The sequence below is a fragment of the Medicago truncatula genome, chromosome 2 (genome assembly GCF_003473485.1).
Source record: "Medicago truncatula cultivar Jemalong A17 chromosome 2, MtrunA17r5.0-ANR, whole genome shotgun sequence".
In the NCBI taxonomy this organism is placed as follows: Eukaryota; Viridiplantae; Streptophyta; class Magnoliopsida; order Fabales; family Fabaceae; genus Medicago; species Medicago truncatula.
The window spans coordinates 29,559,544-29,628,961 of record NC_053043.1 but is presented as its reverse complement, the minus strand read 5'-3'; the positions used below and the strand labels follow the sequence as shown (position 1 = coordinate 29,628,961).

The following is a 69,418-nucleotide window of genomic DNA, read 5'->3' as shown; positions in this document are numbered from 1 at the left end:
TATTAGGAAGAGCTATAAAAGAGATAGACCTAGTTTTAGAAAAAATATTGCACGTACGTTGTTTTTGGAAAAGAAGGAAAACCAAGAGAAAGCTAGAGAGAGGGCTGCGATTTCTTCAATACAAGGTAAGGGTGAGACTATTAATTCAGTATTGTTAATTGATATAGTTCTGATGAATAATTGACAAAGTTAGGATGGATTTAGAAAAGTTTTGGAATTAGGTTAAAAACCTAAAATTGATGATCAAACGGTAAAACTGAGTTAGATTGATGTAGAAACCGTCCTATAACCTTAAAATATGTTTAGGATGAATTCTGGATGTGAAATTAAGCTTAGAACCACGTTAGATGATGAATTCGTGTAGAAACTACATTCTGCCCGTAGCGACATTCATCGCTCGCCTCCCGAGCAATGATCCTCGCCACGGCGAGTGATAAACTTCATTGCTCGCCACGCGAGTCAAAGCCCCTCGCCTTGCGGGGTACATGTCGTAGCTCGCCACAACGTGCAACCTTACTCGCCATAGCGAGCATGACCAGAGAGCATGTCATTTTCTGAGTTTTTGACTTTTGAGTTGAACCTTAGATGCCTTTGAGTACCTTTAGGTGTCTACTATTGATTAGTGAATGATTTAGAACGAGATTGAACCTAGAACAACCTTAGTTGGGATTCTGGCTTGTACTCGCCATGGCGAGCAGATGCTCTCGCCTCGCGAGCACTTCCAGAACTGAGTGCTTTTGAGGATTGAGAGACTTGAGCTGTTTGGATTGGTTAGAAAAGGAACTTTAGGTGCTAATGAGACCTATTAGAGATAATGACTGTGAACTGTGAAGATTTATGAACCGATTAAGGGATAATGAAATGAAATATGGATTTGATTGCCTTTACTTGATTATTGTTAATTGATCAAGAATTGTTGAGAATGATTGTTATTAAGCTTGATGTGATTTGATTATGCTGCAAATGTTATTTAACTAAGTTGCATGTCTATGCATAAGCTGATGATGTACTCCAAATTATTGGATGTATATGTGATAAGTTGATTAAGATGTTTTGTTGTTAGAGTCCATGCATTAGCATTCATTGAGCTTTGTCCTCACCACGATTAGGAGCTTTGTCCTCCGCACGTTTAGGAGCTTTGTCCTCCGCACGATGAAAGTATATTAATACTTATGATGACGATTGGTACCACATGCATATAAGTGTCTAAGTTGCATTGTCGCATTTGTTGAGTTTCAAAGATGTTCATGTTGTTGATGAAGAATAAGCTGTGATTATGTGATACATGTTTATCAAAGATGCAATGTTGATTAAGACTGATTATGATGTTAATTATGATTTGTATTATATTGATTAATAATATTGTGTTAAGAAATCTCACCCCTTCTGCTTGAAAATGTTGCTCTTCGTATGAGTAACTTGCAGGTGATCGTGCTTAAGTGTGCAGTTTGCTGTTGTGAGTGGCCTTGCCTCACTGTGTCGTCTAGGTCGCTCTGATACGTAACGGGATGGGGTTTTGATATGCATGCTTCATTCTATTACGTGAAACATTTATGTTATTTTTATAATGTTGATTAACTTTTGAAATACTTTGATGGGGCCTACGTGCCAAAAGATTTATGGATTATGAAATAATTTTCCGCTGTAACGTTTAAATTATTTGGTTAAATTGTTATTTAACTGTTATTGGATTATGTTAAATGTGATATCCCGTTGTTTAAGTTGTTTACTCTGATAATAGTTTAAGAAATTTTCATATTGGGAAAACGGGGTGTTATAATTTCTAGCATACCAAATAGCATTCAGAATGTTGATAATGGCTGCGGTAATAGTAAGCTTGCATTGAGGGTTCCAATTTCTAGAACAAATTTTCCGAATGTCTTCAAAATTCTGGATTTGCAAATTAATGTTCAATATAGAAGCAAACCATCTCCAGTTGTTTTTTGCATAAGGGCATTGTAAAAACAGATGATAAGATGTTTCAAAACAAGACAGGCAAAGAGAGCACATGGAGGGAAGAGAACATCCTCTTAGGGACAAATTCTCATCCGTGGGAAGCTTGTCATGCATTAGCCTCCATGAAAGGAGGGATTTTGATGGAGGAATGTCACTTGACCAAATTGATTTTGTCCAGTTCAGCTTTGGAAGATGTTTTCTTTTAAATTCAAAGGCATCCTTGAGGGATAGAGTACCTGTTGGATTATGTTTCCACACCAAACCGTCATCTTGATCATGCATAGGAAGAGTAACTTGATGCACAAGATTGCTCAAAGAGGGAAAGACTTGGGTTAGTGATTGAGGAATGCTCCATTGATTATTAGATATATAACTATTCACTGAAGAAGGAAAGGGAGCAATCAAATCATAAGTTGCATTTAGGATTTGAAATAAAGAATCACCACACCAGTGATCAAACCAAAAGTTGATTTTCTTCCCATCACCCACTAGCCAAGATGAATTTTCTCTAATAACCTGGAATTCCATTTTGATACCACTCCAAATAGAAAAATAGATATGATGATTAATACAAGAAGTACCTCTGAGGACTCTATTCTTAAGGATTTTTGCCCAATGTTCTTCAGACAGCAAGAGATCCCAACAAAGCTTTAGATTAGTGGCTTCATTAAGACAAACAAGAGATCTTAGATTTAAACCTCCTTCTTCATAGGGAGCACAAATCTTTTTCCAAGCAACTGTAACAATTTTCCTCTTTGTGATATCTCCACTCCATATGAATTTTTTTATCCATTTTTCTATTTCTCTGAGCAAGCTAACTGGCCAGGAGTCGACTGACATTGTATGAAGTAACATTGATTGCACCACTGATTTAACAAGCTGAATCCTACTTGCAATGGAAAGGAGATAAGCCTTCCAAGATGCAAGTTTAATTTTTACTTTATCTGCAATTGACTGAAAATGGATTCTTTTAGGTTTACCTTTGAAGATAGGTGCTCCAAGATAAGTAAAAAGTAAGGATCCTACTGAAAACCCTAGCAGGTTAACAATATTATTCAGTCTATGATGAGAAATTCCTCCAGCATGTATTGATGACTTCCTAAGATTCATTATTTGTCCTGAACAGTTTGCATAATTAGTGAAAAGATCCTTTAAAGCTTCAAGACCATAAATGTTTCCCTTGCAGTACACCATCAAATCATCAGCATAGAAACAATGAGAGAGTAGCTTGACATTTCTTGATGCAGTGATGAGGTCAAGTTTATTGCCTACCACCAAATTTGAGATACCTCTGCTAAGAACTTCTTCAGCTATGCAAAAGAGAAGAGGTGATAGAGGGTCACCTTGTCTAACCCCTCTGCCTTAATCTCTTCTGCAGATGGAATCATGGTTAACAAATGATTGGTTTGATCATCAATAAGAGAAGGAATAACTTCTTCTACAAGCAAAGAATCCTGCAAAACAAAGTTAGTAGAAAAAAGATTTTTATAATAATCAACAACATGATTAGAAATTCTTTGTGGATCAGTGATAATTTCTTCTATGTTTCTAATTGAGGATATCACTTTTGTTTTATTCTTGATTTTTGTGATTCTATGGAAATATCTAGTGTTCCTGTCACCATTCACATGCCAGTTCAGTCTAGCTTTCTCTTTCCAGAAGGATTCCTGCTTGTTAAGAGCTTGATCAAGATCTATTTGAGCTTGTTTCTCCTCATTCATAAGAGTATCAGAATGGCCAAGGAGGTTAATTTTGGTTTGAATGTCAGATAATTTGGTTTCAGCAGCAGCTACATATTCATGAATGTTTCCAAAGACATCTTTATTCCATAACTTTAACTTTCCTTTCAAAATTTTGAGCTTAGCACTGAGCACATACATTGGACAACCAACAACATTGATCTTCCAAGTATCAGAAAAAAGTTGTTTACAATCATTGTGGAGAGTCCACATCTTGAGGAATTTGAAGGAGGAGGCAAATCTGATGGAGTCTGTTTTGAAGTCTAAAAGTATGGGGTAGTGATCAGATGAGGTTTTGGTTAAGGTGGAACAAGAGATATTGGAGCAGAGATCAAGCATATTAGAGTTCACTATTGTTCTGTTTAATCTTCTCTTGATGTGTCTTCTCCCCGATCTTCTATTGTCCCAGGTGAAAGTGGCTCCTCTAGTTGGTAAATGAGTAAGGTCAAAGGTATCAGTCCAAAGGATGAAATCATTGATTGGAGATCTGGCAGGATTAAGGGAACCACAATGTTCATGGGCACCCATTATAGAATGAAAGTCACCTATGAAAGTCCAGGGAGCATTGTAAGTAGTTTGAAGGTTATTGAGTTTGGACCAGAGATCTCTTCTAGTTAAATTACTAGTAGAAGCATAGACAGCTGTGAAGCAAAGGAGATTGCTATTTACAAGAAGGTTGAAAGTGACTTGTTGAGCATCCTTATCAATAACATGAGGGTTAAGGTCAGTTGCACAAAAACACCAAAGATTAGGCTTAAGATTTCCTCTTTCATTGAAGGAAAAAAGCTTAAATCCTAATCTTTGGAACCAAGTTTGAGGGAAATTTACATAAGGTATCCATGGTTCAGAGATAAATATTAAATCAGGTTTGTGTAATAAAATGAGCCTTTTTAAAGCTAACCTTGATGGGGAATTAGCTAAACCCCTTATGTTCCAATAAAGTACCTTCATCTAAAAGGTTTTGGGTTGACAGCCGTAGCTCTTGTACTATAACTGCTTCTGACAGTGGTTTTTTCCTTCTTTGAATTCTTTCTCTTTGAGCCAGTCACTAATTGGAAGCCATCACTACATGTAGGTACTTCATTAGGTTGAGGATGGTCAATCTTTAGTTGCATGAGGAGTCTCATCTTTGCTTCCTCATTTTGTTGCATATTTGCCCATGATTGATTAAGGAATTTTCTGTTTGGTTTCTCTACATCAGCAGCTGCTATTTTTGTGGTGTTCTTATCATTAACCTCATTAGCATCATCACTTTCTTCATTCTCCATGCTGTTATTGTCATCACTTCTGTTTATTTGTTGTGTAGCATCAACAAACTCTGAGTCTTGAGTACTAGTGTCATCTTCATTATTACATGATTGGCCAGCTAAATCATTGTTAACCTCTCTTTCTAACATCATGTCTGACTCCCTTCGAGCTTGCTTGTGAGGGTCTACATCGGCCTCCTTACTCAATAGGGCATCAAATGGATTGTGCTGCACCAAGTCCATCTTATCTTTTGTTCCACTAGGACCAGCTTTATCACTTGCTAAGTTTTTGGTAATTTTCACAATCTCCACAATATCCTCCTCCCTCATAACAGATTCAACAATGATAGGGTCAGTAGAAACTTTACCCTGTTTTGGATCAGTTGTTTTTCTTTGCCAATCTTCTTTCTTAGACACGTCAGTGTTTCTTTTAGGAAATTCTTCAGTTTCCTTAGCATTAACTGCTATCAGATTCTAACAGTTATCAACATGGTGACCTATCTTCATACAATGATTACAAAAATCTAGAATGTTTTCATAATCAAGCTCAACAAAGAAGGCATAATCCTTCCTTTCCACAAGAACCTTATACCTTAACATTTGTGTGACATCCATATCGACAAGGACCCTAGCAAACTGACCAAAGGTTCTCTCTGTCATAGGTTTAGCAGAAGCAGTGTCGGTACAAATTGGAGTGCCTACACTACTGGCAATGGCAAACATAATTCTTGGTCTCCAATATTCCTGTGGTAATCCATAGATTCTAACCCAGACTTGTGCAGAAGTGCTGTTGATTAAATTAGGGTTAAAGTCTTTTGACCAAGTGAAAAGTTTCATAATACCAGGGTTAAGGTTCCAAGAAGGAAGTAATCTTACACGTTTAACATCTTCAAGGCAAGTAAAAGTAAGCTCATAAAAACCTTTACCTAAAGAGGAGATTCCCCATCTGCTGAGATCCTTCCATAAGCTAGCAAGTTTGGCACGCAAGGCTACAGCAGTGAAAGGGGTTGACCCTTTTGGCCAAATTATCCTTGCCTGCAGATTATTTTTGCATGTCTCTAATCCCACAAGATACTCCTCCTCTGGAATGGAAATAGAGTAATTATCTCCTTTTAGGACCGCTTGAGGGAGCTTGGGGGATGGTATATCGCAAAGATTTGAACAGCTTGGGCGAACGTTTTAGGTTGCTTGTGAATCATGTTGGCTGGTTTTGTTTTGGAGTTATCAGTAATTTCAGCGTTTGTGAGGGATTTCAAAGGTATGATGGTAGGGGAGGTGGTGGTTTCATTGGCGGTGCTGTTTTGAGGTTTAGGGTTAGGGTTATCAAAGATGGTTTTTGCATGATCTGAAGTAATCGGAGCATCAATAAGACATTTCCAAGGGTTGATTGTTGATTTCATGGTGATCGGCAAGAGAAAATAGATGACGGTGGCTGCAAGAAAGGTTACCTTAGGTTGAAGAAAGCTAAGCTGAAGGTGGTAAGTGAACAGTGTTCAATCGCACTAGACATCTTTTCCAACAATTATATTTAACAGCATAAAAACATCTTATTATTCATCATAAATAATAATATATCATAAATCACTTCGTTAACAATTCATATAAGTAATCACAACTTCACAACTTATCATCTTCGACTCAACAAATGCAACTCTGCAACTTAGACCTCTTATATGCATGTGGTAGCAATACAGGGCATCAAGCCCCCATCGCTATTTGAGTATTAATATACTTCCAAGGCATCAAGCCCCCTTCGCTAATTGAGCTAAAGCTCCAACGTGTTGAGTACAAAGCTCCAGGGCATCAAGCCCCCAACAATGAAATGCTAATGCATGGACTCGACCTCTTAGACATCTTAATTCGACAACCTCTTATATAATCCAATAATTTGGAACATCATCATCTTCATCAACTTAGACCGACTCATGCAGCTTAGTTAAATAACAACAGCAACATAGGCAATATACAAAAACAGCATGACATAATAATATCAATTGCAAGTCAACATCATCTTAAATATTCAATTATACTTCAAGTAATGCACATAACATTATATCACAACATAATCTACATCAACACATCTTAAACAGCTTCACAGATTATAATTAACATCATCATTAAGTCTTAATACTACCCCAAGGTTCAACTCTCAACAACTCGTGCAACAAGGTCGCAAAACCTAACAAGACACTCAGTTTCTGGGTCACTCGCGAGGCGAGAGCCTCTGCTCGCCGTGGCGAGTTCAGGTCAGAATCCCACAAGTTTCATTCTACAATCTTTCCAGGTTCAATCTCATCCTACATTCTTTCCTAATCATTATTAGACATGTTCAGGCACTCAAAAGCATCTAAGGATCAACTCAAAAGTCAAAATCATAAAATCTTGCATGCTCTCTGGTCAAGCTCGCTAGGCGAGTTCATCTGCTCGCTATGGCGAGCTGCGACATGCAACTTGCAAGGCGGGGAAAGGTTGCTCGCGAGGCGAGCGATGAAGTTCATCACTCGTCGTGGTGAGGATCATAGCTCGGGAGGCGAGCGATGAATGTCACTACGGGCAGAAGTGCAGTTTTTCATAAAAATCACTAACTCTCATGGTTTTAAGCCTAACTTCGATTCCAAAATTCATCATAATCATTATCTAAGGTCTAGGAACAATTTGTACATCAATCTAACAATTTTTCACCGTTTAATCATCAATTCTACCAATTTGACCTAATTTTCGATTCCTCTTAAATTCATCCTACCTCAAGTTAAACCTAACCATTGAATCACAGACTTAATAGAATTGCAAAGTTAGTCGCACCCTTACCTTATAAGATGAAAATCGTAGCTTCCTAGGTCTTTTGCTCTTCTCTTGGCTTTTCTCCCTTTTCTCCAAAATCGATCGTACGTACGTTATGTTTTTCTAAACTAGGTTTCCCTATTTATATCTCCTCCAACTATCTTATCTTATTTCTCTTTCTCCCCCAAAACTCTCTAAAATCTCAAAACCACCCCGAAACTCAATATTTATTTTATTTTCAAATCTTATTTTATTAAACAATAAAATAAGTCACAACTCCTCATAAAATCATATAAAACCATCTCAATCATATAAACCTCTTAAATCACACATATATCATATAAATATAATATAAACTCATCTAAATTACTTCTAGACTCAATTAAATAATTAAATAATTCGAAACGGGCGTTACACCGATCACTACCCTCTGTGGTATACGTCGCTTTCGCTTTGAGAATGGGTGGCTTGTTGAACCCGAATTTGGACCTTTTGTATCTCAAAGATGGCAAGGTTATGGTGCTCGTCCACTTGTGAATAAACTCAAACAATGTGTTGTGGACCTCTCTAAATGGAGCATGAATGCTAATCAAAACACTAGACATGAGATCCGTAAGATTCAACGTAAGCTTGAAGTTGTCTGTTCGCATGTGGATGCTTCTAATGTGAGTTATTTCAACATGTTAAGGCACAAGTTGGATAAATTATTAATCAAAGATGATATTTTTTGGAAACAGCGTGCTAAGACATTTTGGTACCGTGAGGGGGATCTTAATATGAATTTTTTCCATGCGGCAGCCAGCACTAGAAGTAAGCTAAATAGAATTGTGCATCTTGAAGATGAGAATGGTTTTGAATGTTGGTCTGAAGATGGTCTAAAGCATATTGCGCGTGATTATTTAGTGCATCTCTTTCAAAAACCACTGAATTCTCGTGCAAGTGTCATTAATTTGGTTCCAAGTACAATCACCGGGGATGATAACGATATGTTAAATACGGCTTTCACCCTAGAGGAGTTCAAACAAGAAGCTTTCTCCATGCAAGCAGATAAATGTCCAGGGCTGGATGGTTTTAATCAAGGTTTCTGTCAACATTTTTGGGACACTTGTGGTCATGAAGTTTATCAGGCAGGTTGTCATTAGCTAGCAAGTGGTGCTTTCCCACCACATGTCAATTCTACTAATATTACACTTATTCCAAAAGGTGATTCACAGACTTCCATGAAAGATTGGCGACCTATTGCTCTCTGTAATGTTGTGTATAAAATTGTAGCCAAGGTTCTTGCTAATAGGCTCAAACAGGTGCTTGATAAATGTGTTTCTATTAATCAGTAAGCTTTTGTCCCAGGTCGATCCATTTTAGACAATTCCATGGTGGCTATTGAAATTGTTCACTATATGAAGGCAAAGTTTAAAGGAAAGAGTGGGGATGTTGCACTGAAGTTAGATATTAGTAAAGCTTATGATAGACTAGATTGGGATTATCTGCGAGATATCATGATTCAAATGGGTTTCTCGTCTCAATGGGTTAGCTGGATTATGTTTTGTGTTGAGACGGTTAATTACTCGGTCTTGGTTAATGGAGCATTGGTGGGTCCTATTTTACTAGGGTGCGGCCTTCGTCAGGGGGACCCCCTTTCACCTTATTTGTTCATCATTTGTGATGAAGGTCTTTCCTCTCTTATTCGTGAAGTTGAACGTCGTAATGACATTAGAGGTGCTATGATATGCACAGATGCACCAATTATTTCTTATCTTCTCTTTGCAGACGATTGCTTTCTTTTCTTTAGAGCTTGTGAACGTGAGACTGTTTGTATGAAGAATATTTTGGCTACTTATGAAGAAGCCTCGGGGCAGGCCATTAATCTCGAGAAGTCAGAATTATTTTGTAGTCGCAATACTCCAGATGATTTGAAGAATCTCATTGCTACTACTCTCGGTGTTCGTCAAGTGTTGGGAACAGGTAAATATCTTGGGCTTCCATCTATGATTAGACGTAGTAAACATGCAACTTTTAAATTTATTAAGGATCGTATATGGAATAAAATCAACTTCTGGAGTAGTAGATGTCTCTCGCAGTGTAGAAGGGAGGTTCTCATTAAGTATGTGTTGCAATCTATCCCTTCCTATGTGATGAGTGTTTTCCTTCTTCCGAGATCCCTCATCAATGAGATAGAGAAAATGTTAAACTCCTTCTGGTGGGGTCATAATTCAGCGAATTGTCGAGGATTGCACTGGCTATCTTGGGAACGCCTTTCAGTTCCTAAGGTGTTTGGAGGTATCGGTTTTAAGGGCCTTAAGGCTTTCAATATGGCTATGGTTGGAAAGCAGGCTTGGAAGTTGGTTTCTTCTCCAGAATCTCTAATCCCTCGTTTACTCAAAGCTAAATATTTTCCTTGAAGTGACTATTTTGGAGCTAGCATAGGCCATAATCCTAGTTATGTTTGGCGTTGCATATGGAGTGCCAAAGATGTGATTCGTCGTGGTTTTCAGTGGAGTATAGGCACAAGAGAACATATTCCAGTTTGGGATCAGCCATGGCCCAATAATGATGCACGAATTTAACTGTCTACTCATCATCATTTGGAGTGGCCATCTATCACTGTTTCTGACTTGTTGGTTACACCGCAAAAACAATGGAATATGGAGCTAATTAATGCTTTTTTTGATAATGATACTGCTAGAAATATTTTTAATACTCTGTTATTCCCTTCGGTAACTCATAAAAGCGCTTACAAGGATATTCTGAATCATGATGTGGCAGTTGTACAACACCGTGTGTAACGCCCTAGTTATTATTTTATTTATTTTGATTTATTTAGAGTCTTTTATATGGTTTTAAATAATATTTGTTGATTATGTGGTGTGTATTATTTTATTATATAGTTTATATTAATATTAATTAGAATAATGTGAGAATTAATATTATTTTGGAGGTTGTGGAGTTAATTAGAAATTAATAGAATTAAGGGGGAGTAAATGAAATAAAGGTGAGTTATATTTTGGGGAGTTAGGAAAAGAGAAGTCAGAAGTAGTTTTACGTGAAAACAAGTTTTGGGAGAAAAGGGAGAAGAACCAAGTGAACCTGAACTGCTGTGCATTTGTCTATCTGAATTAAGGTAAGGGTGAGGTTTGCTTCAGTAGTATAGTTATTGAATTCTGATTTTGATTTTAACAAGTTATTGTTAGAAATTGGGAATTTGGGTTTATGATGGGATAATGGGTTTTTGGGTGAATTGAGTGTAGAGATTGCTGTTTCGATGTTAGAAATAGGTTCTGGTTGCATACAGTACTTAGTTCTACATCTGTAAACCAATTTGGGGAGTGAATTTGAGGAAAATGGGATTTTTGGGAAAAACCTGCATTATGCCCGTGCTGACATTCATCGCTCGCCCCCGCGAGTAGCTAGTCTCGCCTCGCGAGTGAACAACTTCATGGCTCACCTCGCGAGCAGAACCACTCGCCATGGTGAGCAAGTGCCTGTGAGATCATGATTTTTGAATTGTTGTTATAAGCTGTATTTTGGTTAGTTTTGAGTGCCTAAATGATTTTAGAGAGGACTGGGACAATTTTTAGATTAAAAGAATGAATAGGGAGCTTAAAAATGAAGATTTAGTGAGAAAAATGTCAAAACTCCCGAGAGCACCTTTTTCTTGTTCGACTTGAGTTCGCCACGGCGAGTAACCCCGTTTCTTGTGTTCGCCATAGCGAGTAGAAGTACTCGCGAGGCGAGTTGCCTAGTGTTTGGGTTGTTTGTTCTGTTTTGAATAATGTTGATTGAGCTTGATGTATGAGCATGATTATGATTAATTGTGCATTTTTCTGAATTGTTGGATTGATTATGATGATCTGTGATGTATGCTTTTATTTAATTAAATCATATATGTTGTTGAATTATGGCGTTGTAAGTCATATATACGTATATGCATTGTTAAGTTGTATGTAGATATACACAAGTGGAGTCAGTTGCATAAGCATATAAAGCGGGAGGGCTCTTGCCCTGGAACGCCTTGTCGTTCAAAGCGGGAGGACTCAATTCCTGGAACACTTTAATTGTTCAAAGCGGTGAGGGCTTATGCCCTGATGAATGCTTTAACCATTCAATATCCGGTGAGGGCTTCTGCCCTGTAAATTGGTACCACATGCATTGTCGTATTGTCGAGGAGTCGTAGCGGTGTTGTCGAGTTGTTGCATGAGTCTTTGTTGTTGGTTGTAAATACCATTGTTGTTGATGTGTTGATTATGAAATATACATTTATATTGAATAATTATTATTATGTTAGGGTGTTAGATTCAATTGATGAATTTATTATCTATATTTATTCTTGTGAATCTCACCCCTTCTGCTTGAAAGTGTTGCCCTTCCTATGGGTAACTTGTAGGTGATCCTGAGTAGTAGGTGGTGGCTCAATGTCTAGGGCTCTGATACGTACGGGATGGGATTATTTTATTTATTTTTCATTCCTATGTATCAATTTTTGGAACTTGCTGATGTAGCCCTTTATTGTTAATTGAACAATGTTGATGATTTTATGTTGTGGCCTTTGTGCCAGGATTTAATGTTGATGTTGAAGTTTAATGTTGAGAAATATTTCCGCTGCAAATCATTGTTGTTTATGAAGGATGTTTATTAAATAGTTTTATGTTCTATTTAAGAAAATTTGAAAAGTAGTGTGACATGCCCGTTTGGGATATACTCTGATGTTTATTTGTTATTTAATTGTTTTGGGATAACGGGGTGTTACGCCGTGTGCGGGGTAACTGAAATTGTATTTGGAGTTTAAAATTGCCCCCGAAGATCAAGAATTTTCTATGGAGAGCTTGTCGTAATTGTTTTCCCACAAGAATCCGATTATAATCAAAAGGAGTTCAGTGTACTGATAGGTGTGCAGTGTGTGATGATTTTGGTGAGGATAGTAGCCATTTGTTCTTTATGTGTGATAAAAGCAAGAATTGTTGGAAGTGGAGTGGATTATGGAGTCTTTTGATGGTTGTTTTTTATATTGATGCAAGCTTTCTAACCAATGTGTTTGCTATCTTACAATACCTGGACCAGCAGCAAAAACAAGTTTTCAGTGTGACCCTTTGGAGTATATGGAAGCATCGAAACAATAAAGTATGGAACAATGTTACTAAAACAGCTCAAGCTATTTGTGCTCGTGCATAATCTCTTCTTACTAGTTGAAGGAATGCTCAATTTATTTGTCATCCTATTCCTCAGCATCCCGCGACCCCGAACGACTTGAAGTGGATTAAACCAAGTCCCGGCAGATTTAAATGTAATGTTGATGCGTCCTTTTCTCAAGCTCGGAATCGGGTTGGCATTGGTGTGTGCATTCGAGATGATAAAGGTCATTATGTTTTAGCCAAGACTGAATGGATGTCTCCGCTCGTTGATATGGATTCGGGTGAGCCTTTAGGTTTATTATCTGCCATGTACTGGGTTCGCGATTTGTAGCTAGGTACGTTGGACTTTGATATTGATTCCAAAATTGTGGTAGATAGTCTTTATGGCAGTAAAAAATCGTGTCTCTAATTTTAGCGTAGTAATAAATGACTGTAGACGCCTATTAGCTTCTGATTTAATAACCTCTGATGTTAGGTTTATTGGAAGACAAGCCAACGAAGTCTCTCATAGCTTTGCTCGAGTGGCTTTATGTCATGCTAGTTTCCATATTCATATTAGGGTTCCATCTTGTATCTCTACTATTATTATGAATGAAATGCAATAAGTTTCTTCTTGTCAAAACAAAATCAAAAAAGAGTTGTTCATCAAAAGAAGATAAACTTTCCTACGATTTAATTATTTTCAATCTAAAGAATTGTAAAAACATAAAGAAGAGTTGTAAAAATTAAAATATGTAAAAGTTTCATAAAACTACATAACTTTCATTAAAAAAGTTATTGTTTTTACAATTTGACAAACTAATATTTGAATAGGCCGGTGTTGTCTTACCAACATGATTTGAGAATTTTGAAGGTGAGAAAAACACAAGAAGGGTTGGTTGAACTGTGTTTTCTTTTTCGTCTTCTCTGAATTTACTGATCAGAATCTGATAGAGTTCAGAGTCTGATGCAATGTTTAGAGTCTAAATGCAGCGGATAAGTAAAAGAGAAAGAAGAAAGACACAAATCAATTATACAGGTTTCTTCCACAATTCGGAAGTAGTCATGTCCCTCTTGCATTTCCAAGGAGAGTTCACTAAAATCAATATTTGATTACAATTTCTCAAGCACAAAAGAAAAAGACTTCAAACTAGTCAAGCACAAAAGCAAGAGGTTTCCTATGCTCAAGCACAAATGCAAGATACTTCCTATGCTCAACCACAAAAGCAAGAGACTTCTAATCAAACAGAATTACAAAGAAAATGTTTGAGGTTGAACATTTGACATACAATCAGTGGTGTTCACAAATACAAATCAGATAAGACTCCTAAGACTCTAGAATTTCTAAGATATGAAAATTGTTAAGATATTCTAAGTGAACTTTGATGTGAAAAAATTTCAGCATAGTTTTAGCACTTGTAAAATTGTTGTGAGTCTCTTACAATCTTCAAGTCTTCACTCCTTTATATAGAGGTGTGAAAGAGACGTTTTTGATTGCCAACACATCAAAAAGGTCGTTGTTGAAGCTTGATAATCACTAATGATCTCTTGCTTGATTTAGTTATTGTCCTAGGAAGGAACAATTTCAAATCCATTCCATGTATAGAGAATTTCCAGCGTAGTCACAGTTGTTGTCTTGTACTATTGTAGACAAAAGGAGTGGAATAATGGAGGTAGTGGTTGTACACTTATACTATGTCCTTTTTCTACGCTCTTCATTGGATAACCATCCAATGCCTTCTAATTCCTCTAAAATAGTCGTTGCTCCAGGCTTCCATTCCTTCTACAATCATATGCATTAGAATAACATCATTTAACTAACTTCATCTTCTAGTCTTCAGCTTCTGATGACGTCAGCTTTTGGTAGAAAGCTTATGTTGATCTTCAGACGCTCTTTTCTTCAGACTTTATTTTCTTCAGACGTTATCTTGCAACACAAGCTTCCTTTTTGTAAATTACGTTGCTCTTATTTGTTATTCCAGAGCCTATACTATTGTAGACACAAGGAGTGGAATAGTGGAGGTAGTGGTTGTACACTTATACTATGTCCTTTTCCTACGCTCTTCATTGGATAACCATCCAATGCCTTCTAATTCCTCTAAAATAGTCGTTGCTCCAAGCTTCCATTCCTTCTACAATCATATGCATTAGAATAACATCATTTAACTAACTTCATCTTCTAGTCTTCAGCTTCTGATGACGTCAGCTTTTGGTAGAAAGCTTATGTTGATCTTCAGACGCTCTTTTCTTCAGACTTTATTTTCTTCAGACGCTATCTTGCAACACAAGCTTCCTTTTTGTAAATTACGTTGCTCTTATTTGTTATTCCAGAGCGCCTATACTTGATTCAAAGACATTTAAATTTTTATCTATGGTCCTGTACACTTGAAGAAATATTAACATATTCAATTGACATTTTTAATACCTTGTTATCATCAAAACTCAAAGTGGTATTATTAAACACATTATGTTCCAACAATCTCCCCCTTTTTGATGATGAGAAACACTAGTATTAAAATGTTCAATTGTTGTTAATCTAATTAACAAGTTGACTTTTAGAGTCTGAGGTTTGTAAGCTCCCCCTGAGTCTGATAGTTCTTAAGGTGAGTTTTGTAAGTTCCCCCTGAGTTCTATCCATGTTAATTAAATTCTTATTGAAATCTTAAAAAAAAATCACTCAGAATAATCTCGAAATAAATTAAAGACTAAGAGAGATGAGAAAAACATGAGATAATTCTAAAAGCATATCAGAGTATGGTTAAAAGCAACACATAATAACCAAACATTAAATTGTCAGAAGCAACATAACAATGTATCAGAGCAATAATGTAGAGAAACAAATATCAAAAGCTAAACACAAGAGACATAAGAAATGATTTGAAAACAAGTTAAAGTGTTTGCAATATATGGTTGGGCCTGTTTATTCATTATCTTCATCATTTTTCTCATAATATAACTGTGTCTACTCTTTCTCTAAAAGCAGTCCACTTATCTTCATATTTCTCTGTGCGAATGGGATCCTTTCTAGCCTTCACCAGCATGTTCAGATCCGCAAATATGCTCTCACATACCTCTTTCAATATAATATAATCTAGTACAAGGGTAGGAGGGGTGAGACATTTGTGGTTAGAGGTGCAGGTGAAAAAGCTTGGTCTATAATAGGCTGACTAGTTGATGAAGAAGGTATTTCAATTGTTTGTTGAGATGAAATATTGAGGTTATTGTCAGTATAAACATCAGGTATTTCATCATCAGAGTCCATTGAACTGAATATGGTCCAACATGTCTGATGAGATGTTCCTGATTCAACACATGTATTGCTGACAGAGGCTGAGACAGATGTTAGTTGATTTTCAGGTTGAATGGGTTCAAGAATGAAGGTTTGTTTGTTGGCTAAGTTATTTAGTTTAGTAGCTAATGAAGCTTTGGAATGAGCTGCACTAAGAGGTTGAATTTCTTAAGCTTGATCAGATTGATCAGTTGATGATGACTCAAGAGAAGTTTGTAATGGAGAGTCTGGCTTGAAATTAGGATGAATGATCAAGTTAGTGCAGGTATTTGCAGCCATTTGTGAGTTAGGTTGATGTTGTTGTGGGCTTTCTAAGACAATAGAATTAGGTTCTGTCTCAAAGGCTTTTTCTGAGTTGGGTTCAAAACCAGGTAACTCACCCTTATAGTGATTAGATAGTTCATCAAGAACAGATGAATCACTGGTTTGGGTTAGCAGATTTCTTTGCCCCTGTTCAGCTTGGTAATCAACAGATTCCCCAAGTCCAAAATCCTAGACCATTACAAATTGTCGAACATGTGGGGTGATTTTGGTGAATAGAAATGACAATGTTGATGAAGTTGTTAGGAATGTCCAACAACAAAACTTGGAAGCACATAGTAACATAGTCAATCTGGTTCAAACCATCATGGCTCAAAATAGACTTAACATAGGTTTACATAGGCCAAACTTTGTTTATGCCCTTTCAGAATATGTTTTACAAACTGAACTTTCTAGGAATTGGAAAATTCCCAAGTTCATTAAGTTTGCTGGTGATATCAGTGAATCCACTGTTTATATCTGCAAGGCTAAAATATGGTATTGGTCCCTGCAAATATGCACAGTTTTGATTTTAGTCCCTGCAATTTTTTTTATTGTTTTTCGTCCCTTTAAAAAATTTTGTTTTTGGAAATGGTCCCTGGCCCCAATTCTGTAATGATTTCACTTTTGTGCATATGTGTCACATGATGACTATGCTTACTTGTCCACCTGGCATCCACGTGGCAAGACACTTATTTAAAAATCATTTTTAATAAAAACAATATTATTTTTGATAATTTGAAAAACAATAATTATTTTTTAATTAAAAATAAATAATTAAACAGATACAAAAGGGGGAAAACATTAGGGTTCTTCATTTCCCCCCTTTCTTCCGTCGATCTTCCCCAATTTGCTTCCTTCAATCTTTAATATTCAATCTTCTATCCAACCATTTCAGAAGCATAAATCGATTAAAATTTGTCGTTCTTCTTCAATCATCCTTCCATCTTTGTTCACTGTCATCTTCACACATCCTTCCATCTTCTTCGCATTTCAAAACGGCCAACCAACAATGAGCAGTAGCAAAGGTTATTCGGGTAGTAGTGGAGGTTCACAGTCATATTCGATTTCAAGGAATGGAGAGAGTCGTAGGCCAGTTCGAACTCAACCAAACGGGTTGGAACATTTTCCGGTTATGTTACCTACTTGTGGATGCTGTTTGCCAATGAAGATTTACATTGCTAACACTTTACAGAATCAAGGAAGAAGTTTTTGGAAGTGTCGCAACTGGAACAACAAAGTAAGTTTAGCATTTTTATCTGATAATGTATTATGTTTTTATTTTGTTTTGTATCCTGTTTGAGCATATGTGTGTTGTGGATTGTGTATTTGTTGAACAGAATATAGAAACATGTGATTTGCTCGTCTGAGACGATGATATCATACCTGGTGTGACACCGATGATTGAAGTTACTCCTTCAATGGACACATCAATAGAGGTTAGATCAACGACGGATGGAAACCAAAAACAAGTTTGCACAAAATGTGAAACCATTGATGAAATCCTGAAGGCATTCGAGTTGTATGAAATTCCAAAGTGGAAGGTGTAATACGAGGATGAGAAGAAGAAAGTTAATTGTATTACACTCATCATGGTTATTAGTTTGATTGTCTTTGGTTGGTTTGTTAAGAATTGATGTTAGTTGAATGTTAGTTGATTATGTTTGGTCTAGTTGGTTGTTCTGTGTATGGGTTTAGTGGGTTGTCTGTGTTAATTGGTTTTTAATTAATGTTTATGAGTAAGAGTTGTATGACCTTGTGGTTTAATGAAAAATAATACTGTTTTTATTAAAAATGATTTTTAAATAAGTGTCTTGCCACGTGGATGCCAAGCAAGTAAGCACAGTCATCATGTGACACATGCACAAAAGTCACAAATCATCACAAAATTGGGGATAGGGACTATTTCCAAAAATAAACTTTTTTACAGGGACGAAAAACAATAAAAAAAAATCAGGGACTTAAAATCAAAACTGGGCATATATGCCGGGACCAATACCATATTTTACCCTATCTGCAAAAACAAATTTTATATACATATATGAGAATGTGGATATGATAAAATATTAGAAATTCATAATTATTTTTAATATATAAACATCAATGTAGTGTTTCTATTAAATAAAATTTTATTTTATATGCAAAACATTATTCAAGTTTTGCTAGACGATTGTAAAATGTAGGAGATGATAAGTTATACTCCCTCCGTCCCAAAATGTATGTCATTTTAGAAAAAATATTTGTCCCAAATTGTATGTCGCTTTACAATACCAATGAAAAATTAATGTTATTTTTCCTATTATATCCTTAACTATTTATTACTCTCTCTTCTTTCAATTCCTTCATTTATCTTTCCCATATCATTTATTGAGGACAGTTTTGTAAAACAACTCATAATATCTCTTTCCCACACAATATTAATTACATTTTTTAATATGTGTGAAATGCCCAATACATCATACAATTTGAGACGGAGGGAGTAATAAGGATGAATATGAAATTTTGCTAGACTTTAGTATTTAAGTTTTTAATAGATATTTTCATTATTCGTAATTAATTGTTTAAAAAACAAATAAATTAGTGTCATAGTTCTCTGAAAATTGATTACACTTGTACTTACACTTACACATAACATATACAAACGCCGAAGGCATACATAATTTAGGGAGACGCATATGGGTCTGTTTGGTAACACTCAAAAAAGAGCTTATAGCTCTTAAGCTCGTTTGACAAAAAAAGATCTGTTTGGTAACACTTTTTCACCATGAGCTTATAGCTTATTTCACGAGCTTATAAGCTATTTTTCAGAAGCTATTCTAAGTAGCGTTTGAGCTTATAGCTTATAGCTTCTCACTTTTAATTCCAGTTTTACCCTTATTATTCTAACTAAATTCCATTTTTTACCCTTAATCATTTATTATATTATAAATTAAAATGTTCTAAATATGAATGCTATTTTTTTTATGAATGAAAGATCCTTTTTTTTCTTAATAGAAAAAGATTTTTTTTTTTACCGTTATGTTTAAGTTTTTTTTCGTTACAATTTTCCGTTTTTTTTTTTTAGACTATTTCAATATTTAATATCACCTTTTTTTTTTTTGCGAAATGACACATTATTTTTATGTGATATATAATTGTAGAGAATAAGAACAAGGACAATAATTTTCTCGAACAATAAAAAATGAGAACGTTACGTTTACCTTCACTATATATATATATATATATATATATATATATATATATATATATATATATATATATATATATATATATATTTGCACAAACTATATTTTATTTACTGTTACATTTAAATTTTTGTACACTTTATATCTAATTTTTTTAGGCAAATGAAAATAAATATAAATTAACATTTAGGAATTAAAAATTAATTTAATAATAATATTAAATTAACAATTTTTAATTTTTAAATACTTTAAACATTAATTGATATAAACTTTATTATGAATTAAAAATGTCCTTTTATGTAATTTTACATCTATCAGCTAATTGAACCGCTAATTTTAACAAACACTTCAAGTAGCTTATCAGCTACTAGTCATCAGTTATAAGCCATTAGCTATAAGCTATCAGCTATGAGCCATCAAGTATAAGCTATAAGCTATCAGCTAACTCATCAGTCATCCTCTAGTTTTACCAAACAGAGCCATAGTAATTACCGTTGTTTTTGGACAATGTTCCAACAAACATTTTTTTATTTGACCTGTTGGAACATTGGTGTGAAGATGGAAAGAAATTGGAAGGTTGGAAGATTAAACACAAGTAATTAAACTTTGATCTAGTGTTGTGTGAATTAAAAAAATAGAGTGTAGGGGTCCCACATAAAATAGAACACACACATTAGTAGTCTTTAAATAGTGGTATTTAAATTTATGGCTTAATAACAGTTTTGTTGGAACAAAATGTGTTAGCAATAATAATCCTTACGAGTTTTAATGATAACAAAGTATTAAAAATTGTCAATTGGATATGCTAATATTTGTTCAAGTATACAAGACTATAGACAAAAATTTGGCATCTTGAAATGGTCTTGGAAGAACAAATAAAGAGCAAATACATCAACAAAAAGGGAAGCTTAAAGCGTCTGAAGAAAACTGCTTCTGAAGTTCGAAGTGCTCCTGAAGACAACGTGCTCTTGAAGTGATGATGTCATCAGAAGCAAGTTCATCAGAAGCTGTGAATCACCAGAAGCTGCAGTTCATCAGGAGATGCAACTTAAAGCTTCAAAAGCTATTTCAAGGATTCAAACTCGTCTAAGATTGCAGAAGACTGGAAAAGTATAGCAACGACTGTTTTGAAAGGATTAAAGGGCATTGGATGCTTATTCTTCAAAGAGCGTTGACAAGACAAGAAAAACAGCTACTCTGTTTTTGTCTCTGCTACAAGACAAGAAAAACAACTCTGCCTGCAACAATGTTTATTCACATTTGAACACATTTGAAATTGATCCTTCATAGGACAACAACCATATCAGGAAAAGGATCATTGGTGATCTATCAAAAGCTTCAAACAACTCTATTTTGAATAAGCTGGCAATTCAACGTCTCTTTCACACCTCTATATAAAGGAGTGAAGACTCAGAGTTTCTTAAGAACAATACGAAGCATTAGCTAAGCCAAAACTCTGTTGAAATTATTCTACACTTCAAAGTTCACTTAGAATTTCTTATCAAAGCTTATATCCTAGAAATTCTAGAGTCCTTAGAGTCTGTATCTGATTTGTATTGTGAACACCACTGATTGTATATCAAGTGTTCAACTTCAAACAATTTTCTTTGTAATTCTGTTTGAATTCAGAAGTCTCTTGCAGTTGTGCTTGAGCAATAGAAGTCTCTTGATTGTGTTCAGGAGCATAGGAAGTCTCTTGCAGTTGTGCTTGAGCATTTGAAGTCTCTTGCTAAGTTTAGTAGTGAGCATTTGTAATCAGATATTACATAGTGAACTCTCCTTGGAAGTGGAAGGGGGACAGGACTGACTTCTGGTTTGTGGAAGGAACCTGCATAAATTTCTTGTGTCTTTCTTCTCTCTCTCTCTCTCTGTTTTTATCCGCTGCAATTAGTTATGATCATCTCTTTAGAAGTAGAACTCTATCTGCTTCTGATCTGCATTTTCAGTTAGGAGAAAAAGAAGAAAAAGCCAACACAATTCAACCCCCCGCCCCCCTTCTTGTGTTTTTCTCACCTTCAATTGGTATCTAGAGCCTTGGTCTGTTGTCCAACACTTAACAGTGTAATAGAGAAAGATCTGAGAAAAACATGTCTGGTACTAGTGGAGAACCTGAATCCAGTACGAGAAGTAGTGCTATTCCATATGACTATGGTAGCAACAAGAAATCTAACTATGGAGAAGTTCCAAAGTTTAATGGAGATCCTGAAGAATTTTCCTGGTGGAAAACCAACTTCTATAGTCATGTCAAGTGTTTAGATGAAGAGCTATAGGACATATTAGAAGATGGTATTGGTGACTTGGTCGTTGATGAAGAAGGAGCTGTCATTGATAGGAGAAAGCATACTCCTAATCAGAAGAAACTCTACAAGAAGCATCACATAATCAGAGGAGCAATTGTCAAAGCTATACCTAAAGCAGATTATATGAAGATGAGTGACAAATCTACTGCTAGATCAATGTTTGCTTCTCTCTGTGCTAACTATGAAGGAAGTAAGAAAGTCAGAGAAGCAAAGGCTCTTATGCTTGTTCATCAGTATGAACTGTTCAAAATGAAAGATGATGAAAGTATTGAGCAAATGTAATCAAGATTTCAGACTCTAGTTTCTGGACATGTGAGCAAGATACTTAGAAGCCGACCTACTAGATGGAGACCAAAGGTGATTGCTATTGAGGAAGCTAGAGATTTAAACACCTTAAGTGTTGAGGATCTTGTCAGCTCTCTCAAAGTTCATGAGATAAGTCTTAATGAACATGAATCTTTCAAGAAAAGAAAATCCATTGCTCTACCATCAAAAGGAAAGTCATCAAAAGTTTTAAAGGTCGTGGAATCTGAAGAAGAATCACCTGATGGGGATTCTGATGAAGACCCAACTAAAAAGATGGCTATGCTCTCAAACAAACTGGAGTATCTGGCGAAGAAAAATAGGAAGTTTCTGATGAAGAAAAATGGTTACAAGAACTTCAAGAAGGAAGATCAGAAGGGATGCTTCAACTGCAAGAAGCATGTTCACTTCATTGTGGATTGCCCTGATCTTCAGAAGGAAAAATCCAAGGATAAGCCAAAGAAATCTAGCTTCAATACAAGAAAGTTCAGGAAGCAGATTAAAAAGAGCTTAATGGCAACATGGGAGGATTTAGATAGTGAATAATACTCTGAAAAGGAGGATTCTGAAGAAGATGCTAAAGTAGCAGTTGGACTAGTGGCTACATTAACTTCAGAAGCAGATACTGATTCAGATTCTGAAGATGAAAATGAGGTATATTCTAAATTTCCCAGAGAAGAATTAATTGAGTCTCTTAAAGAACTTCTTACACACTTTGAATACAGAACCAATGAGTTGAAAGATTTAAAAGAAAAATATGTTGCTTTGATGAAGCAACAAGCATCAACTCTGTTGGATCTGAAAGCTTCTAAAGAAGGGCTTAAAGGGTTTGACTTCATCTGTAGAACTTATGAAGAAAAACTCAAGCACCTTTGTCAGAAGCTACAAGAGAAGTGTAGTGGAAGATCTTTAAGCAAAGAGGAAATTGCTCTTGAAGAATACATTATATCTGGTATTGATAGAAGCAAAGTTGCTTCTATGATATACAACATTTATAGAAACAATGGCAAAGGGATTGGTTTTTCAGAAGGGAAACCTAATGAAATCAGTCTCAAAGCTTGCTGTGATTGTATTAAGAAATGTTTGAAAACCACCTTTGTATCTGAGAGTGCTGCTCAGTCAGAACCAGAAGCTTCTAGTTCTAAGGCTGTGATTAATTCAAAGCCAAAGAACTCTAAGCCTAAGGCAATGACAACTTCTAAATCAAAGATTCCAAAGATTAAGCTTCTGAAAAAATCAGAACCTGTTCCTCAGGATCTGATGAAACCAGAAGCTGGCATCTTAAAGTCTGGGGTTCAGAAGAAGAAAGCAGTTGATGCCACTGAGAACTCAGAACCTAAACCTAAAGGTACTAAGCCTAAGGTAATGAACAATCAGAAGCAGTCAAACTCATAGCACAAAGTACAGGGTGTGAAGAGTAAAACCTCCAGAACTAACCCCAAAGGACCCATAAAACAATGGATACCTAAATCTGAAAATGCCAATATTGCAGATATGTCTAAGAGCAAAGGTAAAGCAAAAATCATGGTACCTAGACAGCGGTTGCTCAAGGCACATGACAGGAGAGAAGTCTATGTTTCTCACCCTTACAATGAAAGAAGGAGGCAATGTGAAGTTTGGTGGCAGTCAACCTGGCAAGATCATTGGTACAGGAACTATTGGTAACTCCTATGACGGGTGTAGGACGTGCATTGAAGTCTAAGAAGTTGACTCCAAAGTTCATTGGTCCGTATCAGATATCTGAGAGGGTTGGAACAGTGGCATACAGAGTGGGTTTGCCACCACATCTTTCGAATTTGCATGATGTGTTTCATGTGTCGCAACTTCGGAAGTATGTAGCGGATCCTTCGCATGTTATTCCGAGAGATGATGTGCAGGTTAGAGACAACCTTACAGTTGAGAATCGAAGACCGTGAGGTGAAGAAGTTGAGAGGCAAGGATATACCTCTAGTGAAGGTTGTTTGGGGTGGAGTAACTAGTGAAAGTTTGACTTGGGAGCCAGAGAGTAAGATGCGGGAGTCTTATCCAGAGTTGTTTGCTTGAGGAAATATTTCGAGGACGAAATTATCTAAGTTGGGGAGAGTTGTAACGCCCTAGTCGTTATTTTATTTATTTTGATTTATTTAGAGTCTTTTATATGGTTTTAAATAATATTTGTTGATTATGTGGTGTGTATTATTTTATTATATAGTTTATATTAATATTAATTAGAATAATGTGAGAATTAATATTATTTTGGAGGTTGGGGAGTTAATTAGAAATTAATAGAATTAAGGGGGAGTAAATGAAATAAAGGGGAGTTATATTTTGGGGAGTTAGGAAAAGAGAAGTCAGAAGCAGTTTTACGTGAAAACAAGTTTTGGGAGAAAAGGGAGAAGAACCAAGTGAACCTGAACTGCTGTGCATTTGTCTTTCTGAATTAAGGTAAGGGTGAGGTTTGCTTCAGTAGTATAGTTATTGAATTCTGATTTTGATTTTAACAGGTTATTGTTAGAAATTGGGAATTTGGGTTTATGATGGGATAATGGGTTTTTGGGTGAATTGAGTGTAGAGATTGTTGTTTCGATGTTAGAAATAGGTTCTGGTTGCATACAGTACTTAGTTCTACATCTGTAAACCAATTTGGGGAGTGAATTTGAGGAAAATGGGATTTTTTGGGAAAAACCTGCATTATACCCGTGCTGACATTCATCGCTCGCCCCGACGAGTAGCTAGTCTCGCCTCGCGAGTGAACAACTTCATGGCTCGCCTCGCGAGCAGAACCACTCGCCATGGTGAGCAAGTGCCTGTGAGATCATGATTTTTGAATTGTTGTTATAAGCTGTATTTTGGTTAGTTTTGAGTGCCTAAATGATTTTAGAGAGGACTGGGACAATTTTTAGATTAAAAGAATGAATAGGGAGCTTAAAAATGAAGATTTAGTGAGAAAAATGTCAAAACTCCCGAGAGCACCTTTTTCTTGTTCGCCTTGAGTTCGCCACGGCGAGTAACCCGGTTTCTTGTGTTCGCCATAGCGAGTAGAAGTACTCGCGAGGCGAGTTGCCTAGTGTTTGGGTTGTTTGTTCTGTTTTGAATAATGTTGATTGAGCTTGATGTATGAGCATGATTATGATTAATTGTGCATTTTTCTGAGTATATCCCAAAAAGGGCATGTCAAACTACTTTTCAAATTTTCTTAAATAGAACATAAAACTATTTAATAAACATCCTTCATAAACAACAATGATTTGCAGCGGAAATATTTCTCAACATTAAACTTCAACATCTACATTAAATCCTAGCACAAAGGCCACAACATAAAATCATCAACATTGTTCAATTAACAATAAAGGGCTACATCAGCAAGTTCCAAAAATTGATACATAGGAATGAAAAATAAATAAAATAATCACATCCCGTACGTATCAGAGCCCTAGACATTGAGCCACCACCTACTACTCAGGATCACCTGCAAGTTACCCATAGGAAGGGCAACATTTTCAAGCAGAAGGGGTGAGATTCACAAGAATAAATTCATCAATTGAATCTAACACCCTAACATAATAATAATTATTCAATATAAATGTATATTTCATAATCAACACATCAACAACAATGGTATTTACAACCAACAACAAAGACTCATGCAACAACTCGACAACACCGCTACGACTCCTCGACAATGCGACAATACGACAATGCATTTGGTACCAATTTACAGGGCAGAAGCCCTCACCGGATATTGAATGGTTAAAGCATTCATCAGGGCATAAGCCCTCACCGCTTTGAACAATTAAAGTGTTCCAGGACATGAGTCCTCCCGCTTTGAACGACAAGGCGTTCCAGGGCAAGAGCCCTCCCGCTTTATATGCTTATGCAACTGACTGCACTTGTGTATATCTACATACAACTTAACAATGCATATACGTATATATGACTTACAACTCCATAATTCAACAACATGTATGATTTAATTAAATAAAAGCATACAGCACAGTCAACACGGATCATCATAATCAATCCAACAATTCAGAAAAATGCACAATTAATCATACTCTGATTTTATGTATGCTTTATAAACTAATAAAGCTTGCAAGTTGAACCTACAACTCATATAGACTTAGGTAATACTTGTAAGGGTGGTCAAACATCTTAATCAAGTAGAAAGTGATATTTCGGGTGGGAATGTGAGAGGTTGTGAAAACGGGATTTTCATATGAACTTAAGTTGTGCTAGGGTTGATGTTAATGATCCAGAGACGACTTAACTTCAAGAATATATTTTCGATTAAGATTGTTTGAAGGTTTTCAACTTGTCTATGTCGTTGTCTTGGAGTTCATCAAGGTTGGCCGGTGGCCACTTGGTATAGTTTTAGTCGGAAATGTTTCTCGAACCAATTGTCTTAAGAATTGTGGTGGCTATGTTTATATAACTAAGTGCAGATGTATGAATGGATGATTATTTTGGATATGATATTTATCATGAGATATGTATGTAATCTTACTTAGAATGTAAGAAATGTTGAATGGGTGAAACTATATGTGATAGTTGATGTTGAATGACATTGTTGATTATTGATAATCATGTTGATGTGTGTTGAAGAATACTATGATTTAATTGTGTGTGGACATGTTTTCTTGATAATGCAATGTGTGGAGATAATCAATATAATTGGGTGTCCTCCTATATATTGAGGTTGAAATTGTGGATTGTTGTCGCATTATCGAGTCCTTATACATGTCCATGCATCATAGTCATGTTCAAATGATATTTATTCATTATTGGGCTTCGTCCTAGCAGAGATCTTTTGAGGTCTAGTTTTAGGGCTTCGGCCTGGCAGAGATCTTTTGAGATCAAGTTATAGGGCTTCGGCCTGGCAGAGATCTTTTGAGATCTAGATACGATGTTTGATTTCGTTATAGGGCTTCGACTTGGCAGAGATCTTTTGAGATCTGGATTTGCGTGACGACCCTTTGGAGATTTGGTACCACATGCATATATGTGTCATTAGGTGCATATCATGGCATGAGTCTTATTGATATATGTGATTGGTGATTATTCATGAAATGTGATTAATGATTGTTCATGACAAATGTGATAGGTGATTGTGAATGAATATTTGTGATTTGATAATTGTTCAAGTGATTGATGATTATTGATGTGAGATATTGGGGTGTAATGTAAGTATTAATGTGTGATTATTATTGATCAAATGCATGATGTTAATTGAAATATTCTTGATAACTGTTATTTGGATTATGATGATGTAATACTTACCCCTAGTTGTTTTAACCGCCTACCTGTCTGTATGGATGGGTAGACATTGTGCAGGAGTAGTGCTTCGTGAGTTTGTGCTTGGGGATATCGGGAGCTTTCTCCGATATCGGTGTTGAGTCGGTTCTGATCTAGGCTTGTTGTGTCGGTCTAGATTAATTTATTTTTCTTGGATTCTGTTATGTTTGGAGATTACCCGTTTGTTTGGGATTTTTGAGATGCATCTATGTGATGTAAATTATTGATTCATGATATGTATATATTTGGATTACTCTGGTTTATATTTCGCTGTAACTGTTGAGGTTTATATACATGTCTATTGGTTTTTGAATTTTGAATGTGGCGTAGCCTCTATTTCTTGAATAAATGTATTATTCGCATGTTTATTTGCTTTAATAGAAATAGGAGTGTTACAAGTTGGTATCAGAGCCATGGTCAGTCGTGTCTAGACTAATGGTAATTGTATTTCTCTGTTGTGTTCGAATGGTAGCATAGTACCTTCGACATTTTCTTTGTTGTGTTGTTTTCTTATCGGTGAGTTGGTTGTGTAGTGCTGAGATGGCAGGTGGTAAGGACGATGCGGCAATTGCGCAAGCTTTAGCGACTATGGCGCAAGTTTTGGCCCAGTCGTATGAGAATGCGGTGGCTAACCGTAGGAATGAAGGTGAGGCCGAAGAGAGGAGGCTCGATAGGTTCTTGAGGAACAATCCACCGACTTTCAAAGGGAGGTTCGATCCAGAGGGAGCACAGACTTGGGTGCAGGGTATAGCGCGGATTTTCCGAGCTATGGTTACGGGAGATGACCAGAAGGTCAGACTAGCGACTCATATGCTAGCCGAGGAAGCAGAGCACTGGTGGACTAACGCCAAAGGAAGGCTTGAGTTGGGAGGTGATGTGGTGACCTGGGCTAAGTTCAAGGTTGAATTCTGGACGCTATGACCTGGGCTATGATGTGGTGTCCCTACTTCAATGTTGAGGACGCTATGATCTCGAAGTGTGTGAATTTTGAGAGTGGGCTTAGGCCGGATATCTATCAGTACATGTGTGTTCAGGAGATCCGAGACTTTGATACTTTGGTGCACAAATGTCGTATGTTTGATGATGCTGGGAAAGCTAAGTCTAATTACTACTTTGAAAACCTTACAACAAGGACAAAGGAAAGAAGAGAGAATCTGGTGGGGGCTCTAAGCCGAATTTGTCAGACGTCAGGTGTTTCAAGTGTGGAAATATGGGTCATTATGCTAATGATTGTAAGAAGGATATCAGTTGTCACAAGTGTGGAAAAGCGGGTCACAAATGATATGAATGAAAGAGTGTTGCAAAGGAGATTACTTGCTACAATTGCGGAGAGAAGGGTCATATTAGTACTAAGTGTACCAAGCCGAAGAAGGCGGTGGGAAAGGTGTTTGCTTTGAATGTCGAGGAGGTGGAGCAACCGGATAATCTTATATGAGGTATGTGTTTTATCAATAGTACTCCTTTGATTGCAATTATTGATACTGGTGCTACTCATTGTTTTATCTCGGTTAGTTGTGTTGAACGTTTGAAATTGGTTGTAACTCCTCTATTGCGGGGAATGGTTATTGACACCCCGGCTAGCGGTTCGGTGACTACTTCTTTTATGTGTGCTAAGTGTCCTGTTAATTTTGTTAATGTTGATTTTGAGTTCGATCTTGTTTGTCTTCCGTTGAAGCATATGGATGTGATTTTTGGTATGGATTGGCTGTTAGCTTTTGGGGTTAGCATTAATTGTTTGACTAAGAGTGTAACTTTTTCGAAGCCGGTATCAGAATTAGATAGGAAGTTCTTGACCGCGGAGCAAGTGAAGAAATCTTTAGATGGTGAGCTTGTGTGTTTATGATGTTTGCATCATTGAAGGTTAGTGGTGAGAAAGGAGCTAGTGATTTGCCGGTAGTACAAGAGTTTCCTGAAGTTTTTCCAGATGATATTACCGAGTTACTGATGAGATAAAACCGCAAGTGCACGGTCTTACCGAAGTAGTATGAAAAGAGTATCGTTCAGACAGGGAGTAGTTCAATTTAATTAATCTTTAGAGATGATTAGAAGAGAAGAGAATTGCAAGTTGGGGGTTTTCAGACGGTTGAAAATTAATATAATAAAAGGAGCCTTGGGATCGTTGGTTTCATCTAAATAACAAGTCCTTCTCAAACCAAAACTATAAGCTTATAATGTTATGTTAGACCTAATTTCTCAAGACAGTTTCTCTTATGTTCCTCTAGCAACCAAGCCTATTTCGCTGACTTGATTACTATTAGATTTTGGTTCCTCTAACAACCAAGCCTATTTCGCTGACTTGATTGTTATAAGTTCCCTTGAAGATCGAAACTATATGTCTCAAAGATTGCAAAGCCTATTTCGCTGACTTGGCAATCCTTGTCTGAATTCACTTGTTCGAATATCAAAGCTCCACTTTCATTTTATGAATTGATATTTGGAATAATGGATAAACAATTATCAAACCCTCCACTTTCGTTTCCACAGTTTGATAATGGTTGATCCATGTTAAAGCGGCGAATTCAGATAAGAAATTAGGGTTACATAAGACTAAGGTTTAGAGCTTGGTTTGATTAGGATTATGTCATTTAGACTTATCCAACAATCCCAAGACAAGGAGAAGTCTACTCACTCATGTTCATCGTAGACATGGGGAAGAAGAGAGAAAGCATAAAAGTAAATGACAAGAAAATAAAGGAAAAGAAAAGAACTTTAATTAGAAAAGCAATTGTCACTTATTGAATTCCAAGTAAAGATGAAAATTTTTGATGGATGGCTACTCTATTTATAGCATTTGTTCGACTTAAAATCTAAGCTATTACATTCGGGCTAAAAATAGAGTAGCTTAAAATCTAAGCAAAAGCAGCAAAAGTGACACTGGAGGGTGGCACGGCCGTGCCAAGGTTAGCACGGGCCGTGCCAAGCTTCTGGCATGGGGGAGACATATTTTTGTCTCTCAATCTTCATATTTTTGCATCCAATCGGCTCCAAGTCCCTTTCTTTTGCTCCAAGACTCAATCCATCCAATATTTATTCCTGAAATAAAATAAAATGCAATTTAAAGTAAACTATCCTAAAAAGGAAATAATACTAACATAAAATAAAATAAAATCTAAATAAAAGTAAACTAAAAAGCATATAAAAGTAAGCAATAAATGACTCATCAAACTCCCCACACTTGAATCTTTGCTTGTCCTCAAGCAAAAGGCATAGTCATGGCAGCAACAAAAGGATTAATATATGACACTTTAAATAAAAGCTTATGTCTCCCTCGAGGTTTCATTTCAACGTACACTAATCACAACTTCAAGTATTCTTTGTAAACTTATTCAACCCAACAACAAATCTTAAGTGAGTGTATGTGTGTGTAGTCCAACCCTTTTCTTGCTCCTGTATAAGATAGATATTATGAGGAACAGGTTCTAACCTTAACACTAAAATGACCGAGAAAAATCTTTTCTTCATTTCATATAAGAGAAGTGGGAGAGTTAAGATAGACTTGATGAATTTATACATTTGGGGGCTTGTAGATGCCTAGGGGCTATCATTTCACATTGGAAGTCTGTGAGGGGGTATCCTTTCCTCCAAGTTTCCATGATCACCCTAAGTAGTGCTACAACTTGTTTACTTCACTTAGGAAGTTCCTCTTTTTAGAGGGTTTAATTTAAGCACAATTTGTTTGAGAAGTCATCACCACATTTAGGAAGTTAGTGAGAGGGTATCCTTTCGTCCACGTGTGGTGATATCCTTCCGCCCCATTTCGGTTTACACAGTTCATCACTTTAGAATTATTCCCACATAAACTTATACTACTTTTACTCTGAAGATTTTTAAGGGTCCAGGTTACCATTAAAGCTAGAACGTGTTCCTTAAAATACCTACTCATACACTTACTCAAGGATTGCAACTAGGTGCTTTTCTCATTGGAGAATTAATTTCACAATAAAACTTGATGTGGGTATAGCAAGAATACTTATAACACAAGAAATCACTTTCATGTACAAGAAACGACCATTGAAGAGACAACAAAAAATTTATGTCATAATAAAACAATGAAAACGAGCTGCTTAATCATGCCTTTCACAATAAAACATAACAAAAGAATAAAGTTCAAGGGAGTTTGGAAACACTACGACTAAAGACACTTTATTAGGCTCCCCCCATACTTAGGAGAAGCATTGTCCTCAATGATTCAAGATAGAAAAATAAAAGAGAAGGAGAGGAAGAAGAAGAAGAAGAAGAAGAAGAAGAAGAAGAAGAAGGAGGAGGAGAAAGAAGGGAAGAGAGGAAGAGGAAAGCTCACAATTTTATCAATGGGGTCCATATGGAGGACCTTGGAGGTGAAAGTGGTGCATCATGTTCCGAAGCATTTGGTTGTTTTCTTCGGATATGCGGTTGCCCCGTTGGACATCATTCCTTATGCCCATTAATTCAACACCTTGCCTTTGTTGCTCGGTGCTTATCCTTTCGACCTCGATATTCATCCATGCCCATCTTGCATTTTCATTTGTTTCACCTTCATCATGGTCATGGTGCTCCTCATCAAGGTGCATTTGTGCACCTTCCTCTTCTTCATTATGCTGTTTTATGTGCACCTGTGGGTCATCATTAACATACAACAAATTTTCTTCCACCTCGGTGTTAGTCTGAGATGGGTTAGGCAATAAAATCAAAGTGGGCACATTGAGCTTGAGTGTATAAACAAAGGGGATTCGAGTTTTTATGAAATTCATAGAGATAAGGGTTTCTATGTTTAGCCTATTGTTACCCTCGATCTTGTTTATCCCTTGGTCTTCACTCACGCCTAACCGCCTAGCTATGTATGTTATGATACCACCAACTACGATTTCTCCCCTACTATCGGACCTATTTCCTATAAGGGAAAGGTAGTCAAGCATGTAAAAACAAGTGTTAACGGGGTGGTTGTGCAGCATAGCCCAAAGCATGAAGAGTTCATCACTCCCAGTGTTCCCTAATTCACTCCTTCCCCAAATAGTGCAAGCCATAACCCTTTGACGGTACCTAAGTACGGGGTTGTGAATGTTGCTAGCTTTGTTGGCACGTGTGTTAAACTGGTCAAGACCTGTAATTCGCTCCCAAAAGGCGGCGGGTTGATAGTCAACCGGTTTTAAATTTTGATCCCAAGAGTCGTGGATGAACCCCGCATTTGCGAAGCCCATCTCATCACAGAAGTGTTGAAGAGACATCTCATAATCAATATTCATAAGCCGGAAAGAAACTCTATGGTTAGGGTTATCAAAATTCAACCTATCTTTCGTAAAAACAATAGAACTTAAAAATTCATAGGTGAAATTTTCATACCCTCTCATAGGTCTCAACATATCAACCCATCCTAACCTTTCTAGAAGATTAAACACATTATCTTTAATTCCTAGCTTATTCAAGCCATGGTTATCAGGGTACCTGCAAGGATGTAGAGGTTTAGAGATTAGAATTTTGTACCTATCCCTTTGCTTGTTGTCCCTGAAGGTGATGCCATGATTCTTGACTTGCGCTTTCTTCTTTGGGGGAGGTCCCCCTGATGAGCTTCCAACTTCTTTTCACTTCTCTTTGAAGCCATTACCTTGACCTTGGTGTGATGGCGGTGAGGGTTTGTGTACGGGTTGTGTTGGTGGAAAAAGGTTGGTTTAGTGGTTTGGTGAGGGTTTAAGTGAGTTTTAGGGGTTGGGTTATGGAGATTGGTGAAGAATTTCTGGTTTTTGGGTTAGGTTTATGAGGGTTACGAATTTGGGTGATGTTGTTTGGATGGATGAAATTGGTTTTTGAATGGTGGGTTATGATTGGAATGGTGTTTGTGATTGATTGGTTGGAGAAATTTTGGGAATTGGTGAGATTTGGAGGGGGGGTGTGGAGGTTTGAGGTTGTATGGTTATGGAGGTTTTAGAGAGAAGGGTGAAGGTAGAGAGATGTTTGTGTTTGAGAGTGAAGGAAGAAGAAGGCCAAAAGGTAAGATTATACTTACCTGATATCGGGCACGGCCGTGCCAAGCTTAGCACGGGCCGTGCCAACATTCTGGAACAATGGCCTATTGTGAGTAGTCAAGGTCTGGCATGGCCGTGCCAGTGTGAGCACGGGCCGTGCCAAGGTTCTGGAGGACGAGGCTTCAAAATTTTTCTGTTTTCTTGAATCCTACTCGGACAATCACCTACAAAATACTTAAAATAACAAAATAAAAGCAGTTAAATGCGTGGGTTGCCTCCCACGAAGCGCTTCTTTATAGTCATTAGTTTGACGCTAAAGAAAGTGTCCATTAGAAAGGGTCAAAGATGTTGTATTGTGTAGATGACGCTAAAAAGCGTTCTTTCAAATCATGTTCTTTGACCATATTGCAATAATAAAGGGCGGGACCTTCCTTAATGTTTTCAAACTCAAATCCTACCATGTCTTCACTCACTTGAAAAACTATCCTACCACTCTTAACATCAACTATAGCACCCGCAGTGGCGAGGAATGGTCTTCCTAGTATCATAGGGCAATCGTGGTCTTCCTCGATGTCAACAACCACAAAGTCAGTTGGGATGTATATCCCTTCTATCTTAACGGGGATGTCTTCAACGTATCCGGCTATCGGGATGACCGAGCGGTCAGCCAATTTTAGTATCATCTCGGTAGGTTTCAACTCTCCTATTCCCATCTTTTTAAAGAGGGATAGAGGCAACAAACTAACACTGGCTCCTAAGTCACACAAGGCTTTGTCAACGGTCTCTTTCCCTATCACACAAGGGATGGCAAAACTACCTGGATCTCTAAGCTTTTGGGGTTGCTTCTTGACGATTGCACTACTTTCCCTAGTTAAAGCTATTGTCTCTTTATGATCTACAGCCCTTTTCTTTGAAAAAATTTCTTTTAAAAACTTGGCGTATAGAGGCATACGAGACAAAGCTTCAGCAAAGGGAATCTTAATGCAAATCTTTTTAAGTATGTTTAAGAATTTAGCGAATTGAGCCTCCAAGTTGAGCTTAGTAAGCCTTAATGGGTTAAGGTTTTTGTTCTTATCAAGCGGTTTCTTTATCGTATCCCTTTCACCTAGAAGCTTAACATTCTCTCCCGCGACACTTTTGGCTTTATTAACGGTCTCTTCTAACTTACTGCCCCCGAGAGAAATAACATTGACATGGGCTTTGGGGTTTGTTTCAGGTTGACCAGGAAAGACTCCTGGTGTTTGAGAAGAGGCAGCCACTTGTTAGGCCACTTGGGAGATTTGGGTCTCAAGCATTTTGGTGTGAGTGGCGATAGAATCGACCTTAGTATTGAGCTTGGAGAGAGAGTCGTTCAGAAATCCTGTTTGGTTTTTCAGTTCTTGAAGATTTTTATTTTGATTAGCTATGCAATTTTCCAACAAAATCTCCAAACTTGATTTCTGAGCCACTCTCTGGTTGTTTGTATAGCCAGGTGGTGCTGCTTGTCCATAGGAACCTTGAGGTTTTTTGTAAAAATTTTGATTTGGCCTCATTCCTTGGTTATATTGAGCGTAATTCAGTTGCTCAATATTGGCAGCACTACCTAACTGACAATCAACACCGATATGACCGGATATACCACAAATTTCATAAGGAGGGGATGTAGAAGAAGGTGTGACAGCATTAACATTAAGCTTTTCAAATTTTTGGGTTAATGCCTCAACCTTAGCAGCAAGGTGGTTATATTCAGAGACTTCGTGTATACCTGCCTCTTTCTTAGAGGGAGTAGGAGTGGTGACGGCTCTCTCGTTGGTCCATTGGTAGTGATTCTGAGCCATGTCTTCAATCAAAGCATAACCCTCCGTATAGTTTTTGTTCATTAGAGCTCCACCTGCAGCTGCATCAACAGACATCTTAGTGGTATATGACAAGCCATTATAAAATGTGTGGACTATAAGCCACTTCTCTAGGCCATGGTGGGGACAAAGTCTAAGCATTTCCTTGAAACGCTCCCACGCCTCATAGAGAGACTCCCCATCTTTTTGACTGAAACGCGTGATTTGATCTCTAAGCTTAGCGGTTTTAGATGGGGGGAAAAATCGGGCAAGGAATGCTCGCCTCATATCGTCCCATGAAGTAATGGAACTGACTTCTACGGAATGGAACCAAGTGCTAGCTCTATCCCTTAAGGAAAAGGGAAAGAGATGAAGTCTTACGGCTTCTTGGTTCTCTTTTATGGTGCCACTGAGTCTTAGGAAGGAAGAAATATGGAGATTTGGATCCTTAGTGGGTGATCCAGAAAACTGATTTTGCTGCACCAAATTGAGTAGTGCAGGCTTGATTTCGAAGTTATTACCCGCAACCGTTGGGTACACGATAATAGCTTGTGGCTCCTCCGTTGAAGGAGTAGCATACTCTTTGAGAGTGCGTTCAGCCATAGCAGTATTATTTTGTGCTTCTCTCTTTTTCTTATGCAAAAACCTTTCGATCTCAGGAATAAATTCTCCGAGACTTTTACTTCTTCGCATAAGAAATCGAGAACCCAAGAAGTTAGTGGTAAAACAAAGAAAGAAGTAGAAGAAAAGAGGAAGAGAAGAGGGTTCTAATCACAAAGAAAGAGTTAATCAAATTAGTTTACTCCCCGGCAGCGGCGCCAAAAACTTGATGAGATAAAACCGCAAGTGCACGGTCTTACCGAAGTAGTATGAAAAGAGTATCGTTCCGACAGGGAGTAGTTCAATTTAATTAATCTTTGGAGATGATTAGAAGAGAAGAGAATTGCAAGTTGGGGGTTTTCAGACGGTTGAAAATTAATATAATAAAAGGAGCCTTGGGATCGTTGGTTTCATCTAAATAACAAGTCCTTCTCAAACCAAAACTATAAGCTTATAATGTTATGTTAGACCTAATTTCTCAAGACAGTTTCTCTTATGTTCCTCTAGCAACCAAGCCTATTTCGCTGACTTGATTACTATTAGATTTTGGTTCCTCTAAAAACCAAGCCTATTTCGCTGACTTGATTGTTATTAGTTCCCTTGAAGATCGAAACTATATGTCTCAAAGATTGCAAAGCCTATTTCACTGACTTGGCAATCCTTGTCTGAATTCACTTGTTCGAATATCAAAGCTCCACTTTCATTTTATGAATTGATATTTGGAATAATGGATAAACAATTATCAAACCCTCCACTTTCGTTTCCACAGTTTGATAATGGTTGATCCATGTTAAAGCGGCGAATTCAGATAAGAAATTAGGGTTACATAAGACTAAGGTTTAGAGCTTGGTTTGATTAGGATTATGTCATTTAGACTTATCCAACACTCCCAAGACAAGGAGAAGTCTACTCACTCATGTTCATCGTAGACATGGGGAAGAAGAGAGAAAGCATAAAAGTAAATGACAAGAAAATAAAGGAAAAGAAAAGAACTTTAATTAGAAAAGCAATTGTCACTTATTGAATTCCAAGTAAAGATGAAAATTTGTGATGGATGGCTACTCTATTTATAGCATTTGTTCGACTTAAAATCTAAGCTATTACATTCGGGCTAAAAACAGAGTAGCTTAAAATCTAAGTAAAAGCAGCAAAAGTGACACTGGAGGGTGGCACGGCCGTGCCAAGGTTAGCACGGGCCGTGCCAAGCTTCTGGCATGGGGGAGACATATTTTTGTCTCTCAATCTTCATATTTTTGCATCCAATCGGCTCCAAGTCCCTTTCTTTTGCTCCAAGACTCAATCCATCCAATATTTATTCCTGAAATAAAATAAAATGCAATTTAAAGTAAACTATCCTAAAAAGGAGATAATACTAACATAAAATAAAATAAAATCTAAATAAAACTAAACTAAAAAGCATATAAAAGTAAGCAATAAATGACTCATCAGTTACCGCCAGAGAGGGAAGTTGAGTTTGCAATTGATTTGGTACCAGGAACGAGTCCTATTTCGATTGCGCTGTATCGGATGTCTGCATCAGAGTTGGGTGAATTGAAGAAACAGTTAGAAGAGTTGCTTGAGAAGTAGTTTATTAGACCAAGTGTTTCGCTGTGGGGTGCTCCAGTGTTGTTGGTTAAGAAGAAAGATGGAAGCATGAGGTTGTGTGTGGATTATCGGCAGTTGAACAAAGTGACGATTAAGAATCGGCATCCACTTCCAAGGATTGATGATTTGATGGATCAGTTGGTTGGTGCAGAGGTGTTTAGTAAGATTGATTTAAGATCAGGATATCATCAGATTATAGTGAAGGCGGAAGATATATCCAAAACCGCATTCCGAACGAGGTATGGACACTATGAGTATTCTATGATGCCATTTGGAGTATCTAATGCGCCAGGTGTCTTTACGGAGTACATGAATAGAATATTTCATCCTTATCTGGACTGTTTTGTGGTGGTGTTCATAAATGATATTTTGGTGTATTCGAAGTCTGAGGAAGAGCATGCTGAGCATTTGAGGATTGTGTTGCAAGTATTGAAAGAGAACCAATTATGTGCTAAGTTGTCTAAGTGTGAGTTTTGGTTGAAGGAAGTGAGTTTCCTTGGTCATGTGATTTCTAAGGGTGGTATTTATGTGGATTCTTCTAAGGTTGATGTAGTGTTGCAGTGGGAGTCTCCTAAGTCTGTTTTTGAGATTAAAAGTTTTCTTGGTTTGGCGGGTTACTATCGGAGGTTCATTGAGGGATTCTCTAAGTTGGCGTTGCCATTAACGTAGTTGACTCGGAAAGGACAAGCGTATGTTTGGGATGCTAAGTGTGAGAAGAGTTTCCGAGAGTTGAAGAAGAGGTTGACTTCAGCTCCAGTGTTGATTTTGTCGAATCCGAAAGAATCGTTTGTTGTGTATTGTGATGCTTCAAAGATGGGTCTTGGTGGTGTGCTTATGCAGAATCGTTAGGTTGTGGCTTATGCTTCGAGGCAGTTGAAAGTACATGAGAAGAATTATCCGACTCATGATTTGGAATTGGCGGCCATTGTGTATACATTGAAGATTTGGAGACATTATTTGTATGGTTCTAAGTTTGAGGTGTTCAGTGACCACAAGAGTTTGAAGTACTTGTTTGATCAGAAAGAGTTGAATATGAGGCAAAGAAGATGGTTGGAGTATCTTAAGGATTTTAGTTTTCAGTTGAGTTATCATCCCGGGAAGGCTAATGTTGTTGCTGATGCTTTGAGTAGAAAGACTTTGCATATGTTTGCTTTGATGGTTAAAGAGATGGAATTGGTTGAGCAGTTTCGAGACTTGAGTTTGGTTAGTGAGTTGACACCGGATGGTGTGAGATTGGGTATGTTGAAGTTGACAAGCAATATTTTGAAAGAGATTAAGAATGGTCAGAAGGAAGATTTGGAACTCGTGGATCGAGTAGTGTTGGTTAATCAAGGTAAAGGTGGAGACTTTAGAGTGGATGAGAATGATGTTTTGATGTTTCGTGATCGAGTTTGTGTGTTGGATGTTCTTGAGCTTAAGAGGCAGATTTTGGACGAAGGTCATAGAAGTAGTTTGAGTATTCATCCAGGAGCAACCAAGATGTATCAAGATTTGAAGAGGTTGTTTTGGTGGCCTGGAATGAAGAAGGAGATTGCCGAGTTTGTTTATGCTTGTTTGGTTTGTCAGAAATCGAAGATTGAACATTAGAGACCGTCGGGTTTGATGCAACCGTTGTTTGTGCCAGAGTGGAAGTGGGATAGTATTTCTATGGACTTTGTTGGAGTGTTGCCTAAGACTTGTAAGAGTTTTGATTCCATTTGGGTGATTGTTGATCGGTAGACGAAGTCAACACATTTTGTTCCTATTAAGACTGGTATGTCTGTAGCGAGGTTGGCTGAGATCTACATTGAGCAGATTGTTAGATTGCATGGTATTCCTTCTAGTATTGTGTCAGATCGGGATCCGATGTTTACTTCTAAGTTCTGGGAGAGTTTGCAAGCTGCTTTGGGAACTAAGTTGAGATTGAGTTCTTCTTACCATCCTCAGACCGATGGGCAGACGGAGAGGACTATTCAGAGTTTGGAGGATTTGTTAAGAGCTTGTGTGTTGGAGCAAGGTGTCCGTTAGGACGAATGTTTACCGTTGATTGAGTTTACTTACAACAACAATTTTCATTCTAGTATCGGATTGGCTCCGTTTGAGGCTTTGTATGGTAGGAGGTGTAGAACACCGTTGTGTTGGTTTGAATCCGGGGAAAGTGTTTTGTTAGGAACGGAAGTTGTGCAAGAAATTACGGAAAAGGTTAACATGATTCAGGAGAAGATGAAGGCGTCTCAGAGTAGACAGAAGAGTTATCATGATAAGAGGAGAAAGGATATTGAGTTTCAAGTTGGTGATCATGTATTTTTGAGGGTGAATCCTGTGACCGGTGTTGGTCGTGCTTTGAAGTGTAGGAAGTTGACTCCTCATTTTGTTGGACCGTTTGATGTTATTGAGAAGGTTGGGGATGTAGCGTATTGGATTGCGTTACCACCGTCTTTGTCGAATCTTCATAATGTGTTTCATGTGTCTCAGTTGAGGAAGTATGTGCATGATTTGTCTCATGGGATACAAGTAGATGATGTGGAAGTAAGAGATAATTTGACCGTTGAGACTTGGCCGGTTAGGATTGAGTGTCGTGACTGGAAGCGTTTGCGTGGCAAGGAGATTGTTTTGGTCAAGGTGATTTGGGTTGGACAACCAGGTGAGAGTGCCACTTGGGAAGCAGAGAGTAGGATGAAGGTTTCGTATCCGGAGTTGTTTCCTTCAGGTAATTTTCGAGGGCAAAAATTCTTTTTAGGGGGGGAGAGTTGTAACAGCCCGATTTTTAGCTAGATTTATTTTAATTACTTTTAGTATGTGTTTTATGTGTTTGTGTGTGATTATTCTTCATTGGGTGCATTTTCATGGGTTTCCGTGTTAGAAGGGTATTTTAGTCATTTTGGACTTAGGGGTATTTTGGTCATTTTGTGAGAACGGGTAAAATTATAATTTTTAGTGGGAATTACTCTTAGTGATTAGTGAGAATAGCTATTTTACTAAGTTACTAGAGTAAAATTGAGATTTTACCGTTTAGTGACCGTTAGTGACTTTTTACCGTTATTAGTTAATTACCGGTTAGAGTGTAGAAATTTTGAGATGTGAATAGAAATGGGTTAAGTCCACTAGAAACTAGGTTAAGCCCATTAAGGGGTATGCCAAATGAGTTTGTCTTAGGAAAATATCACTTCATTCATTTCATAAGATATTTTCTAGAGAGAGATAGAGAGAGAAAGTGGTGAAGAGAAGAAAAAGGGTTGAGAAGAAGAACTTGAAGAATCAAGAATTGGAGTGAGCTTAGGAGCTAAATTGAAGCCTAAGTTGGGATTAATCTTTACCTAAGGTAAGGGGGTTAGTCTTCACCATAATCATCATAATTTTTGTAAATTTGCAAATGTTGTATGAATTTTTGCATAATGGATAATTGTTGCTAAATTCGTGCTCCAATTGTGATGATATGTTTGTATGCATGAATTGATGATAATTGTATGATTGTATGATAAGTTGTGAAAATTGTGCTCAATTGGTGAATTTTGCTAAGTTGTTGTTAGATTAAGTTATGATTCTTGTTCAATTGATGTTATGGTTGTTAATTGATGTTGTGGTTGATGAATAATGGCTTGGGTATGCATATTCATGAATTGAGGATGAGAATTTGAATTGTTGTTGGTGTTTTGGTGAAAATGATGAATTGGTCCAATTGTCAAGTGTTTTCAAGTTTGATTGAGTCTTTATGAGTCTTTTTAGTCATATTGACCTATAAACATGTTCTGGAAACGCATTTGGGCAATGAGGGATCAAAATTGGGATTTTGGGGTAAAAAGGGGTCCAAAACCGTAACATTTTCTGCAAACCTGTGAAGGTTCACTTAGAGGTTCACTTAAGCGACCTGGTAAGCGAGCATTCATATGGATTTTTCTAGGTTGGGTCGCTTGAGCGACCGGTCAGCGAACTAGTAAGCGAAGATTTCTGGTTGCTATTAGAACTCGTTCGCTTAAGCGAACTTGTGGTCGCTTAAGCGAACTGGTGAGCGACCAGTCGGCGACCAGAAAGCGAACAAAGTGATTTGCCACTGTAACTTGTTCGCTTAAGCGAACCAGGTGGTCGCTTAAGCGAACATCTCAAGTTTCAACCACTTTAATCTTTTGTTCCGAGTCTTTGGGGGCCAATCCGAGCTTTCTTAAATGATTCTTTAAGTATGTTTAACTACTGTTAATCCCCAGAACCTAGTGGAACAATGATTGCTTGCCTATACTTGAAATTCTTGAATTGAGTCTTAACTTGAGAAATTTTGGGAATTCCAAACTTTGTCGAAAACAAATTTTATAAACTAATAAAGCTTGCAAGTTGAACCTACAGCTCATATAGACTTAGGTAATACTTGTAAGGGTGGTCAAACATCTTAATCAAGTAGAAAGTGATATTTCGGGTGGGAATGTGAAAGGTTGTGAAAACGGGATTTTCATATGAACTTAAGTTGTGCTTGGGTTGATGTTAATGATCCGAAGACGACTTAACTTCATGAATATATTGTCGATTAAGATTGTTTGAAGGTTTTCAAATTGTCTATGTCGTTTTGTCTTGGAGTTCGTCAAGGTTGGCCAGTGGCCAATTGGTATAGTTTTAGTCATAAATGTTTCTCGAACCAATTGTCTTAAGAATTGTGGTGGCTATGTTTATATAACTAAGTGAAGATGTATGAATGGATGATTATTTTGGATATGATATTTATCATGAGATTGGTATGCTATCTTACTTAGAATGTAAGAAATGTTGAATGGGTGAAACTATATGTGATAGTTGATGTTGAATGATTTTGTTGATTATTGATAATCATGTTGAAGTGTGATGATGAATACTATGATTTAATTGGGTGTGGGCATGTTTTCTTGATAATGCAATGTGTGGAGATAATCAATATAATTGGGTGTTGTCCTATATATTGAGGTTGAAATTGTGGATTGTTGTCACATTATCGAGTCCTTATACATGTCCATGCATCATAGTCGTGTTGAGATGATGATTTATTCATTATAGGGCTTCGGCCTGGCAGAGATCTTTTGAGGTCTAGTTTTAGGGCTTCGGCCTAGCAGAGATCTTTTGAGATCTAGTTATAGGGCTTCGGTCTGGTAGAGATCTTTTGAGATCTAGATACGATGTTTGATTTCGTTATAGGGCTTCGGCCTGGCAGAGATCTTTTGAGATCTGGTTATGGGTGACGACCCTTGGGAGATTTGGTACCACATGCATATATGTGTCAATAGGTGCATATCATGGCATGAGTCTTATTGATATATGTGATTGGTGATTGTTCATGAAATGTGATTAATGATTGTTCATGATAAATGTGGTTGGTGATTGTGAATGAATATTTATGAATTGATAATTGTTCACTTGATTGATGATTATTGATGTGAGATATTGGGATGTGATGTAAGTATTAATGTGTGATTATTATTGATCAAATGCATGATGTTAATTGAAATATTCATGATAACTGTTATTTAGATTATGATGATGTATTACTTACACCCAATGGTTTTAACCGCCTACCTGTCTGTATGGATGGGTAGACGTTGTGCAGGAGTAGTGCTTGGTGAGTTTGTGCTTGGTGATATCGGGAGCTTTCTCCGATATCGGTGTTGAGTCGGCTCTGATCTAGGCTTGTTGTGTCGGTCTAGATTAGTTTATTTTTCTTGGATTCTGTTATGTTTGGAGATTACTCGTTTGTTTGGGATTTTTGAGATGCATCAAGCCCTCAACTTATTTGAGCATTAATATACTCCCAGGGCATCAAGCCCTCAACTTAATTGAGCAAAGGCTCCAGGGCATCAAGCCCCCAACGTGTTGAGAAAAGGCTCCATGGCATCAAGCCCTCAACTTATTGAGCAAAGGCTCCAGGGCATCAAGCCCCCAACTTAAATGAGTATGCATGGACTCAACAACTTACAACTTTGGACAACATCGACAACTTAAGACTCCAATACTTTGGAACGACAACTTACAACTTAGACAACATCAACAACTTAAGACTCCAATACTTTGGAATACTTTGGAACGACAACTTACAACTTTACAACTTAGACCAACACCTGCAACTTGATCAATATTCAACAGCAACAGAAACAGCACAAGCAATTCACAACATAACAATATTAATGAGAAGCACCAACAACTTAAACATCATACATTTTTCACATAAGACATATAAATATTTCACATAACCAACAACAACAACATAGGCAGCACGTAAACATCTCAAGATATAACAATATCAAATGATAATAAACAACAACTTAAACATCTTATATAATTCACATAATGCATATACAAATATATTACATTACCATCAACATCAAATCATATTCACATCCAACCAAATTAGATCCATCACAACACATGTTAAATACTCTTAAACCCCTTAATTAAACTCCTAGTACTTCTAGTTTTGAGGTTTAGAATTATTCCATAAGTTTTGGATTAACTTAGAAACGGTTATGCTGAATTTTCATAAAATTTCACTAAGACCTACTTGGAGTATTTTCATCATATCTCAAGAATCAAAAATCATTTTCACGTTAAACCAAAGCAACTGGAAAGCTAACTCAATTATCTACAACTTTTATGTTTACATCAAAGGCCAATTCAAAACAGAAACGTGTGGAAAAGATGCAAGAATATGAAACAGGACATGCTATCAGAGAGCAACTCGAGAAAAACCCATTTTTCACCCCAAAATCCCAATTTTAACTTCTCTTTGCCCAAATTTGATCCAAAAACTTGTCTAACCATTTTTATACATGTTAAGGCACTCAAAACCATATAAAAGATGACCCAAAACATTATTTTACAAAAATCACATTTTTCATAAAAGTTCTCAAGAACAACAAAAGTTCACTTCAAGCTCTATGGTTAAGATTACCCAAGGTTTTAATCATATAATCATCAATTTATCATTTTTAACCCTAATTCCCAAGTCCTCAAAACTAAACCTGCAACATGTTAAATACAATTTTCAGAATTAAAACACTTAGAATTATTTAAGGCTAGTCCCACCCTTACCATGGATTGATCGACGAAGGACTCTATCGCTTTCTCTTCTCTAAAAGGATATTAAACAGAAGAGGGATTATGGTCTTAAGAACACTCTTAATTCCGAAGGGACAGAAGGGAGTAGAAAAAGAAGAAAGACTCGTCAACACAAGTCAAAAGAGGGAGAAGAGAAGAAAAGCACAGGAAGCATCAACTGTGAATTTCGGTGTGTAGAATGCACTGTGTGAGTTCTCTATTTATAGAGATAGTTTACAACTAATAAGTGAGAAACTTTGGAAACAAGTAATGCACCTATTAGATCTAGTACTTAAATATCTCAATTGAGTGCCAAAATATATTATATTAAGTACAAAAATATTTTATTCAGTACAGAAATATATTATTGAGTATCAAAATATATTTCAAAGCATGCACTAAAATATATTAGATTGCCTACCAAAATATTTCAGATTGTGTTGCAAAACCTTCTAGCTCTCCGCTTCTAGCTCTCCGCTTTTATAAAAATCCTTAACCTATTTAAATCTCAATATTCTATTCTATTCTAATATATATATATATATATATATATATATATATATATATATATATATATAATATTTCTATAACAAATAACAATTAGGCTTAATAGGTCATTTGGTCCCCTAATTAATTTCAAGTTTTCGTTTTGGTCCCATAACTAATAAAACTCATGTTTTGGTCCCTCATGTTTGCCTCCGTCGGTCAAATAAATCCCTGACAGTTAACTTTAACCTCAAATGTCTATGGTGAAACAACCTTAAGAGTGGTCCACCATAGATCCTATTAATGTTTTTAATTTAAACCGTTAGATTTTTTTTTAAAAGGAGAACGATTAGATTAAACAGGTCTATTTTATCTTACGGTGAGTCAACAACATCTAATTAACTTTCCCTTTCTTCATCTTCTTCCCTCAACTTCTTCATCATCACATTCATCAACACCATCATCATCTTCATCAACATACCCAGAAAAATCCAAAAACATCAACCACAACAACATTTATAAATCCAAGATTAATTTTCTCTCTCAGCTTTTACATATCGTGTTCATCAATAAAGCCATGGATGATAAGAAGGATCCAAACTGAACTCCAACAAAGGTACCAAACAAACTCGGGTAATAACAAAACAATTGCAGAATATGAAGTTAGATTAATTCACCTTCTCTCACATAATAACAAAATAATTGCAGTTTTATTTTTCTTTCATTCATTCCACCATAATCATATATTCTCTCAATTTCATATTCGAATCCCAACAGCAAAGCAAAAAAAAATTCGAATTCGAGATTCAATTCCAGATTTGAATCATTCAATTCTTTCATCTTTCTTCTTCAGCCAATCAAAGCAAAAAGAAGAAGAAGAATAAAAAGAGAGAGAGAAACCCCTTCAGATCTGAGAAGAAGCACAAACAAGAGATTGAATTTAATTATGTTGTTGCTTCTGTAAAGAAAAACAAACAAGAAGAAGGTGAAAGAGATCCATGAATTTGTTGGAGTTGTTGTTCTATGAATTGATTTTTTTGCTTTACTGTTGGTGAATTGTTTCATGACTTTGCTGGATTTGTAGATGTTTGTGGGTACGTTGAAATTGTTGGTGAGATTAATTAATTTCTAGATTTGTTGATGCTTCTGGGTTATGATTGAGGGAAGTGTTGGGTGCGGCCATGGTTGCCATAACGGTGGAGGAGGATGAAAGGCATCAGTCAGGTCACGTAGGATTTGGCCACGTGGCAAAACTAACAGAAGTTTCATGTTTTGACGGAAAGGATTTTTTTGACCGACGGAGACAAATTTAAGGGACCAAAACATGAGTTTTATTAGTAATAGGACCAAAATGAAAACTTAAAATTAATTAAGGGACCAAATGACCTATTAAGCCTAACAATTATATCTTTATAACAAATATATTTCTATAACATATATATATTTCTACACCAAATAAGAAATATATTTCTACACCAGATAACATATACTTCTACACAAAATAACATATATTTCTAAAACAAATAACACATATTTCTACAACAATAACATAATATTTCTACAACAAATAACATAATATTTCTTCACCAAATAACATATTTCTAACAAATAACATAATATTTCTTCACCAAATAACATATATTTCTAAAACAAATAACACATATTTCTACAACAATAACATAATATTTCTACAACAAATAACATAATATTTCTTCACCAAATAACATATATTTCTAACAAATAACATAATATTTCTTCACCAAATAACATATATTTCTACAACAAATAACATAATATTTCTTCACCAAATAACATATATTTCTACAACAAATAACATATATTTCTACAACAAATAACATAATATTTCTTCACCAAATAACATATATTTCTACAACAAATAACATAATATTTCTACATATATTTCCACTTATTTCACTAAACTCTTCTAGTTTCCAAAACAGCCCCCACAACTTAATCTTATTTTATTTTCAAATCTTATTCTTTTAAATAATAAAATAAGCCTCTTAATAAATCAACAACACCTCACAAAAATCATATAAATCACATAAGTCATAAAAATAGACTCTAAACTCAATAAAATAATTAAATATTAAAATAGGGCATTACATATATATTTGGATTACTCTAGTTTATATTACGCTGTAACTGTTGAGGTTTATATACATGTCTATTGGTTTTTGAATTTTGAATGTGGCGTAGCCTCTATTTCTTGAATAAATGTATTATTCACATGTTTAATTGCTTTAATAGAAATAGGAGTGTTAAATGTTGCACAAGGTTATAGTCAACAAGAAGGCATTGACTACACCGAAACATTTGCTCCAGTTGCAAGATTGGAAGCAATCAGGTTACTTCTATCCTATACAGTTAATCATGGCATAATATTATATCAAATTGATGTCAAGAGTGCATTTCTTAATGGTGTCATTGAAGAAGAAGTGTATGTTAAACAACCTCCTGGTTTTGAGGATCTTAAGCATCCTGACCATGTTTACAAACTTAAGAAATCACTATATGGCTTGAAACAAGCTCCCAGAGCTTGGTATGATAGACTAAGTAATTTTTTAATCAAAAATGATTTGAAGAGAGGTCAAGTTGACACAACACTCTTCAGAAGGACTCTTAAGAAAGACATTCTGGTTGTGCAGATATATGTTGATGATATAATATTTGGTTCTACTAATGCATCTATTTGCAAGGAATTCTAAGTTAATGCAGGATGAATTTGAAATGAGCATGATCGGAGAATTAATGTTTTTCCTTGGAATTCAAATTAATCAAAGCAAAGATGTAGTATATGTTCATCAAACAAAATATACAAAGGAGCTTCTGAAGAAGTTCAAACTAGAAGATTGTAAAGTGATGAACACTCCAATGCATCCAACCTGCACCTTAAGCAAAGAAGATACTGGAACAAAAGTATATCAGAAGTTGTATAGAGGTATGATTGGTTCTTTATTATACCTCACTGCATCTAGGCCATATATTTTATTCAGTGTATGCTTGTGTGCAAGATTTCAGTCAGATCCTAGAGAATCTCATTTAACTGCTATTAAGAGAATCTTTAGATATCTGAAGGGAACAAAAAATCTTGGACTCCTCTATAGGAAATTCCTAGATTATCAGTTGGTTGGATTCTGTGATGCTGATTATGCTGGGGATAGGATTGAAAGAAAATCAACCAGTGGAAACTGTCAGTTCCTGCGAGAGAATATGATATCTTGGGCTAGCAAAAGACAAGCAACTATTGCTATGTCTACAGCAGAAGCAGAATACATCTCAGCTGCAAGTTGTTGTACACTACTACTTTGGATGAAACATCAGTTGGAAGACTATTAGATAAATGCTAACAGTATTCCCATTTATTGTGATAATACTGCTGCTATTTGTTTGTCAAAGAATCCAATTCTGCATTCAAGAGTCAAGCATATTGAAATCAAACACCACTTTATTAGAGACTATGTTCAAAAAGGAATTTTAGATATACAATTCATTGATACTGAACATCAATGGGCTGATATATCCACTAAACCATTAACTGTGGAAATATTTGATTTTATAAAGAAAAATTTGAACATGCACTTTGTGTCTTATTAAATTTGCTTGCTCCTGAACAAGAAGTTTGGTTCTGAAGTCTGTTCAGAAGCTCTTAACTGAGATTCTGAGGAAAATGTGCTTCTGAAGATGACGTCAGCACTAAAATTTAAGAAGTTGTGTTCCTTGCTTCTGAATAGTAGGGTTAGTGGAAACGTTGGAAGTTACTCTTCAGTAACACCTGTCCCACTAACTAAGCAGTTTGTCTGAAATGCCTCTGACATGGTCTATTTGTATTGGTGTATGACTTTAGTGGGCAATGATGATTTTTTTTAAGCTTTGAATGTACTAACACGTGCCCCCAATTGTCATTAATGTTGTGTTTGTTTGTCCCCTTCTGAATTGCAAACACTTTGACAAAACACACACTACTCACTTCACAACTACACTTTCTACTTGCAAACCATTCTCTGCGAAGTAAAACGCATTTCAATCTCAAAACCTAGAAACCCAAAATTCATCTTCATCATCAAATGGCATCGTCAAGTTATGCTCCTGGATCATCATCAAACATGCAACAACAAGATGCTCCTGGTTATGAAATAAAAGGAAGAACCATGTCTTTGGAAGAATGGGATCTTAAGGTTCAAACAAAAATTTCGGTTGATTTTTCTTCCTTAGCTTATCATGGATGTGATATCGGCAAGTACTACGAAGCACAAGGCTTAGTAGAATAATTCAAGTTTTTAAATGGACCTACATACCAGACTCTGGTTCGACATTTCTGGGTAAGAGCAAGCGTTTACGACAAAGAAGCAGCTAAGCTTGAAGAAGATGAGAAGGTTCTGTTATACCCTGAATTGAAAGGGAAATCAAGAGAAGAAATGGGTTTGGAACCCTTTGATTGCACATAGATAAGATCAAGCATTATGGGAATTTCGGTTCACATATCTGAGAGGGTGATTGCTTTCATTCTCAGAAGGCCAACTCATGGAACCTATAAGGGTGGCATAAAGAATGTAAAGCATAGCCCCTAGAACGAGGTTGTAAACCAATCAATCTTCAACAACAATGTTAAAGGTGTCTATGCTGATCTAGACATGGAGAAGAGAATGCTTCTGAAGATCCAAAATGCAAATCTGCTACCAAAAGGAGGTGGCAATGATCAACCTTCATTGGAGCACAAGATATTCCTCCATCTGTTCATCACAAGAGAATATGCAAATGTGCCAAAATACATTTTCAAGCATATGATTCAACAACTGAGGGAAAGTCAAGAAAAGAACAGATGTTGGATACCTTATGGAAGACTTCTGTCTGAGATTTTCCATAAAGGAGGAATCTTAAAAGCTCTCAGCAATGTGAATTTTTTCACAGATGCTCAACTTGGATTAGAAACAGGGAGAATTATCAATGGTGGTACCTTGAGGCATATGAGCTTAATTGGCAAAGATGACTACAAGAAGCTGAGAACAGATATGCAAGAGTCTGATGCAGTCTCAGCACTCATGAAGGACTTTCCTCCAATCTGCAATCAAGATGCACTTGAAGTTAAGATGCATTTCATCAAAGAACATTTTGAAACAACTAGAACTAAAATCAGCGTAAGAGATGTTCCTGAGGAAATGTATGGAGGAGCTCTGCCTGTGGCCAAGAGCAGGAAGACTAAGAGGAAGGAAATCAGCAAGGAGGCTTACTTAGAGGAAGGTTCTGAACAAGTCTTTAAGAAAGCAAAGAAGGACAAGAAGAAGAAGTCCTCCTCTGAACAGTTGGTTGATTCTGAATTGCCAACAATTCAAGAAGAAGCTCAAGATCTTAATGCTGAAGAGATATTGGAGAATAGGACCAAAAGCAGTAAGGATGCAGCAACCTCACAAGCAGCTTCTGAACAACCTGCTATTCCTAAGAAAAAGAGGAAGCATGCTATCAGAAAGCTAAGAATGGCAGCAGCTGCATCTAATGAAGAGGAAGAAGTGGATGCAACTGAGCTAGTCACAAGAGAAGTGAAGAAGAAGCAAGCTGAGGATGCTGCTGCACTTTAGAGAGCTGTGGAGTTAGCCCAGCAGGCCAACATTACCGTATCCAACATTGCTAGGAAAGATGTTGGTACAGTTGCTGAAAAGGTCATTGAAGTTGCTAAGTTCAAGAATGGGTAGCTTCTGAAGCAGAACATCTTCTGAACACTGTTGCTGGTTCCTCAGAAGCCACTATCTCAAATAGTCAGCAAGGTATTACAACTTCTCCTCATACTGACAATATAATTCATGTAGAATGAGACTCAACCCCCTCCATTTCATCTGACTCATCATCATACCTATCCTCCTTAAATCTAGATGACATACCTTTATGAGAGTTGTATCCAACGATTAATAAAAGCCCCTCAACAACCTCCAAAATCCATAAAAAGCTGAATGTTAACTATTTAACCTTTGAACCTATGATTACTACTCCAGATGAAAGGATTGGGAATCTAGCTCAAAGGAGGATAGATGTTTGTGAACGTCTACCTCTTGACCATCCTTTCCAACCATCATATATCCAATCTTTAAATGTGATTCAACCTGAAACCAATCCTGAACCACAAAAAGCCTCTGAAGTAGCTTCAGAAGAAGTTACTCTAGAAGACCCCCGACAACAACAACAACCTGAAACCATTCCCACCTCTGAGCAAACTGTTCCTGAACAATTTGTCTCTGAACAACCTCAACCAGAAACCTAACCTCAAATCCAACCTCAAACTCAAACTCAAACTCAAACTCAAACCACTCCGGAATAAGTTGTCTCTGAACAACTTGTCTCTGATCAACAACCTTCATCACCAACAAACTTCCATTCATATCCTGAATCAGATCCTATGATCACATCAGATGCCTCTGATGTTGAGGAACTCTTCCTCTGATGTAATCATGCAGTCTGCTTCTGATCAAACCAACCAAACAAGTCAAACTCCAATCTTTACAAACAGCCAACCCTCAACTTCATTAGCCATTCAACCAATAGCCCCAACCAAACAATCAAAAATACCTTCTCCACCATCCATATTCCTTGATTCTACATTATTGTCATATGTGTGTGAAAACATTTACAAGGAACTGACTAATCTGATCAAAGATAGAGAAGAGCTGATTCATAAGTATAATTATGAACAGCACTGGAATAGGCTAAAGGAAAGGGTAGATTTTGTTATGTCTGCTCTACAGAAGACCTGCATTGAAGCTCAACTGAAATTCCATAACTGACTCAAAGGGATTGACTAGGATCTGAAGAAAGTTAAAGTATTAAGAACTTGGGTGCAATCTCCTTCATGTCTAAGAGAAAGAAATCCAACAGATTTCATTCCAGCAGAAGTGCATCCAAGAGAATTGGATTTAACCTTCCTTCAGAAGATACTCCTCAAGTCTGCTTCCACTGAAATGGAGCTTTTGCAAAGGAATGCAGAACTTGAAAGGGAGAACAAGCAATTGAGAAAGGAAGTTCTAGATCAGAAGCTACTCTTGCTGAAATATCAGATGTCAACAGATGCTAAGTTAGAAGAAGCAAGGGTTAGAGAAGAAAATATGCTGAAGATTAATGAAGAGTTTAGACAGGAAATGAACAGAAAGGCAAAAAGACAGGAAAAGATGATGCAACAAATGATGGAGATGATTCAAAGAGAAGCCCAACCTTAGTTGCACACCTATTTTAAGCTTGTTTAGATTTATCTCTTAAAGCTGTTTTCTGTTTTACTATGAATGCTTCTGAATATGAGTTATTGCTTCTGAACTTCTTAATTTACTCTGATATTTATACTGCTTCTGAAGTAATTTATTCACTCTGATATTTATACATGTTTTATATTACTTCTGAATGTAGTAAATTACAGAATCTCTCACTATTTTCTCATCTCTTTCTTTTTGTCTTTATTTTATACTTTTTGTTGATGACAAAAGGGGGAGTAGATGTATAGTATTTATAGGCTCTGAGCCCCATTAATTTAATTCTAATCAAGTTAAATTAATAGGACCTTGTTCTAAACTCTTAGTCTTTTAATGTGAGATTATTCTGAGTGTTATTTCGTTCTTAATGATAAATTTAATTAACATGGATAAAACTCAGGGGGAGCTTACAAACCTCACCTTAAAATTACTATTGGACTCAGGGGGAGCTTACAAACCTCATACCCTAATAGTCAACGTGTTAATTAGATTAACAACAATTGAACATTTTAAATACTATTGTTTGTCATCATCAAAAAGGGGGAGATTGTTGGAAGAAAATGTGTTAGCAATAAAAATCCTTAAGAGTTTTGATCATAACAAAGTATTAAAAATTGTCAATTGGATATCCTAATATTTGTTCAAGTGTACAGGACTATAGACAAAAATTTGGCATCTTGAAATGGTATTGGAAGAACAAATAAAGAGCAAATACATCAAGAAAAAGGGAAGCTTAAAACGTCTGAAGAAAACTGCTCCTGAAGTTTGAAGTGCTACGCCAATTTTAACATTTAATAGCGCCCATTTAATAGCACTTTTAGAAAAAGTGCTAACAAAAAACTGACTTTGTTAAGTACAATAGTGTTTTGTTGCAAGTGCTAATACAAGAGTACATCTAAAATAGCACTTTCTTCAAAAGTGCTAATATTGACAATTTAAAAAATAAAAATAAAAATAAAAAAAAGAGTATGATAGCAGTTTTGAGGTAGTGCTAACATAGGTGGATAGTATTGTTAGCACTTTGTGCTGAACGCTATCCTATACTCCTAACAAAAAGGGGGTTTTTGAAAAAAAAAAAAAAAAAAAAAAAAAAGCGGATTAACTTTTAGCAATTGGCGCTGAACAGATTTCCAATTCCCTCTCTTCTTTCACACACGACCTTCATCTGTATCAACCCACATCTCACCTTCTTCTCTCATCTCAATACCATCGAATTGCATAACCACCACCTCTATTGAATCCCATAACTGCCACCACCATCAAACCCCACTTCTAACCCCATCTCTCTCATACCCAGACCCCCATCTCATTGAACTCCACTTCTCACAACCCATTGAACCCATCTCTCATCTCATTACAAGCATGCACCCACACAGGTATAATTGAATTTTTCAATTTCTTTGATTTATTTATTTCATGATTTTAGTAATCCCAAAATCTGAGCTGTTTTTCAATTTTTTGTGATACTATTTTGTTCTCTATTTAGTTAATTTTTTTTTGTAGTTGTTGTGTTGTTCTACATCTTGAATGTCAATTATAAATGGAAGTTTATTCATACACATAAATAATGTGGTATTTAAAAGACTATTTTTCTTTTCAAAGCATTTTTCTTTGGGGTGAACCACAAACTGTTTTTGTTGAAGCATTGAATGATGTTTGATATTTGAATTAAATCAAAAGGTTCTTCAATTAATTAAGAATTAGAATTAATAAATGTTTATCTATTCTACTTATTTATTGCCTATAATATTCCAGGTTGTCTCTTTGTTAATGTTCCATACAAATGCTACATGTTCAATATGTTAGAGTAAATTCTTGTACATATATGAACACAACCATCATTCATTCAATCAATACTTTCCCAACAAAGAAGTTTTTTCAAATTTCAATTCAAATGAAGGAAAACAAAAACTCTGATTTGATTCAATGCATGCAGATTATAGTTAAAAAACACGCATTAAATTCTTCTACATGCATTACCTTCTCCACAATAATTGTCAGCTTTTTCATGTTGGGTCCTTTTATCAAAAAGCACGTGGTGAAGTTTCATTGCTGAAACAACCAAGTTGGTTTCAGATAATTAAATTTTAAGGGTGGTTTTGGTTGCTTAGCTAGGCTCTCATCAGCTATGCTTAAGACCTTGAGGTACAGAATGTTGCTCTTTGGCTCCATTAGGAGTATATGTCTTTCACTAACTTAGGCCTGACTAGTTAACCATATTGAAATTTATATTTTTTTTAATGTCTAGTGTTAGAAAGGATTTCTGGTTGTCTGAAATTTTATGGAAAGATAAGTAGAGTTTGATAATAAAAATTGTTCGATCCAAAATTTGAACTTGAATAACACTCTTGGTATGGATCCTATATATATACCATTATAGGACTAAGACCCTAAAATTGGGCATATGATTCGTAGATATAAAGCAATTTGGTTGTTAGAACCAATTGCTAACTAGTTATATTTGTTACTTGTTAGGAACTATGGATCAGAAATGGATGTTGGCCAATCGAGCGTCAAAAGAATACGAAGATGGGGTGCAAGAGTTTTTTAGGTTTGCTATTGCTAATGCAGAAGACACTAGTAAAATCATATGCCCTTGTTTGGAATGTTGTTATACAGATGTTAGTGCCAATGATTTGCAAGATCACTTAATATGTAATGGAATTGATAAAAGCTATACATGTTGGACAATACACGGGGAAAAGAAAACTAAGTCCGCTAAGAGGAGAAATGAAAGAGATCCATCAACTGATTTCGAAAAAGATACAAATTATGAGTTTGATCGAGTTGAAGAAATTCTGAATGTAATTGAAGATGATCTCCGTGATTTTCCTAAAATGTTTGAGAGGGTAGTAATTGATGCAGAGACACCATTGTATGAAGGATGTACTAAATTCACAAGATTGTCTACGATCATAAAATTGTATAAGTTAAAAGCAGGCAATGGATGGTCTGATAGGAGCTTCACAGACTTGCTAACTTTGTTAAAAGATATTTTGCCTAAGAATAACGTGCTCCCTAGTCGAACCTATGAGGCTAAACGATTGTTATGTTCTATTGGCATGAGTTATGAGAAGATACATGCTTGTCCAAATGATTGCATTTTATTTCGAAAGGAGTATGCATCATTAAATATGTGTCCTAAATGTAGCGCTTCACGATATAAGAAGAAAGAAACAGGTCCATCAAAAGTGCTATGGTATTTTCCAATAATACCAAGATTTAGGCGCATGTATCGTAATGCGGAAGATGCAAAGAACTTAACATGGCATGCAAATGAAAGGGTTAATGATGGAATACTTCGACATCCTACAGATTCTCCTCAATGGGCCATAATTGATAATGACTACTCGGATTTTGGGAAAGAAACAAGAAACCTACGTCTTACATTGTCTACTGATGGAATAAACCCTCATGGTCTTCAAAGTGGTAAGCACACTACTTGGCCAGTGATTTTGCTGATTTATAACCTACCTCCATGGCTATGCATGAAGTGCAAGTTCATGATGTTGACTATGTTAATTTCTGGGCCCACACAACCAGGAAATGATATAGACATATACTTGGCTCCATTAATTGAAGATTTAAAGCATATGTGGGAGACAGGTGTAGAGGTATATGATGAGTACAAAAAAGAATCCTTCATATTGAGGGCTATGTTATTTGGAACAATTAACGATTTTCCAGCCTATGGGAATCTATCAGGCTATAGTGTCAAAGGAAAGTGTGCATGCCCCGTATGTGAAGATCATACGAATTGGATACGGTTGGAACATTTTCAGAAGAATGTAATTCTTGGGCACCGTAGATTCTTAAATACAAAACATCATTATCGGAAATGGAAAAAAGCATTTAATGGTGAATCAGAAGAAGATAGAGCTCCGTCGCCTTTGATTGGCGATCAATTATACGAAAAAGTCAAGCTTTTGAGCACTAAATTTGGAAAGCCTTTTTCAGGAGAACTTGTCACTGGTGGATGGAAAAAAAAGTCAATTTTCTTTGAATTGCCATATTGGAAGTCATTGTATGTACGACATTTCCTTGATGTGATGCATATTGAAAAAAATGTTTTTGATAGTGTTGTTGGTACATTACTCAATATACCAGGAAAGTCTAAGGATGGCATCAATGCAAGGTTAGACATGCAAAGTATGGGATTAAGGAATGAACTGAGGCCAGTTAAGAAGGATGAGAAGCGTACATTTCTACCTCCAGCAGCTCATACTTTGTCAAGAAAAGAGAAAAAGATCTTTTGTAAGTTTCTTCACAATGTTAAAGTTCCAGAGGGTTACTCTTCAAACATTAGGAGCTTGGTATCTATGAAGGATCTTAAATTAAAGGGTTTAAAGTCTCACGATGGTCATGTTTTAATGGGGAATTTTCTTCCAATTGGTATACGTTCCATTTTGCCTGAAAATGTGCGATGGACCATAACTAAACTTTGTTTCTTCTTCAAAGCTATTTGTAGCAAAGTTATTGACCCTGAGAAGTTGCCGACACTACAAAATGAAACTGTTGTCACCTTATGTGAGCTTGAGATGTATTTCCCCCCCTCTTTTTTTGACATAATGGTTCATCTAACTGTCCACCTTATCATGGAAACACAATATTATGGACCAGCTTATATGAGGTGGATGTACCCGATTGAGCGTTAATGAAGATATTAAAAGGGTATGTAAAAAATCGAAGCCGACCAGAGGGTTGTATTGTTGAACGGTATATAGTTGAAGAAGCTGTTGAGTTTTTTACTGACTTCCTCTCTAATGTTGAGTCCATAGGGCTTCCAATGTCACGACACTCAGGAAGGACAACAGGGGAAGGGATTGGTGCAAGTAAACTAGTGACCATCTCAGACATAGAATTGGAGCAAGCCCACTTGTATGTTCTACACAATGCCGATGAGGTTGAGCCATATGTTAAAAAGCACAAGGAAATTCTTCAGAGTTTGAACCCTAACAGAAGTGAAAATTGGTTAACAAGAGAACACAATCGGAGGTTTATATCATGGCTAAAAGAACACATTTTTTCAGAGTTTGCTAAAAATCCAGATTCAATTTCTGAAAGATTGACATGGCTAGCAAATGGCCCAAATGAAAATGTTCTCTCTTACTCTAGTTATGTGATTAATAAGTATACATTTTATACGAAAGAACATGATCAACAAAGCACTATGCAAAATAGCGGTGTCACGCTCGTAGCCCAATCTCTGCATATCTCAAGTGCCAAAGACAGAAATCCAGAATTTGCCAAATTGTCATATTTTGGGGGTCATTGAACATATCTGGGAGTTGGATTACTCATCTTTCCAAGTGCCTGTGTTTGGTTGCAAGTGGGTTGATAACAACAATGGTGTTCAAGTTGATCATGGGTTCATGAAGGTTGATCTTAACAGAGAGGGGTATAGAGATGAGCCTTTTATTTTAGCATCACAAGCTCACCAAGTGTTCTATGTAACTGATCCTGCCGATGAAAAGTGGTCTATTGTGCTTCTAAGCAACAAAATAAATGACCACCATGATCAAGAATGTGAAAATAGATATGTTGAGGATGATCCTTTCTTCAACACATCACATTCACTTGAGGATGAACCGATTACAGATGATATTCTCTATATGAGAAACGATCACAATGATGGGATTTGGATCAATCCATCATTATGGGTAAGAAAAAAACAGAAAACTAGGACTCGAATTACAAGGAAGAGGAAAAGGCCGACTTGATCTTGTATGGATATTAATTTTTTTTTCTTTTATTGTTATTGATTCTTAATGTTATTCTTGTATGGTATATTAACTTGTTTACACTTTTCAGGTGAATGGGTTCTACTAATGATGAATGTGGTTCATCTAGTAAGAAAACAATTGCTAAACGTGGTGTGACTCGGTTGCCAAAAATTCACAAAGCCAAAAGCAATGGAAACAGGATAGAGGTAAAATTTGATGTTAAAGATGTGGCAGCACCATGCAATCTGCAGTTTGATGTTAATAAATATTAGCGAGACTTCAAAAATGGAATTGGACATGATTTTGTTAATAGATATTAGTGAGACTGCTGATATTTTATTTTTTGCACTTCAATTTTGTTTTAGGTTCAATGGAATGCAAGAGGTCAGCCAGTTAAGCATAATAGTAAGAGTTTTGCTAGTAATTTCGTTGGTGTCACAGTTCGCCGGTTAGTTCCTATTAGCTTGGACAATTGGAGTGCAAAAAGAAACAAAGCCGTTGTGGATGTCTATAAAGAAAACATTTGGGATGAAATTCAAGTAACACACTAACTCAATCTAGTTGTAAAATTTTCTTTAAGTTAATCTATTAGCGGGGCTGTTCAAATAAAAGTTTAAAACTAAACTGAACCTTGATTTTAACTAATCTCCCTTTTAAGAAATTGAGCTATATTAAAGTTAATCTATTTATATTTTTGTTATAATTGGTCATGATATACATTCTCTTGCAGAAAGCTTTTGTAATTGGCGATGAACATCGTGAATATGTATTGAGAGAAGCTGGAAAGTTGCATCGGGCATTCAGAACCAAAATTGCCAAGTTTTTTCTGAAAGATAGTAATGGTGATTTTAATAAACAACGTCCTGCGAAATATTCTTACTGTATAAAACAAGAGCATTGGGATAACTTTGTAGCTCAGCGTAAGAGTACACATTTTCAGGTATTATTTTTATTACTTAGTTACGGGTCCTTAATGTTTTACATGCTAATAGTTTTACCTCATATATTACAATTTAAAATTCTTATTATTAGTGATACTGTTGGGGGATAACCTTTTATTAGCCAAATAACTTTATAATTATTGCAGAAACTTAGTATTCAAAATCGAGAAAGAGCGTTGAATCCTCAACATCCATATAGAAAATCACGTTTAGGTTGTGCTCGTCTTGAAGAGGATATGGTAAGTTTATGTATAAAAGTGTTGTACAAGATGGTAAAAATGTTTTGTAGTTTTGTTAATTGGTCAAAATGTATATATAGATAGAAGAGTCTGAAAATGATCCGATAACCCGATGTCAAGTGTGGAAGGCTGCCCGTGTCAATAAGGATGGAGTGATTGATAATGACAATGTTCAAGGAGTTGTGGATGAATGTGTAAGTCAAATCTTAATATTTTGTATGTATGTCATATTCTCTTGTTAATTATGATGATGGTTAACAATTTTTTTTTCTACTTATCAATGTCAGGAAAAGTTAACACAATCTTTAACTGAAGAACAGAGAGAAGACCTTGGTCCTACAGATTTATTATTTAAGGCTCTAAATAATCCCTGAAACTACTCTGGCAGTGTTAGGAGTTATGGTTTTGGGGTATGTTCTAGAGACATATTTCCACGTCAAATTCGCCCCACACAAATGGACCTTGAAAAACTTTATGGCATTTGCAATAAACTTAAGAGTAGAGTTGAGGTGTTAGAGAGAGAGAAGTTGGAGAGAGATAAGTTAGAGAGGCAACAAACCAATGAAGTAATAGAGACACATAAACCTGAAAGAGTGGCAGAAAGGCAACAAACCAATGAAGTAATAGAGACACATCAACCTAAAAGAGTGGCAGAAAGGCAACATACTCAAAAAGTGTTTGAGAGGCAACAAACTGAGAAAGTGGCTGAGAGAAAACAACCTGAAGAAGTAGCTGAAGAAGTAGAAGAGAGACGGCAACCAAAAGAAGTGGTAGATAGGCAAAAACCTAGTGATAAAAGGTCTTGCAACGCTGTATCATTTGGCAACATTCCAGAGGTAATTACTTTGTTTATTAACTCATAAATTTCAATATTTATTTTGCTCAATATTCATAATAATGTTTACATTCATATCGCAATGCTTTAGGGTCTTTTGTCTGTTGATATCTATTTATCATCCCCAAGTCGGTGTTTGGTTGCTCGTGGTAAACTATATAACACCGAAGGTAATATAGTCCATGGCATTACATTACCACCTGGATATGTCAAGGTTAAGATCGAAGTTTCTATTGTGCCAAATGCTCCATTGCCTATATCTGTTGAATATGGAGATGTATCCATGGTTGGTCAGGCAATAGGAACAATTGTGCCATGGCCACTTAAACTTCTTCAATTTGTTGGTGAATGTGAAAAGGTAAATTACTTATTATCTACTTGCTTGATCGCAGGGTAATATATACCTGTTTTATTATTTTATCACTAACCTTCATTAATATAACTATGTAGATTCCTAATCAATTCCAAAACAAAGATAAGAGTATCCAGCGAAGTGCTGAATCAGTTTCATCACCTAACAAAAACAACAAAAAATTCAAAATTTAAGAGTCCCCTAAAGTTGGTGGTTCATCTGGTCTTGCAAATTTACCGTTCCTTGAAATGTATACGAAAAAGATGATGAAGGCTGGATCCTCAATTCATATAAATATGGAGGAGAGTATATTTGGTGAAGAGTTTTTAGAGCGTCTACGAGTAGATAATATAAAAGAGATTATTGATCATAACTGGTTAAGTGCCTCTATTATCACTGTATTTTCCAGGTACCTCTATTATTATCAATGTTCTCTAATCTGACCAGTCAATTAATATTAATGTTATTTATATTGTGAGGTAATATTAATATCTTTAATTGTTTTTAATTTGAAGGTACTTGTTTGACAAGTTCATTAGTCCAAATTGATTAATAACCAAGTTCTCCTTCGTATCCCCACATGTATCACGGGACGATAATCAGGGAAATGCTATAGCAAAAATACTCTTGAAAGATAAGGAGTTCAAGGATAGGCTAGTTCTTGCACCTTGCAATATAGGGTGATAATTCTATTCAAATTTTTATTTACGAAAACAAAATATATTGAATGCAAATATTTTATTGTAATATCTAAATGTTTGGTGCAGTAAACATTGGGTGTTGCTTGTAATCAATCCTGATGCTGAGATGATATATTACATGGACCCGTTGAATGGTGAGCCAACAAAATATCAAAATTTAAAAACAAAGTTTGATAAGTGAGTATCGACTCTTTTAATTTCAAATTTATATAAGTATGATTATTTATAATAATTACTCATTTGAAGTTAATTTAATCTTGACAGTGCTTTGCAAATTTATTGTGCCCATATTAATTCTAAAGTGTCCAAGTCAAAGAAAATCACATGGCCAAAAATAAAGGTATGTTGAAATTAAAGTAGTTTTTATATAATTATGTAGAGTAAAAGTAATCGATGTAATATTTTTTTTTTGCAGTGCCCTCGTCAAATTAATGTTATTGACTGTGGATATTTTGTAATGCGATATATGAAAGAGGTCATCATGGAAAATGAAAATATGATCCCCATAAATGTACGTGATTTTAATTATTATTAATTTGTAATCATATTAATGTAATTTAGTTCTAACTCAATTTTATTTATTTATTTATATTTGAAGTACTTTCCTGACCACAAATGCCGCACCTACTCTAAAGATAAATTAACTAATGTCAAGGAGGATTGAGCTACCTATGTGGTGGATGATGTTTTTGGTGAGTTTTTGTTGTTTTTTTCTTTGTTTTTATTTTTTATTTTTCCTCAGTATGGTGTACCCTTATTTATGATAAATAAAAACAAATTTGGTAAGCATAAAAAAGTAATCTATCAGTTATAATGATACACAACTCAAGAAAATAAAGACATGTATAATAATTTCATATAAACATATGACTTAAATGTTTGGCTTTCGAAAGCTGATGATTTTATTGTTTATGTTATAAGTAGTTTGTTACCTTGAGATTTTGAACTGGTTTTAGTTAATATTTTGCTTCTAAACTATCGATAAGAGAAAAGAGTACAGGGTTGTTCAAAAGAACTATTTAGTTGACCTTTTTGGCTTTTACCAAACTGTTTTGACAATTCAGTTTGACATAATTAATATTTCTTCCATGAAACAGGAAACCAAGAAGCTGTTATTCTTCCTAACTAGGTCATTGTGTATATGATTCATATTGAATTAGAAAGTTGAAACTGTTGGGGTTAATTTGCGGCTTTGGAAGATGGACAATTTGGATTTTTTTGGTTCAGCTGTTGTTGCGTGCAGGTTGGAAAGTGCAATTGGTTGAATGAAGCTGTTATTAGTTGTTGCTGTTGTTTTGTCCTTGTTTTTTAATTTAGGTGGTAATTCTTTAGTTAAGGAAATATGAGTAGAATATTTGTTTGAAATATTGTTTTTAGCATTGTGGTTTTATCCACAATTTTGACTATGTAATGCCCTCTTTGTTATGATATTTGTAGACAAGATTTTTCGATTAATGCAGATTGATTGATCATATTGCATATGCAATGAGTTATTGAAATGTTATTTGGTATTAGAAATTGAATATAGGTTTTTAACCATTGTTTTGAAATTCTCAATTTGAAAAGAATATGGCTGCATTTGGGTTACAAACCAATCATTATAATAATTATGCACCTAGCTTTTTAAAAAAAAAGTGGCCTTTTAATAGCCCTTTGTAAAGGAAAACCTATTAAAAATACACATATTATGATAGCACTTTTAAAGAAAACGCTATTAAACACAACATGAATCCTATACTATAGACCTCTTTGATAGCACTATAATGATACTACAATAGCCCTTTCAAGAAAAGATATTAAAAACCAGGCTTTTAATAGCACTTTAAAAGAGCTATTAAAGAGGATGCATTTACAATAGCGGCGCGTTTAATAGCACTTTTAAGGGCTATTAAAGGTAAAAAAAAGTGTTATTCAACATCTTTTTTGGCGTAGTTGAAGACAAAGTGCTCCTGAAGTGATGACGTCATCAGAAGCAAGTTCATCAGAAGCTGTGAATCACCAGAAGCTGCAGTTCATCAGGAGATGCAACTTAAAGCTTCAAAAGTTGTTTCAAGGATTCAAACTCGTCTAAGATTGCAGAAGACTGGAAAAGTATAGAAACGACTATTTTGAAAGGATTAAAGGGCATTGGATGCTTATTCTTCAAAGAGCGTTGACAAGACAAGAAAAACAGCTACTCTGTTTTTGTCTCTGCTACAAGACAAGAAAAACAACTCTGCCTGCAACAATGTTTATTCACATTTGAACACATTTGAAATTGATCCTTCATAGGACAACAACCATATCAGGAAAAGGATCATTGGTGATCTATCAAAAGCTTCAAACAACTCTATTTTGAATAAGCTGGCAATTCAACGTCTCTTTCACACCTCTATATAAAGGAGTGAAGACTCAGAGTTTCTTAAGAACAATACGAAGCATTAGCTAAGCCAAAACTCTGTTGAAATTGTTCTACACTTCAAAGTTCACTTAGAATTTCTTATCAAAGCTTATATCCTAGAAGTTCTAGAGTCCTTAGAGTCTGTATCTGATTTGTATTGTGAACACCACTGATTGTATATCAAGTGTTCAACTTCAAACAATTTTCTTTGTAATTCTGTTTGAATTCAGAAGTCTCTTGCAGTTGTGCTTGAGCAATAGAAGTCTCTTGATTGTGTTCAGGAGCGTAGGAAGTCTCTTGCAATTGTGCTTGAGCATTTGAAGTCTCTTAGTAAGTTTAGTAGTGAGCATTTGTAATCAGATATTACATAGTGAACTCTGCTTGGAAGTGCAAGGGGGACATGACTGACTTCCGGTTTGTGGAAGGAACCTGTATAAATTGCTTGTGTCTTTCTTCTCTCACTCTCTCTGTTTTTATCCGTTGCAATTAGTTCTGATCATCTCTTCAGAAGTAGAACTCTATCTGCTTCTGATCTACATTTTCAGTTAGAAGAAAAAGAAGAAAAAGCCAACACAATTCAACCCCATCCTTCTTGTGTTTTTCTCACCTTCAAGTTTTAGTCCCCTAACTTTCTCAAAGTTGCGATTTTGCCCCCCTAAGAAAAAAAACTACAAAGCCGCCCCTTAAATTTTGCATCTGTGGCAGTTTTGGCCCCCAAGGCCAATTTTGACTCGGTCTAGGCTGACATGGAACCCTAAGTGAGGTGCCACGTGTTATTTTTTTTATACCAAAAAACGGCCTTAGGGGGACAAAACTGCTACAATTGCAAAACTTAGGGAGCAGTTTTGTAGTTTTTTCTTAGGGGGCCAAAACTACTATTAAGCCTAAATTTAAATACCTGATAATGATGAAAATTATTATTATTATTATTCTTTATTCATCTAATATTGTGTGTTTGTTTTGTTTCTTTTGAACTTATTCAATTAGTGTGTAACTTGAGCTGATATGTGGGTTGCTTAGTTTTTAAGTTCAGTTAATTTTTAAGTTTCTCCAAATTAGTTACAATCTCTCTCTATAAAAGGAGAGCTCACCTAGTTCAAAAATCACACCAAAGAGTTCTATTGAGTTGTCGATAACTCTTTCTCTCTTCTCCCTTTCTTGACTTGTGCTGACGAGTCTTTCTTTTCTTCATCTTTTTTTTTTCTTTTCTGTCCCTTCGGAATTAAGAGTTTCTTAAGAGCATAGTCCCTTTTTCGGTATAATGTCCATTCAAAAATAAGAATGGTTTTAAGAGCATAGTCCCTTCGATATTTTTATGTCCTTTCAGAATATATAATATTTTAAGATCATAGCCTCTTTTTTCGGTATAATGTCCCTTCGAAAAAGAAGAGTGATCTTAAAAATAAATTCTTCTTCAATTTTTCGAGAAGTTAGATGTTAAAATGGTGGTAGCACCATATTTGAGTGGTTGTACTACCTTATTGACATTTGGAGATGTTAAAAATTAGAATGGTGGTAACACCATATTTGAATGGTCTCAGTACCATAATAGAATGGTCACAATACCATATAATAGTGGTTTCATTATTAAATTCGAGTGTCCTTACTAGCCATATTTGAGAGTGTAATTCTCGAACAATTTTCTACAGTGCAGTTGTAACACCCCGTTACACAAAAGCAATTAAATAATATATAATCATCAGAGTAAATCCCAAACGGGCATGTCACACTACTTTTCAAAATTTCTTAAATAGATTATAAAACTATTTAATAAACATCCTTCAAAAACATCATTAATTTGCAACGGAATATTTGCATCAAAAGCAACAACAACAACTGTTTAATTCTCCATAAAATAATCTTGGCATAAAAGCCTCATCAAAATAAATCCAACAACTAAATAAGGGCTACATCAACATGTTCCAAAAATTGATACATAGGAATGAAAATAAGCAATTAAATCCCATCCCGTACGTATCAGTGCCCTAGACACTTGAGCCACCACCAACTACTCAGGATCACCTGCAAGTTGCCCATAGGAAGGGCAACATTTTCAAGCAGAAGGGGTGAGATTGACAACAATAAATATAGATACAAAATTCATCAATTGAATCTAACACCCTAACATAATAATAATTCATCAATATATAATTATGTCATCATTAACAACATCAACAATAAATGGTAATTATAACCAACAACATCGACTCATGCAACAACTCAACGACTCCACTAAGACTCCTCAACAATGCACATGCATGTGGTACCAATTTACAGGGCAGTAGCCCTCACCGGATATTGAATGGTTAAAGCATTCATCAGGGCCTAAGCCCTCACCGCTTTGAACAACAAGGTGTTCCAGGACATGAGTCCTCCCGCTTTGAACGACAAGGCGTTCCAGGGCCAGAGCCCTCCCGCTTTTATGCTTATGCAAATGACTCCACTTGTGTATATCTACATACTACTTCAACAAATGCATATATGTATATATGACTCACAACCTGCAATTCAACAACATGTATGACTTAATTAAATAAAAGCATATATCACAGTCAACAATAGATCAGTATAATCAATCCAACCATTCCGGAAAAATGCACAGTTTATAATAATCATGCTTAGACATCAATATCATTCAACAACATTCAATTAATTAACAAACAGCTCAGAACTGGGCAACTCAAGGCGAATGAAAATATGGTGCTCTCGGGAGTTTTGACATTTTTCTCACTAAATCTTCATTTTTAAGCTCCCTGTTCATCTTTTTAATCTGAAAATTGTCCCAGACCTCTCTAAAATCATCTAGGCACTTAAAACTATCCATGTTACAGCTTATAACAACAATTCAAAAATCATGTTTTTCTCATGGGTACTCGCCATGGTGAGTTGGCTTTCTCACGGGGCGAGCTATGAACATTGCTCACTCGCGAGGCGGGAAAGTCCACTCGCCTAGGCGAGCGATGAATGTCAGCACGACCAGAATCCAGGTTTTTACCCAAAATCCCAATTTTCTCAATTTCACTCCCCAAATCAGTTTACAGATGTGAAATGAAATACTGTATGCACTCAGAACCTATTTCTAACATCGAAACAGCAATCTCTACACTCAAATCACCCAAAAACCTAGAATTCAACATAAACACCAAAATTCCCAATTCTATTATAAACCTTTTAAAATCAGAAATCAGAATTAAGCATCTACACTACTGAAGTAAACCTCACCCTTACCTTAAATCAGAAAAACAAATGCACAACGATCGGATTCTCTTGGTTCTTCTCTCTTGCTCTTGGTTTTTCTCCCAAAACTGACTGTTGTACGTGAAAACGTTTTCTGACTTCTCTTTCTCTTAACTCCCAAAATAATAACTCCCCTTTATTTCATTTACTCCCCCTTAATTCTATTAATTCTAATTAACTCCCCAAACTCCAAAATAATATTAATTTCCCACTTAATCTAATTATTATTAAAATAAACTATATAATAAAATAATACACACCACATAATCAATAAATATTATTTATAATCACATAAAAGACTCTAAATAAATCAAAATAAATAAAATAACGACTAGGGCGTTACAACTCTCCCCAACTTAGAGAATTTCGTCCTCGAAATCTTACCTCAATCAAACAACTCTGGATACGACTCCCGCATCTTACTCTCCAGCTCCCAAGTCAAACAACCTTCGCTAGAGGTATATCCTTGCCTCTCAACTTCTTCACCTCACGGTCTTCAATCCTCAACGGTAAAGTCTCAACTGTAAGGTTGTCTCTAACCTGCACATCATCTCTTGGAATAACATGCGAAGGATCCGCTACATACTTCCGAAGTTGCGACACATGAAACACATCATGCAAATTCGAAAGATGTGGTGGCAAACCTACTCTGTATGCCACTGTTCCAACCCTCTCTCATATCTGATACGGACCAATGAACTTTGGAGTCAACTTCTTCGACTTCAATGCACGTCCTACACCCGTCATAGGAGTAACTCTCAGAAATACATGATCACCCTCTTAGAACTTAAGGGCCTTTCTACGGTTGTCATGGTAACTCTTCCGTCGACTCTGCGACGCTTTCATCTTTTCCCTTATCATCCTGACTTTCTCTATAGTCTGATGAACCAAATCCGGTCCCAACACAACACTCTCTCCTGACTCAAACCAGCATAAAGGAGTCCTGCACCTCCGACCATACAAAGGTTCGAACGGAGCCATACCAATACTCGAATGGTAACTGCTGTTGTATGTGAACTCTATCAATGGTAGGTGACTATCCCAACCTCCACCTTGTTCAAGCACACACACTCTCAGTAAATCCTCCAATGATTGGATCGTCCTTTCCGACTGACCATCTTTCTGAGGATGATAAGCCGAACTCAACTCCAACTTCGAACCCAATGCATCTTGCAGACTCTTCCAAAATCTAGAAGTGAACCTCGGATCCCTATCCGACATAATACTCGACGGTACACCATGTAGCTTCAAAATGTTATCAATATAAATCTCCTCCAACTGAGCTACCGGATAACTGATATTAATCGGAATGAAATGTGCCGACTTCGTCAACCTGTCGACCACAACCCATATGGTATCATGCCCTCTCGGAGTGTTCAGTAAACTCGTCACAAAATCCATAGAAATGCTGTCCCACTTCCACTCCAGCACATCCAACGGTGTCAACAACCCTGCAGGCTTCTGATGCTCAACTTTAGACTTCTGACAAGTCAAACATGCATAGACAAACTGAGCAACATCACGTTTCAACCCAGACCACCAAAACAGCTTCTTCAAATCATGATACATCTTTGTAGCTCCCGGATGAATACTTAAGCTACTCTTGTGACTTTCCTCCAGAATCAACTTTTTCAAATCATCATTATCAGGAATGCAAATTTTTCCTCTGAACCTCAACACACCCTGATCATCAACCTTAAAGTCACTTTCCTCAGTTTCATTACCAGCAACCATCAAGTCCACAAACTTGACATCCACTAGTTGTGCTTCTCGGATACTATTCAAGAAATCACTATTAATCTTCAGCATCCCCAACTGAACACTCTGAGGTGTCAACTCACAGACAAGACTCAAGTCTCTAAACTGCTCTAGCAAATCAAATTCTTTCACCATCAAAGCAGACATATTCAATGTCTTCCTGCTCAACGCATCTGCAACCACATTGCTTTACCCGGATGGTAATTCAAACCAAAATCATAATCCTTCAACAGCTCTAACCATCTCCTCTGCCTCATGTTCAATTCCTTCTGATCAAATAAATATTTTAGACTTTTGTGATCCCAAAATACTTCAAATCAGGAACCGTACAAGTAATGCCTCCAAATTTTCAAAACAAAAACCACCGCAGCCAATTCCAAATCATGTGTAGGATAATTCTTTTCATGAACTCTCAATTGCCTAGAAGCATACACTACCACTTTGCCATCTTGCATCAAAACACCACCCAAGCCCAACTTAGACGCATCACAATAAACAACAAAAGGTTCTCCCGGCTTCGGTAGAATCAAAATAGGAGCAGTCGTCAATCTTTGCTTCAACTCATTGAAACTACTCTCACACTGAGCATCCCACACAAAAGACTTACTTTTACAGGTCAACTGAGTTAACGGAAGTGCCAACTTCGAAAATCCCTCAATGAACCTGCGGTAATAACCAGCCAAACCCAAGAAACTTCTAATCTCAGTCACTAACTTCAGAGTCTCCCATTGTGATACTGCATCAACTTTTGATGGATCAACTGCAATACCACTTCCAGAAATAATGTGGCCAAGAAAACTTACCTCACTTAACCAGAATTCACACTTTGACAACTTGGCATACAACTTCTTTTCTTTCAATACTTGCAATACAATCTTCAGATGTTCTGCATGCTCTTCTTCAGTCTTAGAATAAATCAAAATGTCATCAATAAATTCAACCATGAATTTATCCAGGTAAGCATGGAAAATTCGGTTCATATACTCCATGAACACACTAGGCGCATTAGTAACACCGAAAGGCATCACTTTATATTCATAGTGTCCATATCATGTC

The 69,418-nt window shown here is 36.2% G+C and overlaps 1 protein-coding gene, 1 long non-coding RNA gene and 1 other non-coding gene across 5 annotated transcripts; all 3 read left to right on the top strand.

Annotated features, from left to right (window-relative positions):
- The first annotated feature begins 35,362 nt into the window (after positions 1–35,362).
- On the top strand, positions 35,363–35,469 carry LOC120578758 (small nucleolar RNA R71). The gene has a single exon (XR_005644569.1). It is a non-coding gene; the product is annotated as a small nucleolar RNA R71 (small nucleolar RNA).
- Positions 35,470–54,592: 19,123 nt separating this feature from the next.
- On the top strand, positions 54,593–59,693 carry LOC112418456 (uncharacterized). 3 transcript variants are annotated; one of them, XR_005644147.1, is made up of 8 exons: positions 54,593–54,915; positions 55,716–57,920; positions 58,008–58,125; positions 58,285–58,324; positions 58,650–58,859; positions 59,007–59,099; positions 59,180–59,293; positions 59,387–59,693. XR_005644147.1 is itself a non-coding variant. In XM_039830584.1 (7 exons), exons 3-7 carry the CDS (start codon positions 58,295–58,297, stop codon positions 59,471–59,473), a joined length of 534 nt encoding a protein of 177 aa, XP_039686518.1. In that variant the 5' UTR covers positions 55,716–57,920; positions 58,008–58,125; positions 58,285–58,294; the 3' UTR covers positions 59,474–59,693. The 3 variants fall into 3 exon arrangements, 1 of the variants encoding a protein (XP_039686518.1); XM_039830584.1 differs by lacking the exon at positions 54,593–54,915; XR_005644148.1 differs by lacking the exons at positions 54,593–54,915; positions 55,716–57,920; positions 58,008–58,125; positions 58,285–58,324 and adding an exon at positions 58,351–58,458.
- Positions 59,694–61,333: 1,640 nt separating this feature from the next.
- On the top strand, positions 61,334–62,468 carry LOC120578207 (uncharacterized). Its single transcript, XR_005644149.1, has 3 exons — positions 61,334–61,498; positions 61,586–61,679; positions 62,085–62,468. It is a non-coding gene; the product is annotated as an uncharacterized lncRNA (long non-coding RNA).
- The last annotated feature ends 6,950 nt before the right edge of the window (positions 62,469–69,418 follow it).

Coding starts and splice junctions, on each gene's coding strand:
- LOC112418456 (XM_039830584.1), top strand. CDS start 58,295: ATGCAAGAGGTCAGCCAGTTAAGCATAATA. Junction 58,325..58,649: donor TCAGCCAGTTAAGCATAATA/GTAAGAGTTTTG, acceptor ATTCTCTTGCAG/AAAGCTTTTGTAATTGGCGA. Junction 59,100..59,179: donor CTCGTCTTGAAGAGGATATG/GTAAGTTTATGT, acceptor ATGTATATATAG/ATAGAAGAGTCTGAAAATGA.